This window comes from Odocoileus virginianus, chromosome 19 (genome assembly GCF_023699985.2).
Source record: "Odocoileus virginianus isolate 20LAN1187 ecotype Illinois chromosome 19, Ovbor_1.2, whole genome shotgun sequence".
Classification (NCBI taxonomy): domain Eukaryota; kingdom Metazoa; phylum Chordata; class Mammalia; order Artiodactyla; family Cervidae; genus Odocoileus; species Odocoileus virginianus.
The window spans coordinates 52,065,828-52,137,916 of NC_069692.1; the positions used below are offsets into that span (position 1 = coordinate 52,065,828).

The 72,089-nt window shown below is 36.4% G+C and overlaps 1 pseudogene; it reads right to left on the minus strand.

Moving 5' to 3' along the window:
- Positions 1 to 27,106: 27,106 nt before the first annotated feature.
- Positions 27,107 to 39,898, minus strand: LOC110129885 (heterogeneous nuclear ribonucleoprotein U-like protein 1 pseudogene; annotated as a pseudogene).
- Between the last annotated feature and the right edge of the window lie 32,191 nt (positions 39,899 to 72,089).

Genomic DNA, 72,089 nt, shown 5'->3' on the forward strand with positions numbered 1-72,089 from the left:
CACGAATCAGCCATGGGTGTACATGTGTTCTCCATCCTGAAACCCCCGCCCACCTCCCTCCCCATCCCATCCCTCTGCGTCATCCCAGTGCACCAGCCCTGAGCACCCTGTCTCATGCATCGAACCTGGACTGGCAATCCATTTCACGTATGATAATATATATGTTTCAATGCCATTCTATCAAATCATCCCACCCTCTCCTTCTCCCACAGAGTCCAAAAGACTGTTCTTTGCATCTGTGTCTCTTTTGCTGTCTCACATATAGGGTTATCATTACCATCTTTCTAAATTCCATACATATGTGTTAATATACTGTATTGGTGTTTCTCTTTCTGGACTACTTCACTCTATATAATAGGCTCCAGTTTCATCCATCTCATTAGAACTGATTCAAATGTATTCATTTTAATGGCTGAGTAATATTCCATTGTGTATATGTACCACAGCTTTCTTATCCATTCATCTGCTGATGTACACACATCTAGATTGCTTCCATGTCCTGGCTATTATAAACAGTGCTGCGATGAACATTGGGGTACACCTACCTCTTTCAATTCTTGTTTCCTCGGTGTGTATGCCCAGCAGTGGGATTGCTGAGTCATATGGCAGTTCTATTTCCAGTTTTTTAAGGAATCTCCACACTGTTCCCCATAGTGGCTCTACTAGTTTGCATTCCCCACCAACAGTGTAAGAGGGTTCCCTTTCCTCCACACCCTCTCCAGCATTTATTGTTTGTAGAATTTTGAATAAAAGAACTTTAATATCACTAGGATGACATATCATCATTACAAAAAGATAACATAATGAATACAAGAATATAAAGAAAAAATGAGTAAAATTTATGGACATGGTAGGCAAAAGAAGGAATACACATAAATGGTCAATAAACATGTGAATATATATATATATTTCCACACATATTATTTGTTAAAGAGAAATAAAACAACTGACTTTCAATGTATAAAGTACAATGGGAGAACATTTTCCTGTCTTCAAGTGGTCAATAATTAGAAACAGACAAAAATCTTAATTATTTCAAGCTCTGATTATGATAGGAAAAATAATAGATTTTAAAAGAATAATGTGGCAAGATTGATTCAAATTACATTTCAAATGCCTCTGTGTCATTTTATTCCTAGTTTAAACTTTTACAAATCTTCTAACAGCAATGCAGACACCAGAAAAATCAATGTCTTTGCAAGGACATTCAATAATAGATTAATCTATAAAGGCATAAACAAAACAAAAACAATGGGAAACAACCTGAATGCCCATAAAATTGGAAAGATTGAATGCATTAAGCTATAGACACTACGCACCCACAGAAAATAACTCTGTATCCAATATATCTTATATATATATATATATTGCACATATATACATATATGCATATGTGTACATACATATGTAAATCATGCTAGAGGGTTGGAGACAGAAAGACTGAAAGACTATTAGTTCTAATATTCCAAACTCCAATATTCTATTACTGGTCAGAATATTATTGTATCTACTGTGTATGTCCTGTAAGACTCTACAAACTGAGAGCTGTCTAGAGCTTTTATTCAAGACATCATTTTTTTTTTTTTTTGCAAGGCTTATGTTCTTTCTCATTTTTATCTTATTCTGTCAGCTCATTTCTGGATTATTTATCTTATCATGTTTTTAGTTTACATAAAATAAATTTCTCCTCATATTACAGATATAAAATCTGGATCTTCCTTTACATTTTTCAGTTTCTTAAAAGATCCAGTATTTTTTGGTTGTTCCTTCATAATGCAAATAAAACATATCCAAATGGACTTAAACAGCTGTAGAAGTTTTTTTCCTCCATAGCATATGCCATGAGTGGGCCATGCCTCAGTGAGATGTGGATAAAGAGGACCAGGCTTGCCAATGAGCCACTTCAACAGAGTGTAGATGGAACTCTGGAAAGTCTGTATTGTCAACAGAAATGTTCTCTAGAAATCGTGAAATACAATGTATTTACTGCTATATTATTTTGTCTTCTTTTTTTAACTCCATTTTTTTTTTTTTTTGAGAATCATGTTGTCATCAAATGAAATCCAGTTCCATGTTGAGTTAACGTGATGATTCCTTAATGTCCAATCTTGTCTTTCTTTATAGTAAATTATCCTTCATTTAGTATGCCTTTGGTGTTCCCTTTAAAAAAAATAAATAAATCTTGCTTATCTCTGGAAAACTTTCCCCTTACCTATTTTTCTTTATTGATGTGATCTCTCAAGGTGTTGATATATGAAATTTCTTAGAAGAGTGCGTGCACTTATGGCTGTCCTTCCAGTTTTTCGCATTTTGACTGGATATTCTGCGTGTTTGCCTGAGGCTGCCTATGACACCCCAGGCCCACTTATCAGGCACTGCAGTTTGCTCTACAAGTCATGACCTTCATTCTGAAGAGCTCTTCTTTACCTGTTTATCATACAGTACTTAGGCTATTTCTCATATTCTAGCTCTGACTTTGCTCCTCTGCCTTGCCTCTATACTCCAATTTTATATTTTTATCACATTAACCTTAATTCAGTCTCTTTCTACAGTCTCCCTATGTCAAACATATTGATTGCTATTGACAACAGAATCTTAGTGCCAGCCCTTTATAGCTGATGTTTTATTCAAGTTAATTGCTGCCCCGCAAGTTGGAATTGTTCAGTGGTGTTGACTGCACACTCTGGGGAGATCTGTCCTGTGTCAATACAATTAGTCTTTGTTTAGTAATGTCCTGAGATATGATATTTGCTAAAACAATATTTATCCAGGAGAACATTTTAGTGACAAGGTTGAAAAATATATTTTTCACACTATTTTCATAAGTGCTCATTTAACTTTGTAAATCTTTAAGACATGATTTGATGTTTATTGAACTTTAGTTACCAGTACACAATTATAAGCTTTGGTGGCAAGGTTGAAAGCCATTTCTGATCTTACATGGAAGTCAAAAGTCATTAAGCACTTCAATTTCACTGGAGAAGGTAAAGATTTAGAAGAGCTTGCTGGTGGAGAGATGGTATCAGAGAAAACTCACAAAACAGTTCAGTTATTGACAGCTTCTGGAGCTCCTAAAGGAGAGCAGTATTTTAAAATGGGAAAGTTTGCTAGGGGAATTGACAAGACAAATGTTTGATTTATGAAATGAAGATAAATATCCTTACCAAAGGAAAATGTAGATAAGTGGGAATAAAGAACTGAACAGACTCAAGAACTACCAAGTTACTCAATATATAATGAACACAATTGACCTTATTGTATCCATGTACATTCAAAGACAGACTTAACCTAATTTTTCTATGATTTATATCTTGCAGTTTGAAATTTGTGCTACTTTTGAGGTATTTTTTAAGATAATCAAATTAGATAGTAATTGTCTATGAGTCCAGTCAACTGGACTTCAGTATGTACTGCACTTAAGGATGATTAACCTTCACCTCATAATTTCATTTCTTAACCTTTGCCAGTTAGTTCCCACACACGTACTAGAAACCAAGCCTATCTAATTCTAAATCCTTGTGCTTTAATTTTTGCCTCCTTTTTGTGGTGTGCTCTCAGAAACCAGGAGACAGGGGGTTATGTTCTGTAAGAATTTGCAAATATCTTACAGGTGGCCCTGAATTACAATGATTTACCCATGCAGGGAGTGATAGAATTATCTTTTTGGTGGTGATAAAAGTGCAGTGACTGTATATTCAACTATATGCATAACGGTTGAATCAATTCATAATGTATCTGAATTATCTTCCAAGATGAATGACTTTTTTTTTCCTTCTGCAAAAAATGATGGCTTCAGGTAAAAAGCTTTAGTTTGGCAAAAAGTCACTTTGAAATACTTTGGACTGCTTCCCAGATCTGCTGTGCTTCTTTTTTTTTTTTTTTTTTGCAATATAGTGACATCAGCATTTCACATTTCAATATTTATTCTAAGGAAAAAAGTAATTTTCCAATTTAAACAATGATATCATTAAATTGGCAACATTGAGGAAATAACAAAACTTCTGTATATACTTTATATTCTTTTAAAATTGTGTGCTGTAGAAACAAAAGAAGATGCTTTTGTTAATCAAAACTAGGTTATACAACTGATAACATAAGCAGCTTTTCTTAAGCTGGAAAATACACACATTCTTGCCTCTCACATTTCAAAAGTGACTTATCATGGGATATAACAAAATAAATCTACTTCATATTTAAGTAAAAATGCTTCACACTTAGTATTTTAAGAAATGTCTTCTGTTGAGGGTTTATATAATAAATGTTGCTCAAGGGGACAGGAAATATCACACTGTTTAGTTCAAACATGTTGACATAGAAAACTACCAGGCTTTTTCATATGAGATGTTAGCTTCACTACAAGTGACAGGACTTTTAAGTTGCTTTTTTATATGACTTAACTATGTAAATAAAGTTCAGAAATGTGAATGCATTTTTAAACTTTATATATTTTAAGCCCATTTCTTGGTGGTAAATCAAGCAAGTGAGAAAAATATTTATTATATTCAATGTTGCTGTGGGCTCTAATAAGATACATAGAATTGATTCCTTAATAAGGAGTCAGTGATATCGATAGAAAAGAAAAAATTTAAAAAGTAAATTACAGTTTATGTGAATAATTCAAGGGGATTTTTGTTACATAAGACATACACATAGAGGCCTTATAGAGGAAAGTGTGTATTTTAAAGACTCTGATCAGAACCTGAGTTTCATCCATCACATTCACTCAAAGCCAACCACTTCTAATTAATAAGATTTCAGCTTAAATCAGATCCCTTCAAATAGGTCTTCCCTGACCACAAATTATTGACAGTGGTGATCTTTTTTACTTTTGATTTCCTAAAACACTTAATTGTCTAATTATGTGTGTATATATATATTGGTTTGGCAAAAAATTTGTTTGGTTTTTTGCATAATATCTTACAGAAAAATCCAAGCAAACTCTTTTGCCAACCGAATATACACACACAATGAATATGCCATTTAAATTTAATATTTTATGCTGTTATCCATGACTTTATGAGTACATTCAATTGATCTTCCCAATTTTACTATAATCTCACAGTAGAGATTTTTTATATTATACCCCTTTTTTACCCATCTCTCAGCAGAGTGTTATATGTAATAGGCACTTAGTACATGCTTTCTGATCAAACAAAATGAAATCATAAGAGATGTAGTTTTTGGCATGTACTCTGCCCAAAAAATCTTTAAGAGGCAGTCCTAATGTAACATGGCAATGCTCCAGACATAGATTATTAGATCTATGCATCTGGTAAACGGTCTTTAGATAGCCAAACAATTGATGACACATAAGATGGTAATCATCAGATTTTTTTATTGATTATCTGAAACAAGAGACACAGAGAGACTTGCCTTCAATAGTGAGCTGTGCATGGGCTAACTCAGTCATAATGAAGAATCAGGGATGGGCTGTAATTGGGCCCAGAAGGAACTGGTTAAGAAAACCTTGCTTTTTAAAGAAAAGACAGATTTGAAAGAGCAAGAAGTCCCAGAGAAATGCTGTGTTAGGCCCTGAAGGATTTCTAGAGAACAGTTTTACTTTGCAAAGATTAACCTGTTTCATTTTCTACCTAAGGGAGAAGATAGATCAGAATATTCTATGTATAATCTGAAGAAAAAAAATATTCCTCAAGTTATTTTGATGAGTGCATCTTAGATAAGTCCTCCTATTATTTGATAATCACTGCTGAAATAGAAAAAAACCAATGTGATTTCCTAGATCTCATTGCTTAATTCACCAGAGCAGATAAATAAGGTAAAATAGCTTCTTTCCTTATTGCAAGCATAGTACAAAAATTAAGGATAAATGTCCAAATACTGTCTTTGCTTATCTATTTAGGTTGATTAATGTTATTATAAACCTAATTTATATACACAAAATCAAATTCTAAATATATATATATATGTGTGTGTGTGTGTGTATGAATAAAATAAATCTAAATGTACAGACTCACACACTGTGATGTTATTGCCATCGGCTAGCTTCTATCTGAATAAGCAAATCATCCCATATGCTTTATGTATCTCTTGAAAAGCAGTTTGAATTCTAAATATTTCATATTAAAAGCATAACATCCATTAACTTTCTAAATGTTGGGACTATGTTTGTTTGTTTGTTTGTTTTTAAGAAAGTGTTCATTTTATCTGGCTTGATAGCATTCTAGCAACTGCTCAATTATACTGTGACAGAGTCTAATGCCAAACCAGGGTATGCCTGATTCAACAGCATTTAGAAAACGGATGCTAAAAGTCATTAAATGAATTGCTTGTAAAAAGTTTAAATTTCTAAAAAGAGTATCTGAATATGTTGAACTCTGTTTGTTTGAAATACCATTTCCAACATTTATGTTGAAAGTAATGTTCAGTTTATTAAACTTACTCCTGGCCAGAATGTGTCAAAAGAGCTATTTAAAGTGATAAAATTTTCAATTTAATTCTGCAAATATTTATTGGGCAATTACAATGTGCAAACCATGGCACTAGACTCGGTGTAGAAGACAAGATGAAAAAGACAAGGTCTCTGCCTTACATTCTGTCAAGAAAATGTAAGCAACTATACAAGCATGTAGTTATTATCTGTGGAATTAGCTATATACATCTTTCCTGAATTGCTATTACAGTTTTCAAAGTGTAAGCCACATTTTCCCAAGCTGTAATTATCTATTGCTCCTTCAAAAAGTATATCATAGGAACTGATTCAATAAGCTCATTATATATTTTTTTTTGTTAAAGGAAACAAATCTGTGAGAGAGTTGTAATAAAGAACACCAACTCTTGAAGCCAGGGATTGTCATTAGAGTTTTTACATAGTTTCCTTTTCTCTAAATCACTAGTTTAAGAAATGAAAAGTTATTGTCTTAGCAGAATGGAGACAATGTAAAGAATAACTGCCTGAAAAGAAGGTTCAAATTAGGGTGTAGGAAAACCCTATGGTCATCCCTTCCCTCAGACACAGCAAATAGACAGCTGCATATGGGACAAATCACTCTAAAAGGACCCGAAGGACTAGCTAAACACTTGCTCTGCAAAAAAAAAAAAAAAAAAAAAAAGGATAAAAGAACCACATCTAAATAGTAGAATAGAAACATACTCTTGTCAAAAATCTCATCCCTGATGCGGCAGCCCACAAGCAGGAAGAATTTCAAAATTAACTAAATATATAACATGAAAATAATTAGAGTTTCTCCACGAGAAGCAAGGGGTTTGCACCCCATCACAGCCATCAGGTCTTGCACCATACAGGTAATATCCGAATTGTCTAGCTTTGAAAATCAATGATGTTTGTGTTCAGGGAAAACACTGGCATGTAAGGAAAAAAAGATTTTGCTCTTAAAGGACTACTGAAGACCCACTTGTCCCAGGACTCAGTACAAAAAGCAGCAGTTTGTAAAGAGCCTACATCGTATATGAAGGACACTTTGTGGCTAATCTTAAAGCATCTGCCAGAGGGGCAGAAGTCTGCTGGGGCTCTCTTCAGGACTGGAACCCTGCTAATTTTTATAGGTTTCCTCTACTTTGCTGGTGCTCGTGGACAGCATTAGTGGAATCTTACTCTAACCTGCTAACAGAGGTGGTTTAGCAGACAGAGATTGAGTGCCCCTACAAACCTGCACTATTTGCAGAGCCAGTCATCACACTAGAGTTAATTATATACAGTCCACAAAGGGAAGTGCTAGGTTCAGATCAGGGGAAGAAAGCAAAAATCTGATGCTTTTAGAAAATGTCAAATGTAAGTGATTATCTACTTAAATTAGATTGGTGTAAATTGGCAACCAAAAGCCAATAATAGATACACCCAAAAAAGGATAAAGGAACAGAAATATACAACTGAAGTAGGCCATCAGACCATAAGGGAAGTGAATAAGTAAGTAGAGAGGAAGGAAAAAGCAGGGAAAAGCAAACAAATAAAAGCATGGAAAAGCAACCAAAGCAATCAGAAAATAATTAGCAAATGGTGATAAGTCCATAACTATCAATAATTACTTTATATATAAATATACTAAAATCTCCAATCAAAAGACAGGGTGAGTAGAGGACTATAAAAAAAGACCCATGTATATGCTGCTTGAAGTAAAGTGAAGTGAAAGTCACTCACTACTCTTTGCAACCCCATGGACTATACAGTTCATGGAATTCTCCAGGCCAGAACACTCGAGTGGGTAACCTACCCCTTCTCCAGGGGATCTTCCCAATTCAGGAATCAAACTGGGGTCTCCTGCATTGCTGGCAAACATTTTACTAACTGAGCTATCAGGGAAGTTACATATGCTGCCTAGAAGACACTGATTTCAGATCACACAAACAGGCTGAGAGTTAAAGAAATGAAAAAAGTTACTCCATGCCCACCCACCAAAAAGTGTTGGGTAGCGAAACTTATATTAAACAAAGTAGACTTTAAAGGAAAAACTGTAACAAAAACAAAGAAAGGCATTACATAATAACAAGGGGTAATTCCAACAAGAAAATATAACATTGGTAAATATTTATGCACCCGAAAGAGAAGCGCCTTAAACATAAAGCAAATATTAACTTTCATAAAAGGAGAAATTTTACAATAATACAATAATAGTAGTGACTCTTACACCCCTGTTATATCAATAGAAAGATTATCCAAATGGAAAATCAGAGAATATCACCCTTAAATAACACACTAAATCAGATGGATTGCAGAATCTTTTATTCAAAAATAGCAGAATATACATTTTTTCTGAAGTGTACATGGAGCATTCTCTAGGAGATATCATATAAGCAATAAAACACATGAGCAATAAAATATCATATGAGCAATAAAATATCATATGAGCAATAAAACAGCTCCAATAAACTTAAGAAAATAGAAATTGTATCAATAGTTTCTGACTTCAATGGTACAAAAATAGAAATCAGTTATAAGAAAAACTGGAAAAAAATAAATATACACAGAGACTAAAAAATATGCTACTAAAAAAAAATAAATAAATCAAAAGGACTTTTAAACAGTACTTTTTATCTATGAGATAAAGCAAGAGCACTTCTAAGAGAGGATTTCATACAGACACAAGTCATTCTCAGAAAAGAATAAAAATCTCAAATAAAAACCTAAACTTACAACTAAGAAAGTAGAAAAGAAGAATTTAAAAAAAAATAGCAAAAGCTTTAAGGAAGGAACTAATGAATGTCAGAAGAGGTATAAATAAAATAAATACTAAAAAAGTTGATAGAAAAGATTAATGAAACTAAAAACTAGTTCATTGATATAATAGAGTAAATTAAGAAGTCTTTAGCAAGGCACATTAAGAAAAAAATAAATAATGGCCACAATAAAGAAAATTAATTATGGAGGAGGATAATGTTAAAAGTGAAAACACAGAAATACTAGTAATCATAGGAGACTACAAACAATTCAGTTCAGTCACTTAGTCGTGTCTGACTCCTTGAGACCTCATGAATTGCAGCATGCCAGGCCTCCCTGTCCATCACAAACTACTGGAGTCCACCCCACCTCATGTCCATTGAGTCGGTGAGGCCATCCAACCATCTCATCCTCTGTTGTCCCCTTCTCCTCCTGCTCTCAATTTTTACCAGCATCAGGTCTTTTCAAATGAGTCAGCTCTTCACATCAGATGGCCAAAGTATTGGAGTTTCAGCTTCATCATCAGTCCATCTAATGAAAACTCAGGACTGATCTCCTTTAGAATGGACTGGTTGGATGTCCTTGCAGTCCAAGGGACTCACAAGAGTCTTCTCAAGCACCACAGTTCAAAGAATAAATTCTTCAGCACTCAGCTTTCTTTATAGTCCAACACTCACATCCATATATGACTACTGGAAAAAACATAACCTTGACTATACAGACCTTTGTTGGCAAAGTAATGTCTCTGCTTTTTAATATGCTGTCTAATTTGGTCATAACTTTTCTTCCAAGGAGTAAGTGTCTTTTAATTTCATGCTGCAGTCACTGTCTTCAGTGATTTTGGAGCCCCCCAAAAATAAAGTCAGCCACCACTGTTTTCATCATTTCCCCATTGATTTGCCATGAAGTGATGGGACTGGATGCCATGATCTTAGTTTTCTGAATGCTGAGCTTTAAGCCAATTTTTTTCACTCTCCTCATTCACTTTCATTAAGAGAATCTTTAGTTCTTCCTTACTTTCTGCCACAAGTTTGGTGTCATCTACATTTCTAAGGTTATTGATATTAATCCCAGCAAGCTTGATTACAGCATTTCACATGATGTACTGGTAAAGGTCAGTTTTCATTACAATCCCAAAGAAAGGCAATGCCAAAGATTGCTCAAACTATTGCACAATTGCTCTCCTCTTACACACACTAGTAAAGTAATGCTCAAAATTCTCCAAGCCAGGCTTCAGCAATATGTGAACTGTGAACTTCCAGATGTTGAACCTGGTTTTAGAAGAGGCAGAGGAACCGGAGATCAAATTGCCAACATCCACTGGATCATTGAAAAAGCAAGAGAGTTCCAGAAAAACATCTATTTCTGCTTTATTGACTATGCCAAAGCCTTTGACCGTGTGGATCACAATAACTGTGAAAAATTCTGAAAGAGATGGGAATACCAGACCACCTGATCTGCCTCTTGAGAAATCTGTATGCAGGTCAGGAAGCAACAGTTAGAACTGGACATGGAACAACAGACTGGCTCCAAATAGGAAAAGGAGTATGTCAAGGCTGTATATTGTCACCCTGCTTATTTAACTTATATGCAGAGTACACCATGAGAAATGCTGGGCTGGAGTAAGCACAAGCTGCAATCAAGACTGCCAGAAGAAATGTTAATAACCTCAGATATGCAGATGACACCACCCTTATGGAAGAAAGTGAGGAAGAACTAAAGAATCTCTTCATGAAAGTGAAACAGGAGAGTGAAAAAGTTGGCTTAATAGCAAATAGATGGGAAACAGTGGAAACAATGCCTGACTTTATTTTTTGGGACTACAAAATCACTGCAGACAGTGACTGCAGCATGAAATTAAAAGACACTTACTCCTTGGAAGGAAATTCATGACCAACCTAGTTAACATGTTAAAAAGCAGAGACATTACTTTGCCAACAAATGTTTGTCTAGTCAAGGCTATGGGTTTTCCACTGGTGATGTATAGATGTGAGAGCTGGACTATGAAGAAAACTGAGTGCTGAAGAATTGAAGCTTTTAAACTGTGGTGTTGGAGAAGACTCTTGAGAGTCCCTTGGACTGCAAGGAGATCCAACCAGTCCATCGTAAAGGAGATCAGTCCTGGATGTTCATTGGAAGGACTGATTTTGAAGCTGAATCTCCAATACTTTGGCCACCTGATGTGAAGAGCTGGCTTATTGCAAAAGACCCTGATGCTGGTAAAGATTGAGGGCAGAAGGAGAAGGGGATGACAGGGCATGAGATGGTTGGATGGCATCACTGACTCAATATACATGAGTTTGGGCGTACTCTGGGAGTTGGTGATGGACAGTGAGGCCTGGCGTGATGCAGTTCACGGGGTGGCAAAGAGTCAGACATGACTGAGTGATGGAACTGAGTGACACTTCATATTAGTTAAATAAGCAAGGTGACAATATACAGCCTTGACATACTTCTTTCCCAATTTGGAATCAGTGTGTTGTTCCATGTCTGGTTCTAACTATTGCTTCTTGACCTGCATACATATTTCTCAAGAGGCAGGTAAGGTGGTCTGGTATTCCTATCTCTTGAAGAATTTTCCATAGTCTGTTGTGATCTACAGTCAAAGGCTTTGGTGTGGTCAATAAAGCTGAAGTAGATGTTTTTCTGGAATTCTCTTGCTTTTTCTATGATCCAGTGGATGTTGGCAATTTGATCTCTGATTCCTCTACCTTTTCCACAGGGTTATATTGCTTCTGTAAGTAACTCTAAAGTACCTAATATGAAGTGAAAAGTCAGTGTCATGAATCTCTGTCCATAGTTCTTCAGGCTCTTTGTCTAACAGATCTAATCCCTTGAATATTTTTGTCACTTCCAATGTATTATCATAAGATCATAAGGGATTCGATTTAGGTCATAACTGAATGGTCCGGTGGTTTTCTCTACTTTCTTCCATATAAGTCTGAATTTTGCAATTAAGGAGTTCATGATCTGGGCCACATTCAACTCCCAGTTTTGTGTTTGCTGACTGCATAGAGCTTTTCCATCTTTGACTACAAAGAATATAAGCAATCTGATTTCGGTATTGACCATCTGGTGATCATATATAGGGTCATCTCTTGGGTTTCTGAAAGAGGGAGTTTGCTCTGATCAGTGTTTTCTCTTGGAAAAACTCTTAACCTTTGTGCTGTTTCATCTTGTAATTTAAGACCAAATTTGCCTGTTACTCTAGGTATCTCTTGACTTCTTACTTTTGTATTCCAGTCCCCTATAATAAAAGGACTTGTTTTTTGGGTGTTGGTTCTAAAAGTTCTTGTAGGTCTTCATATAGCCATTCAACACCAGCTTCTTCAGCATTACTGGTTGAGACATAGACTTGGATTACTGTGATAGTGAATGGTTTGCCTTTGAAACGAACAGATTATTCTGTTGTTTTTGAGACTGCATCCAAGTACTGCATTTCAGACTCTTCTGTTGAGTATGATAGCTACTCCATTTCTTCCAAGGGATTCTTGCCCACAATAGTAGATATAATGGTCATCTAAATTAAATTCACCCATTTCAGTTGATTTTAGTTCACTGATTCCTAAAATTTCATTGTTCACTCTTGCCATCTGCTGTTTGATCACTTCCAATTTACCTTGATTCATAGACCTAACATTCCATGTTCCTATGCTTTATTGTTGTTCTTTACAGTATCAGACTTTACTTCCACCACCAGTCACAAACACAACTGGGCATTGTTTTCGCTTTGGCTTTGTCTCTTAATTCTTTCTCGTGTTATTTCTCCATTGATCTCCAGTAGCATATTGGGCCCCCACTCACCTGGGGAATTCATCTTTCAGTGTCATATATTTTCTCCTTTTCATACTGTTCATGTTATTCTCAAGGCAAGAATAATGAGGTGGTTTGCCATTCCCTTCTCCAGTGGACCACATTTTATCAGAACTCTCCACCATGACCCATCCGTCTTAGGTGGCCCTTTGGAGCATGGCTTGTAGTTTCATTGAGTTATACAGGTCTGTGGTCCATGTGATCAATTTGATTAGTTTTCTCTGATTGTGGTTTTCATTCCATCTGGCCTCTGAAGGATAAAGATAAGAGGCTTGGGAAGCTTCCTGATGGGAGAGACTGACTGTGGGGGAAGCCGGGTGTTGTTCTGATGGGAGGGCGGGCATGCTCAGTAAATCTTTAATCCAATTTTCTGTTGATAGGTGAGACTGTGTTCTCTCCCTGTTATTTGACCTGAGGCCAAACTATGGTGGAAGTGATGAAGATAGCGGTGACGTCCTTCAAATGGTGTCATGCACGCACTGCCACACTCAGTGCCTCTGATCCTGCATCAGGCTACTGCTGACCCAAGCCTCCACTGGAGACTCCTGGACACTCACAGGCAAATCTGGATTAGTTTCTTGTGGGGTCACTGCTCCTTTCTCCTGGGTCCTGGTGTGCACACAAGGTTTTGTTTGTGCCCTCCAAGGGTCTGTTTTCACAGTCCTGTGCAAGTTCAATAATCAAATCCCACTGGCCTCCAAAGTCAAATTCCCTGGGGTTCCTCAGTCTCTTTATCAGATCCTCAGGTTCAGAAATCTGTTGTGGGTCCTAGAACATTTTTTTTTAACAATGTGAGAATTTATTTGGAATAATTATTCTGCAGTTTGTGGGTCGTCTGCTTGGTGGCTCTACAATTGTGTTAATAGTGACCTCCACCAAGAAGGCTTATGCTACATGCCGTGTGACCCAGGTCTGCTGCACCCAGAGCCCCTATCCTTGCAGCAGACCACTGCTGACCTGTACCTTCACAGGAGACACTCAAACACTCAACAGCAGGTCTCTCTCAGTCTCAGTGGTGTCTCTGGGTCCTGGTGTGCACAAGGTTTTGTTTGAGTCCTCCAATCATCTCTGGTCGGTATGGGGTATGATTCTAAATGTGACTTTCCTCCTCCTACCATCTTGTTGTGGCTTCTCCTTTACCCTTGAACATGGAGTATCTTATTTTGGTGAGATCCAATATTCTCCTGTCAATTGGTGTTCAGCAGCAAGTTGTAATTTTGGAGTTCTTACAGGAGAAGATGAGCACACGTCCTTCTACTCCACCACCTTGATACAGAATACAGATAAATCTATAGCCAACATCATACCCAAGGGTGAAAATCTGAAAACATCATTTCCTCTAAGATAAAGAAAAAGACAAGATTGCTTACTGCCACCATAGTTATTCAGCCTAGTATTGGAAGTGTTACCCATAGCAATCAGACAAGAAAAATAAATAAAAGTCATCCCAACTGGAAAAGGAAAAAAAAGAAAAGAAGATAGTCACAATTTTGCAGTTGAAATGATACTATACATAGAAAACCCTAAAATTTCAATCATAAAGACTGAAAGAACTAATAAATAAATATTTCAGGATAAAAATTTAATATGTTTCAGGATGCAGAAATAATACAGAGAAATCTGTTATGTTTTTATAGAATAATTAGCTATCAGAAAACAATTAAGAAAAGAATCTCATTCATAATTGAATTGAAAAGAAAAGAAAAAAATCTAGGAAAACAATTTAAAATGAAGCAAATGAAAAATCTGTTATCTGAAAACTATAAGACAACAATAAAAAAAAGAGGACTACACAAATAACTAAAAGGAGATAATGTGCTCATGATTGGCATAATTAGTATTGTTAAAACGTCCATAATAACAAAAACTATATAGATTCAGGGCAATTCATCTCAATATACCTTTGGAAATTTCCATGGAATCAAAACAAATAGTCCACAATTTCTATGGAAGCACAGAAGACCTTGAATAGCCAAAACAATCTTGAGAAAGAAGAATAAAGTTGAAGCTTTCACACGCTTTGGTTTAAAACTAGACTTCAAAGCTATAGTGATCAAAACGGCATAATACTGGCACAAAAACAGATACACAGATCAGTGGGACAGAATAGAAACCCCAGACATACATGGGCAATTAATCTACAGTAAAGGATTAAAGAATAAAGTATAAATGAATCTATTTATGTAACAGACTCACAGACATAGACAATAAATAGACAACAAACTTATGGTTACCAGATGGGAGAGAGAGGGAAGGAAGAAAAGATTAGAATATGGAAATAAGAGATAGAAAGCACTATACATAAAATAGATAAGCAATGAATGTTTACTGTATAACATAGAGAACAATATTCAATATCTTGTAGCAACCTATAATGAAAATAATCTAAGATATTTTACTTTATACATTGTTTTATTTTTATATTTACTTTATAAAATCAAAGACATAAGAGAAAAGCAAACTGTTGTGCACTTTATACTATAAAAATACTGTAATAAAATACAGAGAGTGATCTCCTTGACATCATTCTTAGTGGTATTTTTTTTAAATGAATTTGACTCCACAAGCAAGGAAAATAAAAGGAAAAATAAGAAGCATGATTATATCACACTCAAAATTTCTGCACACTGAAGGAAACCATCATCTGATTTGATTCAGCCTACTGAATGGGAGAAAATATTTGCAAAGCATCTATCCAGTAAGAGTATAATACTACAAAATATATACCACATAGCTCAATATTTAAAAAAATCCAATTAGAAAGTAGGCAGATGACATGAATAGACATCCCACCTAAGAAGACATAAAGATGACAAATAGGAATATCACTAAGAGCACTGAAAATAAGCTCATCATTAATCATTAAGTAGTTACAAGTCAAAACCTCTGAGATATTACCTTACACATATCAGAATGGCTATTATCAAAAAGTTAAATACCAAATCTGGCAAGGCTACAGAAAAAAGGTAACCTTCATTCACTATTGAAGGACTTGTATATTGGTGCAGTCATTGTGGAAACTAGTGTGGATTTTTCCCAAAAAATAAAAATGGAACCATATAATCCAGCATCACTTTGTTTTAATCCAAGAAAAGCACTTATTAAAATATATGCACCTCTGTGTTCATTTCAACAGGTTTCAGTAGCCCAGGAGAAAAGCAACCTGTATGTCTCTGATTACATGAGTGTATAAAGAAGTTGTGTATGTGTATACAATGGGATAATCCTCAGCCATTAAAAAACGAATGAAATTTTGCCATTTGTGATAACATGAGTGGAACTTGAGGTCATTTTGCTAAGTGAAATAAGTCTGAAAGAGAAGGAAAAATATTTTGTTAATTCATTTGTATATGAAATCTAAAATATGAAACAAATAAATAAAGCAACACTAGACTAATAGATAGCAAACGGACTGCTGCTTGAATGGGGAGTGGATTGGGGCAGTGGACAAAATTCATATGGTAATTGAGAGATATAATTTACCATCAATAAAGTGAACAAGTCTTGGGATAAAATGTACACTGCAGGGATCAAATCAATAGTATTGTCATAATTTTGTATGGTGATGGACGATAGCTAGACTTACTGTAGTGGTCATTTGGGAATGTATGTAGACATTGAATCATTATGCTATATGCCTGAAGCTAATATGATATTATATTTCAATTATACTCCAGTAAAAAAGATAAGAAGAATGGCTACTTAAGGGATAATTGAAAAGTATCAGTTCAGCATGTAAAGTCCTTTTTGAGAGTAAAAAGGGTTGCTGTCATTTTAAATGAAAAAGAGAAAAAGTGGTAGATGGTAGGAGAAATCCCCTAAAGAACAGAGACACCCTTTTGCTTTTTTTGATTTTAGAATTGTGAGATAAAGACATGGAATTTACTTAGTGTATCTTCAGTCAGTTCAGTTTCTTAGTCCTGTCTGACTGTTTGCGACCCCATGGACTGTAGCACACCAGGCTTCCTGTCCATCAACAACTTCTGGAGTTTACTCACACCCATGTCCATATAGTCAGTGCTGCCATCCAACCATGTCATCCTCTGTCATCCCCTTCTCCTCCCGCCTTCAATCTTTCCCAACATCAGGGTATTTTCTACGACTCAATTCCTACGCCTTAAGTGGCCAAAGTATTGGAGTTTCAGGTTCAGCATCAGTCCTTCCAATGAATATTCAGGACTGATCTCCTTTACGATGGATTGCTTGGATCTCTTTGTTGTAAAATGGACTCTCAAGAGTTTTCTCCAACATCAAGTTTCAAAAGCATCAATTCTTCAGCACACAGTTTTCTTTACAGTTCAACTCTCACATCCATACGTAACTACTGGAAAAACCATAGCTTTGATAAGACAGACCTTTGCTGGCAAAGAAATGTCTCTGCTTTCTAATATGTTGTCTAGGTTGGCCATAACTTTTCTTCCGAGTAGCAAGCGTCTTTTAATTTCATGGCTGCAGTAACCATTTGCAGTGATTTTGAAGCCCAAGAAAATACCGTCTGTCACTGTTTCCATTGTTTCCCCATCAATTCGTCATGAAGTGATGGGACCAGATGCCATGATCTTAGTTTTTTGAAAGTTGAGTTTTAAGCCAAGTTTTTCATGCTCCTCTTTCACCTTCATCAAGAGGCTCTTTAGTTCTTCTTCACTTTCTGCCATAAGGGTGGTGTCATCTGCATATCTGAGGTTACTGATTTTTTTTTTAATTGAAGGATAATTGCTTTACAGAATTCTCTTGTTTTCTGTCAAACCTCAACATGAATCAGCCATAGGTATACATATATCTCCTCCCTTTTGAAACCCCCTCCCAGCTCCCTTCCCCATCTGACCCCTCTAGGTTGATAGAGAGCCCCTGTTTGAGTTTCCTGAGCCATACAGCAAATTCCTGTTGGCTGTCTATTTTACTTACAATAATGTAAGCTTCCACATTACTTTTTCCGTACATCTCACCTTCTCCTCCCCTTTTCCCATGTCCATAAGTCTATTCTCTGTCTGTTTCTCCACTGTTGCCCTGTAAATAAATTCTTCAATACCACTTTTCTAGATTCCATATGTATAGAATATGGTACTTATCTTTCTCTTTCTGACTTACTTCACCCCAATAGGCTTTAGGTTCATGGACCTCATTAGAATTGACTTTTATGTGTTCTTTTTTATGACTGAGTAATATTCCATTGTGTATATGTACCACAATTTCTTTATCCACTCATCTGTCAATGAACATCTAGGTTGCTTCTGTATTCTACCTATTGTAAACAGTCCTGCAATTAAATAGTGCTGTGATGAGCAGTTGGATACATGTGTCTTTTGCAATTTTGGTTTCCTCAGTGTATATGCCTAGGAGTGGGATTGCTGGGTCATATGGTGGTCAAACCACCATATTCCTAGTTTTTTAAGGAATCTCCATATCATCTTCCATAGTGACTGTATCAATTTACATTCCCACCAACAGTGCAAGAGGATTCCCCTTTCTCCACATCCTGGAGATAAAAGTATTCACTGTCAAAAAAAAAAAAAAAAAGTATTCATTGTCAAAATTTGTGTTCATTTCTCTAATATTGAGTAATGTTGAGCATCTTTTCATGCATTTGTTAGGCATCTGTGTGTCTTCTTTGGATAAATGTATGTTTAGGGTTTATTTTTTCCCCATTTTTTGATTGGGTTGCTTGTTTTTTCTGGTGTTGAGTTGTGTGAGGTGCTTGAATATTTTGGAAATTAATCCTTTTTCACTCATTTTATGTGCTATTCTTTTCTCCCATTCTGAGGGTTGTTTTTTCACCTTGCTTATAGTTTCCTTTGCTGTGCAAAAGCTTTTTAATTTAATCAGGCCCCACTTGTTTAGTTTTGGTTTTGTTTCTATTACTCTAGAAGGTGAGTCATGGAGGATCTTGCTTTGACTTATGTCATCGAGTGTTCAGCCTAGGTTTTCCTCTAAGAGTTTTATAGTTTCTGGTCTTACATTTAGGTCTTTAATCCATTTTGAGCTTATCTTTGTGTATGGTGTTAGGAAGTGTTCTAAATTTATTCTTTTACATGCAGCTGTCCAGTTTTCCCAGCATTTATTAAACAGGCTGTCTTTGCCCCATTGTATATTCTTGCCTCCTTTTTCAAAAATTAGGTACCCATAGGTTCATGGGTATATTTCTGGGCTTTCTATCTCATTCCATTTGTTTATATTTCTGTTTTTGTGCCAGCACCATACTGTCTTGATGATTGTAGCTTTGTAGTATAATCTGAAGACAGGAAGGTTGATTCCTCCAGCTCCATCCTTCTTTCTCAAGACTGCTTTAGCTATTCAGGGTTTTTTGTGTTTCCATATGAATTGGGAAATTTTTTGTTCTAGTTCTGTGTAAAATGGTAATTCAATAGGGATTGCATTAAATCTGTAGATTGCATTTGGTAGTATAATCATTTTCACAGCATTATTACTTGCTACTGAAAGGTTGTTGCTGAACGATAAGACACCGGGATTCTTGGCCTCCAGAGTAGACAAATTCAATCTGGGGCCAAAGACGAAGCTGAATCACTCAGAGCTTTTGTGTAATAAAGTTTTGTTAAAGTATAAAGGAGATAGAGAAAGCTTCTGACATAGGCATCAGAAGGGGGCAGAAAGAGTACCCACTTCCTCTTCTTTAAGTTATATAGTCACTCTGAGTCTGTTAATGAAAAGAAAGGAATGTCTTAGAATTTAGAATGGCACCAGATAATTCATCCTTGGCCATAAAACAATTGACTTGAATCTTGTAGAAGGGCAGATTACCAACAAATAGTTTCATTTACATAGATTAGGGAACAATATCTGAGTAAGTAGGTTAGGCAGTTTGGCGGAACCAACTTGAAGATAGAGTCTGGGGTACATTAACATAGCTTAAGACAACATTTCCATAAGAAAAAGAAATGTATTGGTTAACTCAAGGTTTGAGAGTAGTTAGCTTCAGGTGAAACCAGGTGTCATGGCAACACAGCATTTTAAGAGAAACCTCCTTTTAAATTTGTATAGAGAAGAAAAAATATCGCTGGTTTGTTTCCTCCTGCTGCTTAAGAGAGATAAAAATGTCTGGCACTTGCAGCCTATTTCCTCCATTTGGAGACCCCTGGCCTTCCTGCCTGTTACCCTCTCATTATCCAAGAACATGTAATATCTCTCCATCTTTGGTTTATGTTTTCTTTGATTTCTTTCATTAGTGTCTTATAATTTCCTGTGTATAGTTCTTTTATCTTCTTCAGTAAGTTTATTCCCAGATATTTAGTTATTTTTGTTGCAATGGTGAATGGGATTGATTCCTTAATTTCTCTTTCTGATTTTTAATTGTTACTCTATAGAAAGTGATTTCTGTGCATTGATTTTGTATCCTGCAACTTTGCAAAATTCACTGATTAGCTCTAACAATTTTCTGATACTATCTTTAGGGTTTTCTATGTACAGTATCTTGTCATCTGAAAACAATGAGAGGTTTACTTCATCTTTTCTGATCTGGATTCTTTTTATTTATTTATTTTTTTCTTCTCTGATTGCTATAGCTAGGACTTCCAGAACTATGTTGAAAAATAGTGGTGAAAGTGGATGCCTTTGTCTTGTTTCTGGTCTTAGGGAAATTCTTTCAGTTTTTCACCAGTGAGAATAATTTTTGCTGTAGGCTTACCATATATGGCCTTTACTATGTTGAAGTATGTTCCTTCTATGCCTGCTTTTTGAAGAATTTTAACCATAAGTTGGTGCGGAGTTTTTTCAAAGGCTTTTTCTGCTTCTATTGAGATGATCATATGGTTTTCATCTTTCAATTTGTCAATATGGTGTATCATGTTGATTGTTTTCCATATATTGAAGAATCTTTGCACCCCTGGAATAAACCCAGCTTATCATGGTGTAAGAGCTTTTTGATGTTTTGTTGAATTCTGCTTGTTAAAATTTAGTTGAGGATTTCTGAATCAATGTTCATCAGTGATATTGGCTTGTAGTTTTCTTTTTGAGTGTTGTCTTTGTCTGGTTTTGGTATCAGAGTAATGGTGGCCTCGTAGAATGAATTTAGAAGTGTTCCTTCCTCTGCAATTTTTTGAAAGAGTTTTAGAAGGATATGCATTATCTCTTCTCTAAATGTTTGATAGAATTCTCCTGTGAAGCCATCTGGTCCTGGGCTTCTGTTTTTTGGGAGATTTTTGATCACAGCTTCAATTTCAGTGCTTGTAGTTAGGTTGTTCATAGTTTCTATTTCTTCCTGGTTCAGTCTTTGATAACTTTTCTAAGAATGTGTTTGTTTCTTCCAAGTTTTCTATTTTGTTGCCATATAGTTGTTCATCATAGTCTCTTATAATCCTTTGTATTTCTGCATTGTCTGATTTAACCTCTCCTTTTTCATTTCTAATTTTGTTCATTTGATTCTTCTCATTTTTCTTGATGAGTCTGGCTAAAGGTTTGTCAATTTTTTTTTTTTTTTTTTGTCTTCTCAAAGAATCAGCTTTTAGTATTACTAATCTTTACTATTTTTTTTTCATTTCTTTTTCATTATTTCTGTTCAAATCTTTATGATTTATTTCCTTCTACTAATTTTGTGGGGTTTTTGTTGTTGTTGTTCTCCTTTTTCTAACTGTTTTAGATGTAAAGATGAGTCTTCTATTCAATGTTTTTCTTGTTTCTTGAGGTAGGATTGTATTGCTATAAACTTCTCTCTTAAAGCTGCTTTTGCTGAATCTGATAGGTTTTGATTGTTGTATTTTCATTGTCATTTGTTTCTAGAAATTTTTTTAATTTCCCTTTTGATTTCTTCAGTAACCTGTTGGTTATTTAGAAACATGTTGTTTAATCTCTACTTGTTTGTATCTTACACCTTTTTCTTGTAATTGATATCTAGTCTCATAGCATTGAGGTAGGAGAAGATTCTTGATATGATTTCAAATTTCTTAAATTTACTTAGATTCTATTTGTGATCCAACATGTGGTCTATCCTGGAGAATGTTCCAAGTGCACTTGAGAAGAAGGTGTATTCTGCATTTGGATGGAAGGCTGTGAAGACATCAATGAGATCCATTTCATCTAATGTATCATTTAAGACTTGTGCTTCCTTATTCATTTTCTGTTTTGATGATTTGTCCATTGGTGTGAGTGGGGTGTTAAAGTATCCTACTATTATTTTATTACTGTCAATTTCTCCTTTTATATCTGTTAGTGTTGTCTTATGTACTGAGGTGTTTGTATGTTGGGTGCCTACATAATTATAATTGTTGTCTCTTCCTCTTGGATTATCCCTTGATAATTATGTAATGTCTTTCCTTATCTCTTGAAATCTTTATTTTTAAGGTCTATTTTGTCTGATATGAGGATTAATACTCCAGCTTTCTTTTGCTTCCCATTTGCATGGAATGTATCTTTCCATCCTCTCATTTTCAGTCTATGTGTTTTGAGGTCTGAAGTGGGTTCCTTGTAGAGAGCATATATATATATGGGTCTTGTTTTTGTATCCATTCAGCCAATCTTTTGGCTGTGTCTTTTGGTTGGAGCATTTAATCCATTTACTTTTAAAGCAATTATTGATAAATATGTCCCTATTGCCATTTTCTTAATTGTTTGGAGTTGATTTTGTAGATCTTTTTTCTTCTGTTGTATTTCCTGACTGTATAAGTCCCTTTAACATTTGTTGTAAAGCTGGTTTGGTGGTACTGAATTCTTTTAACTTTTGTTTGTCTGAAAATCTTTTTATTACTCCATCAATTTTGAATGAGATCTTTGCCTACAGTAATCTTGATTGTAGAATTTTCCCTTTCAGTACTTTAAATATATCTTGCCATTTCCTTCTGGCCTGCAACGTTTCTGCTGAAATATCATCTGTTAAGTATATGGGGTTTCCCATCTATGTTACATGTTGCTTCTCCCTTGCTGCTTTTAATATTCTTTCTTTGTGTCAAGTCTTTATTAGCTTGATTAGTATTTGTCCTGGCATGTTTCTCTGTAGTTTATACAGTATGGTATTCTTTGTCCTTCTTGGACTTGATTGACTATTTCCTTTTCCATGTTGGGGATAGTTTCAACCGTAATCTCATCAAAAATTTTCTCATATACTTACTTTTTCTCTTCTTCTTCTGGGACCCCTATTATTCGAATGTTGGTGCATTTGATATTGTCCCAGAGGTCCCTGAGACTGTTTTCAGCTTTTTTCATTCTTTTTACTTTATTCTGCTCTTCAGCAGTTATTTCCACCATTTTATCTTCCAGCACACTGATTCGTTCTTCTGCTTCAGATATTCAGCTATTGATTCTTTCTAGAGTGTTTTTAATTTTAATAATTGTGTTGTTTTTCTTTGTAAGTTTATTCTTTAATTTTTCTAGGTCTTAGTTGATTCTTGCATATTCTCCATTTCGTTTTCAAGGTTTTTAATCATCTTTACTGTCATTATTCTGAATTATTTTTCAGGTAGTTTTCCTACTTCCTCTTCATTTATTTGGACATCTTTGTTTCTAGTTTGTTCCTTCATTTCTGCAGTATTTCTCTTCCTTTTCATTTTTTTTTAAAGTTATTGTGTTTAAGGTATCCTTTCCCAAGGCTTCAAGGAAAGCTGAATTATTTCCTTAATGAAGGCTGAATTCTTCCTTCCTTTTGGTTTCTGCCCTCCTAAGATCAGTCCAGTGGTTTGTGTGAGCTTCCTATAAGATGATATTTATGCTCAGTTTTGTTTGTTTGTGTTTCCTCTGATGGGCAAGGCTGAGTGAGGTGGTGATCCTGTCTGCTGATGATCTGGTTAGTAATTTTGTTTGTTGTTTAGATGAGGCCTCCTGCACAGGGAGACATCAGATGTCAGGTTTTATATTTAGGTGGTTTCCTTTTTTCAAGTTCTCACTATTTGATAGTCCCTAGGGTTAGTTCTCTGGTAGTCTAGGGTCTTAGAGTCAGTGCTCCCAGTTCAAAGGCTCAGGGCTTGATCTCTACTCAGGGACTAAGATTCCACAAGTGGTTTGTTATGGCATTAAGTGAGATTAAAACAAATATCGAAAAATGGGAAAACAAAGATGAAACCAGACAAATGGAGTCACAAAATCAGACCAATAATAAATAAAATAATGGAATATGCACATATACGCATGCACCCAGAGCAAAGTGAAAACAATCTAACAAAAATACAGTACGGTCTACTGACCTGGCAAGCAAAGGAAATAAAAAATTATATTTACAAGTTAAGAACAAAACTAACTTAAGCACAAACTGGAAAACAAAACTAAAGCAAGGTGCCAAGTGGGGAATAGAGTAATGAAAATAAAATTACCAAATATGTTGAGAGAAAAGGGAAGAAAGAAAAGAAACAATAGATATGCAAAGTTAAATAAAGGTTCGTGAAAGAAAAAAAAAATCAATAAATAGAGGTTGATGAAGATTTATATACATTAAAGATTAACTGCAGGGAAAAGGTACAGTAGGACAGGCAAACAAATTAATAAATGGAGAAAAGATATTATAGGTTAAAAAAATTAAAACTTAAAATTATATAAAAGAGTAAAGAAAAAAAATGGAAGAAGAAAAAGGAAGGGGGGGGGGAGAAAACTCCACAGAACTGCAAAAGCCCACATTGATGCAGAGGTTTACAACAACAATAGAAAGTGTGAGGGAATATCAGTTCAGTTCAATTTAGTTCAGTCACTCAGTTGTGTCTGACTCTTTGTGACCCCATGAATTGCAGTATGCCAGTCCTCCCTGTCCATCACCAACTCCTGGAGTTTACTCAAACTCATGCCCATCGAGTCGGTGATGCCATCCAGCCATCTCATCCTTTGTCGTCCCCTTCTCCTCCTGCCCCCAATCCCTCCCAGTATCATGGTATTTTCCAGTGAGTCAACACTTTGCATGAGGTGACCAAAGTACTGGAGTTTCAGCTTCAGCATCAGTCCTTCCAAAGAACACTCAGGGCTTATCTCCTTCAGGATGGACTGGTTGGATCTCCTTGCAGTACAAGGGACTCTCAACGGTCTTCTCCAACACCACAGTTCAAAAGCATCAATTTTTCAGTGCTCAGCTTTCTTCACATTCCATCTCTCACATTTATACATGACCACTGGAAAAACCATAGCCTTGACTAGACGGAACTTTGCTGGCAAGGTAATGTCTCTTTTTTTTTTAATATTCTATCTAGGTTGGTCATAACTTTCCTTCAAATCAGTAAACGTCTTTTAATTTCATGGCTGCAGTCACCATCTGCAGTGATTTTGGAGCCCCAAAAAAAGAAAGCCCGACACTGTTTCCACTGTCTCCCCATCTATTTCCCATTAGATGATGGGACCAGATGCCATGATCTTAGTTTTCTCAATGTTGAGCTTTAAGCCAACTTTTCCACTCTCCTCTTTCACTTTCATCAAGAGGCTTTTTAGTTCCTCTTCACTTTCTGCATATGGGTGGTGTCATCTGCATATCCGAGGTTATTGATATTTCTCCCAGTAACCTTAAATCCAGCTTGTGCTTCTTCCAGCCCAGCATTTCTCATGATGTACTCTGCATATAAGTTAAAAAGGCAGGGTGGCAATATACAGCCTTGACATACTCCTTTTCCTATTTGTAGGAAAAGGAACAGTACGTTGTTCCATGTCCAGTTCTAACTGTTGCTTCCTGACCTGCATACAGGTCTCTCAAGAGGCAGGTCAGGTGGTCTTGTATTCCCATCTCATTTAGAATTTTCCACAGTTTATTGTGATCCATGTAGTCGAAGGCTTTGGCATGGTCAATAAAGCAGAAATATATGTTTTTCTGGAACTCTCTTGCTTTTTCGATGATCCAGTGGATATTGGCAATTTGATCTCTGGTTCCTCTGCCTTTTAGAAAACCACCTTGAACATCTGGAAGTTCTCGGTTCACATATTTCTGAAGTCTGATTTGGAGAATTTTGAGCATTACTTTACTAGCATGTGAGATGAGTGCAATTGTACGGTAGTTTGTGCATTCTTTGGGATTGCCTTTCTTTGGGATTGGAATGAAAACAGACATTTTTCAGTCCTGTGGCCACTGCTGAGTTTTCCAAATTTGTTGGCATATTGAGTGCAGCACTTTCACAGCCTCATCTTTCAGGATTTGAATTTAGCTCAACTGGAATTCCTTCACCTCCACTAAATTTTTTCATAGTGGTTTTCTAAGGCCCAGTTGACTTCGCATTCTAGGATGTCTGGCTCTAAGTGAGTGATCACACCATTGTGATTATCTGGGTCATGAAGATCATTTTTTTACAGTTCTTCTGTGTATTCTTGCCTCCTCTTATTAATATCTTCTGCTTCTGTTAGAGAATATACACATATACATATACACCCAAAAGCTAAATCAAAACTGTCCAACAAAAATAAATAAAATAGATTGATTCAGTGAACAAAGGAAACAAAAAATTATATCTTCCAGAACAAAACTAATTAAAGCACAAACTGGAAAACAAAACTAAAGCAAGGTGACAATTTGGGATTAAAGCAGTGAAAATAAAACTAGCAAATATGTTGAGAGGAAAAGAGAGAAAGTAAAGAAAGTATAGACACACAAAGGCAAATAGAATTAGATAAAGAAGATTTATATACACTAAAGGTTAACTGCAAGGGGAAAAGAACAGTAGGAAATGAAAATTAAGGAATAAATGTAGAAAAAATAGTAATAGATTTTTTAAAAAAAGAAAACTCCACAGAACTGCAAAAGCCCAATGTGGAGGCAGACATTTATGACAAAAATAAAAAATGTGACTGAGAAAGAGAAAAAGAAAAAAAACTCAAAACTTAGTTGGATTTCTTAGTGTCAATGAAATCAATGACCACAACAGAGCAGGGGCTGGGGGGTGCAGGGGGGAGAAAACATCCAAAAGAATCTACAGAACAAGTAAAAAAATAAGACAATAAATGTTTTTGTTTTGTTTTTGTTTTTGTTTTTGAGTCACTGCTGTTAGAGTCCTTTCCCTTGCTGGAAGTCATAGTCCAACTTACATCTCTAGGATGCCCTTCAATATTGTGCTGATCTCTGGACCTGCTGTGGGGGCAGCTCAGATTCTAATCTGGTCCTCCTCCTCAGTGTTCTTGCCTCTAATGTCCACAGCTATTAGGAATAGTGCATTTTCTTTTGTGGGAGCTCTCAATAGCCTTTTATATATTCCATAGACACAGAGCCTGCTTAGTTTAATCTGCAGCTTGTATAGCCAGTGGGGAGGTTTTGGGTCTTCTTCCTTAGCCACACTGCCCCTGTGTTGCAATTGTGGTTTCATTGCCGTCTCTGTATGTCGGCCATCCACTGGGGCTTCCTCCTGAGGCTGCCCTGGAGGGCTTGGGTTTGCCCCAGCAAGGGCCAGGTGTAGAGGTGATGTAGCTGCTTGAGTCACAGGGGTTCTGGCAGCACCAGGTACTCAGTGAGGTTGGCTGCTAAGGCAGCGGGAAATACAGTGCTCTAGAAGGGTAAGGCAAGCACCATAGGCCAATACTCTCCAGTATTCTTGCCTGGAGATCCCCCCAACAGAGAAGCTTGGCAGGCCACTGTCCACAGGGTCACAAAGAGTCAGAAATGACCAAAGCGACCCTTCACACATAGATGCAAGACTTTTTCTCCCCTGTGGCAGCTCTGCTCCAGTGAGAGTTGAGTGTGAAGGTGGCACAGCTGCTTGGCCTGCAGGGACCCTTGTGGTGCCAAGTGTCCAGGGAACCTGACTTCCTCTGAAGCAGACGTTATGGCCCTATGAGTCTTTATTGGAGTCTCTTTTAGTTGGCAATCAAAAGGCCTCCTTGGCCAGTCTTTCTCTGAAGCCCTGCCCATTCAGGCACTTAAAAGGCTCCCTTGCCTAGGGTCCTTCCCTGTTGTTAGGCACAGCAGGCACATAAAGGGGCACCCTGGGTGGGGACCTACTCTGTAGTTCAGTGCATCAGGCATTTGATGGGCCAGTCTCTCTATTAGCTGCTGATGCTGGCCGAGTTTTGTGTGATTCTATACATTCTTTTCTACTGGGCAGGTACTCCTGTCCACTCTCAGTTGGTGTTCTGCTTTACTTCTGTGTCTGAAGGTGTATTTCTGATGTATCCTTGGAGAGAGAGATACTCCACGTCCACCTACTCCTCCACCATCTTATTCTCCCTCCACCACCATCTTGTTCTCCTTGTCTATTTCTTAAAGACAGTAGTAAACTGTCTGTACTAATTTACTCTTCTTTTCATGAGTGACTTCCATGTAGCATGCAATTCTGTTTGATAGCATTTTACTCACATCAGAACTTCCTTCAAAATTGAAGTTAATCTTCTCAATTTTTTCAGCGATGTTTTATGTTGTATCCTAAATCCTTTGTTGTCTTTTCAACAGTCTTCAAATCATCTTTATCAGGTGTAGATTCCATATAAAGAAGCCTGTTTTTATGCTCATTCATAAAAAAACAATTCCTCATTTGCTTAAGGTTTACCATGAGATTGCAGCAGTGCAGTTGTATCTTCATGCTCCACTCCTAATTCTGATTCTCCTGCTATTTGCACCATATCTGAAGTTACTCCTTCCACCAAAACATGAATTTCTTAAAGTCATCCATGAGAGTTGGAATCAAGTTTTTCCAAATTCCTGCAGATGTTGATAATGTGACCTCAACCCATCAATTATGAATGTTTTTAATAGACTTAGAATGATGAGTCCTTTCCAGAAGTTTTCCAATTGACCTTGCCCATATCCATGGAAGAAATCATGTTTACAGTAGCTATATCCTTACAAAAATATAGTTATTAAATCATAAGACTTGGAAATCAAACTTACTACTTGATCCATGGGCTGCAGAATGGTTGTTGTGTTAGACGACATGAAACTAAAATTAATTTCATTGTACATCTCCATCAGAATTATTAGGTGACCAGATTTATTGTCTATGAATAGAAATATTTTAGAAGGTATTATTTTGTTTGTTTGTTTTTTTCCCCTGAGAAGTATTTTCAAGAGCAGGCTTAAAATACTCAGTAAACTGTATTGTAAATAGGTGTGCTGTGCTGTCATCTAGACTTTGTTTTTCCATATATAGAGCACAGTCAGAATAGAATTAGCATAATCTTTAAAGACTGTAGGAGTTTTGGACTGATGAAAAATAATTGGCTTCAACCTAAGTTCTCAGCTGCATTAGTCCCTTATGATAGAGTCAGCTTATTTTTTGAAGCTCTACAGCCAGGCATTGACTTCTCCTTGCTAATTATGAAAGCTCTAGGTGGCATCATTTTCTAATAGAAGGCTGTTTCTTCCACGTGAAATTCTGTTATTCAGTGTAGCCATCTTCATTAATTATCTTGGCTCGATCTTCTGGATAACTTGCTGAAGCTTCTCTGTTGGCACTTACTGCTTCAATTTGTGCTTTTATGTTATATAGAAGACTTCTCTCCTTATACATCACAAACCAAGCTCTGCTGGCTTCAAGCCTTTCTTTTGTAGCTTACTCACCTCTCTCAGACTTCAAAGAATTAGAAAGCATTAGGACTCTGCTCTGGATTCACTTAAGGGAATGTAGTGTTTGATTTGATCTTCTATCCAGACAACTAAGGGTTTCCCTGGCAACTCAACAGTAAAGAACTGGCCTGCAATGCAGGAGATATGAGTTCAATCACTAGGTTGGGAAAATCTTCTGGAAGAGGAAATGAAAACCCACTCAAGTCTACGGCCATACCACCCTGAACGCGCCCGATCTCGTCTGATCTCGGAAGCTAAGCAGGGTCGGGCCTGGTTAGTACTTGGATGGGAAAACCCACTCAAGTATTCTTGCTAGAAACATCTCATGGACAGAGGGGCCAGGAAGGAGGGGTATAGCCAGTGCAATTGCAAAGAATAGGGCATGACTGAGCATGCATACATGCAACAGAACACTAAAAATTTCTATTTGTAATCAAGTTCCTTTACTCATATTGTTTATATGCTCCCTGGAGTAGCACATTTAATTTTCTCTAAGAACGGTTCCTTTGCACTAACAACTTGGCCAACTGGTGAAAGAGGCCTCACTTTTGGCTTTTCTCAGTTTTGAACATGCCTTCTTTGCTAAGCTTAATCATTTATATAGTTTGATTTAAAATGAGAGATGTGTAACTCTTCTTTCACTTGACACTTACAGGCTATTCTAGGGTTATTAATTGGCCTGATGTTAGTACTGTTGTGTTTCAGGGAATAAAGGGGCCCAAGGAGAGTGAGGCAGAGGGGGAATGGTCAGTTGGTATATCAGTCAGGACACACACAATAATTACCTATTAATTTCCATCATCTTATATGGGCATAGTTCTTGACACCACCACACCCCAAGCAATTATAATAACAAGGTCAAGGTCAAGTTCATTAATCACAGACCACTATAATAAATATAAGAATAATGAAAAATATCAAATATTTTAAGAATTAACAAATAGTGTTGCAGAAACATGAAGTGAGCAAATGCTGCTGCAAAGGGGCCCCTACTAGTTGCTTGATTCATGGTTGCCACAAATCTTCAATTTGTAAGTAGCACAATGTATGTGGAGTATAGTAAAGTGAAACACAATAAAATGAGGTTTGCCTGCATATCTCATTAAAAAAATATTATAGTGGTATCAGCAAACTGATTCTAATATTTACAGAGAAAAACATAATAGCCAACACAGTATTAAAGGAGAAAAACAAAGTTGTAGGCCTGACACTACCCAATCTCAAGACTTCCTATAAAGTTGTAGTAACTGAGACACTGTGGTACTGATGAAAGAATAGACAAATAGATCACTACAGAGAAAGATCTACATAAATATAATCAACTGAGTTTTGATGAAGAGGTAAACACAATAAATGGAACCTTTTCAACAGGTGGTGCTGTAACAACTAGATATCCACATGTAAAATTATAAATATATTTATATATAAATATCTGCTACTTCTAAAATATTTGCTGAATAAAATATTCTAAAATATTTGCTGAAACTAAGTCATAGACCTAGGAGTAAAACACAAAACTATAAAACTCCTGGAATATAACAGGAGAAAACTCAGATCACCCTTCATTTTGTGGTGACATTTTTTCATGTAACATGAAAGGAATGATACATGAAAAAAACACTGATAAGCTAAACTTCATCAAAATAAAAAATTCTGCTCTGGGAAAAACAATGTCAAGAGAATTAAGAAGATAAGCCACAGAATGGGAGAAAATATTTGCAAAAGATAAGTCTGCTAAAAGTCTGTTATCTAAAATATAAAAAAGAACTTTTAAAGCTAAACAACAAAAAGAAAGGCAACACGATTAAAAAATAGGCCAAAGACCTTAACAGATACTTTACCAAAGCAATAAATACAGATGGCAAATAAGGTAATAAAAATGTACTGTGTCATGTGTCATCATGAAATGCAAATTAAAGCAATAAAAAGACATCATTACACACATCAGAATGGCCAATATCTAGAACATTAACAACACCAAATGCTGGCAAGGATGAACTCTCTTTCAGAAACTCTCAACAGTAGAAACTCTAATTCATTGCTGGTGGGAATACAAGATGGTATGGCCACTGTGGGAGATAGTTTTATGATTTCTTACAAAACTGAACGTACTACTAACATATAATCCAGCTATCATGCTTTTCCCTATTTACTCAAAGGAGTTGGAGACTTGGGTTTACACACAAACTTGCACATGGATATTTATAATAGGGCTTCCCTGGTGACTCAGATGGCAAAGAATCCACCTGCAATGTGGGAGACCTGGGTTCAATCCCTGGGTTGGGAAGATGCCCTGGAGGAGGGCATGGCAAACCACTCCAGTATCCTTTCCTGAAGAAACTCCATGGACAGAGAAGCTTGGCGAGCTACAGTCCATGGAGTCACAAAGAGCTGGACACAACTGAGTGACTAAGCATGCAGTACACACAGGAAAAGCAGATGAATGGGTAAACAAACATTTTTACATCCAGATGATGGAATAGCATTCAGAGCTAAAAGCAAATGAGCCATCAGGGTGTGAAAAGTTAAATCCACTTACTAAGTGAAAGAAGTCAAACAGAAAAATATAAAACATTCTATAAAAGGTGAACTATGGAGTCAGTGAAAAGACCAGTGGTTGTCAGGAGTTGGGGTTGAAGAGAATGATAAATAGGCACAACACAGAAGATTTTTTAAATTATGAATATGCTCTGAATGATACATAGTAATACACATCTTATTTCACATTTGTCCAAATCCATAGAATGTAGAAAATGAACATTAATGTAAACACTGGGTGACTGTGATGTGCCAACCTAGTTTATCAATGGTAACAAACGTACCATTTTGAGGGAAATGTTGATAATACACACACACACACACACACACACACACACACACACACACACACTAGTTTGCTAGGGCTGCTGCAAAAATATACCACTGACTGGGTGGTTTGAACAAATTATTTTCTCATGATACAGGAGACTCAAAATCAGAGATAAAGTTATTATCAGGGATACTTCCTCCTGATGTCTCATCTCTAGGTTTATATATTGTCTTTTGGTTCCCTCAAGGTCCTTCCTGTATAAGGGTTTCTGGGTCCTAATCTCCTTGTCTTATAAGAGGATCATTCATATTGGATTGAGACCCACTCTAACAAACTCTGGGGTTTCCCAGGTGGTGCCTGGTTAAAAAGCAAAACAAAACAAACAAACAAGCAAACAAAGAAAACCACCTGCCAATGTCTGAGACATAAGACATGTAAGAGATGGAAGTTTAACCCCTGGGTTGGAAAGATGCCCTGGAGGAAGGCATGGAAAGCCACTCCAGTATTCTTGCCTAGAGAATCTCATGGACTGAGGAGCCTGGCGAGTTACAGTCCACAGAGTCTCAAACAGGTAGATATGACTGAAGAAAATTAGTATGCATGCACTAAGAAATTCATTCTAACTTAACTACCATATTAAAGACTCTACCTTCACATAGAGTTACATTCTGATACTGAGAGTTATTACTTCAATGTGAGAATTTAATAAGGGGAATACAAATAAGCCCATAATGCATGCATGTGTGTGTATATGTGTGTGTGTATATATATATATATATACACACACACTCATATGGAGTATATACACATATATATATGGTCACATAGACTAACAAGCATCATTCTGAAAGATGGTGTATATATACATATACATACATGTGTGTATATACCAGTCAATTCAGTCTCTCAGTAGTGGCCAACTTTTTGCAACCCCATGGACTGCAGAACGCCAGACTTCCCTGTCCATCACCAACTCCCAGAACCTGATCAAATTCATGTTCTTAGAGCCAGTGATGCCATCCAACTATCTTATCCTCTGCCATCCCCTTCTCCTCTGTCCTTCAGCCTTTCCCAACATCAGGGACTTCTCAAATGAGTCAGCTCTTGGGATCAGGTGGCCAAAGCATTGGAGTTTCTCAGCTGAAGCATCAGTCTTTCCAATGAATATTAAGGACTGGTTTCCTTTAGGATGGACTGATTGGAACTCCTTGCAGTCCAAGGGACTCTAAAGAGTCTTCTCCAACACTACAGATCAAAAGCATCAATTCTTTGGTGCTCAGCTTTCTTTATAGTCCAACTCTCACATCCACACATAACTATTGGAAAAACCATAGCTTTGAATTGACGGACCTTTGTTGGTAAAATAATGTCTCTGTTTTTTAATATGCTATCTAGGTTGATCACAGTTCTTCTTCCAAGGAGTAAGCATCTTTTAATTTCACCATAGCTTTGACTAGATGGGCCTTTGTTGGCAAAGTAATGTCTCTCCTTTGTTTTTAAAGGTTTCAAGTTGCATAGCCACACTCTCTCCAAATGCAAAAAGCAGGTACATAATGTTCCATATAGTCAGGAGTTTTCTGGTGTTCTCAGGTTTTGGGCTTAAGTCTCCTGCCTCTGGATCTCAGTTTTATTCTTCCAGTAGTCTCAAGACTTCTCCAACTATACAGCACTGATAATAAAACTTCTAGGTTAATGGTGAAAAGATTCTAAACCATGAGGGACAACCAGAGAGGTTCACAGAATTACATTAAGAATAGGAGAGGGAGGAAGGAGATAGAGGTGAGCAGGAGGAGAGAAAGGGGGACTCAAGAGGAGAGAGACAGATCTACACAGTTATCTGTTCCCAAAGTGTTCTCCATAGCCCAGACACCCACAAAGATTCACAGAATTAGATTGGGAAGAGAAGGGGAAAGGAGGAAATAGAGATGTTCTGAGGTAGAAAACAGAGAGTCAAAAGTGGGAGAGAGTAATCAACACACTCCTGAATAAAAATGGCAACTGAATATTGGATTCTTAAATGTCCAAAATTTATATCACATACTGAAAAACAAAGATTAAAAATCTAGAGTAGAGGTTAGACTCTTAAAAATACAATATTAAAAACAAAAACAAAAACACAAAAAATTTTAGAAATATATATGAAGTTCGGTTTAAAAATAGGGCTTCTCTTTTTTTTTTGCAAGGTTATAGTGAAATGAAAATGAAAATTAAGGAGTAGTAGAGGAGTAATAGGGGACTTTAAAAGGAAATAAGAGAAAAAGAAAAAAAAAAGAAGAAAAAAGAAAAGTAAAAAGAAAGAGAAAAAAAAATTTACTAATTAAAAAAATCATAAAAATCTATGAAAATGAAAGTTAAGGAATAATGGGGGAGTAAGAGGGAATTTTAAAAGAAAATAAAGGAGAAAAAATAAAAAAGAAAAGAAAACAAAAAAAATTTTTTTAATTAAAAAAAAAAAGTAAAAATATATCTAGGAATTTCTCTGGAGTGTTGTGGCCAGTGTGCGTTCGGTTCAGTTTCAGATAGCTCCCCATTCCAGCTTACACTTCTCGATATCTATAGGCCCCTTCCAGTATAGTCGGTGTTATCTACAGGGATTTTAATCTGTTGCACTGGTCCCTTCTGAAGCGGTCCCCTTTGTTTATTTGGCTTCTGTTTGCGGGTCTCTTCAGTGCCTAATTTCCACCCTGACGCAGGCGGGCAGAGGTGGTCTCTTGTTCAGGTTGCTAGTTTCATCACACTGCGGGGAGGGACGGGCGCTGCTTTCCCCTCTACTCTGCTCAGGCTCCCAGCTGCTCTATATGGAGCGTGCCCTGCACTGCGTGCGGTTCCAGCTCTCGGGTGTTCCACAAAAGTGAGGACTTAGCTGCGCCTGCGTTTTGTGCCTTCCCCAGCCCGAGCAGCTCAGGCAGCCAGGAGCTTGACGGGCGCACTCTCCCTGGGTTCGGTGCGCCTTCTCCCCTCTGCGGTCCCAGCCTCAGTTTCTGCCCGCGCCAGTTGGGTGCATGCGCCCTGTGTCTAGCCGCGACCCTCCCGGCAGGTGTTGCCCATCCAGAATCTCAGGAAGTCTTTGGTTAGAAACTGGAGGTCTGTTTGCAGTGTGGTAGGGGATGCAGTCCTTGGGGCAGAGCCTGAATCTATGGACACCTTATCTTCGACAAAGGAGGCAAGGATATACAATGGAAAAAAGAAAACCTCTTTAACAAGTGGTGCTGGGAAAACTGGTCAACCACTTGTAAATGAATGAAACTAGAACACTTTCTAACACCATACACAAAAATAAACTCAAAATGCATTAAAGATCTAAATGTAAGAACAGAAACTATAAAACTCCTAGAGGAGAACATAGGCAAAACACTCTCTGACATGAATCACAGCAGGATCCTCTATGACCCACTTCCCAGAATATTGGAAATAAAAGCAAAAATAAACAAATGGGACCTAATGAAACTTAAAAGCTTATGCACAACAAAGGAAACTATAAGCAAAGTGAAAAGACAGCCCTCAGATTGGGAGAAAATAATAGCAAATGAAGCAACAGACAAAGGACTAATCTCAAAAATATACAAGCAACTCCTGCAGCTCAATTCCAGAAAAATAAACGATCCAATCAAAAAATGTGCCAAAGAACTAAACAGACATTTCTCCAAGGAAGACATACAGATGGCTAACAAACATATGAAAAGATGCTCAACATCACTCATTATCAGAGAAATGCAAATCAAAACCACAATGAGGTACCATAACACACCAGTCAGGATGGCTGCTATCCAAAAGTCTACAAGCAATAAATGCTGGAGAGGGTGTGGAGAAAAGGGAACCCTCTTACACTGTTGGTGGGAATGGAAACTAGTACAGCCGCTATGGAAAACAGTGTGGAGATTCCTTAAAAAGCTGGAAATAGAACTGCCATATGACCCAGCAATCCCACTTCTGGGCACAGACACCGAGGAAGCCAGATCTGAAAGAGACACGTGCACCCCAATGTTCATCGCAGCACTGTTTATAATAGCCAGGACATGGAAGCAACCTAGATGCCCATCAGCAGACGAATGGATAAGGAAGCTGTGGTACATATACACCATGGAATATTACTCAGCCATTAAAAAGAATTCACTTGAGTCAGTTCTAATGAGATGGATGAAACTGGAACCCATTATACAGAGTGAAGTAAGTCAGAAAGATAAAGAACATTACAGCATACTAATGCATATATATGGAATTTAGAAAGATGGTAATGATAACCCTATATGCAAAATAGAAAAGGAGAAACAGATGTACAGAACAGACTTTTGGACTCTGTAGGAGAAGGCGAGGGTGGGATGTTTTGAGAGAACAGCATTGAAACATGTATATTATCTATAGTGAAACAGATCACCAGCCCAGATTGGATGCATGAGACAAGTGCTCGGGCCTGGTGCACTGGGAAGACCCAGAGGCATGGGGTGGATAGGGAGGTGGGAGGGGGGATCAAGATGGGGAATACATGTAACTACATGACTGATTCATGTCAATGTATGACAAAACCCACTACAATATTGTAAAGTAATTAGTCTCTAACTAATAAAAATAAATGAAAAAAAAAAAAAGAAAAAAAGAAAGCAGGTACAATTTAACTCAACACAGAAGCTTGTGTGCAAGGTTAGGAGAATCTGAGGCATTGTATAGAACGTTAGGTTAAAGATGATACTGTGGTTTTCTTTTGTGTGTGTTTTGAGGGTGTGGGTCTTCCTCTGTCACCTGAACTTAGCAAAGAAATGGTTATCCTAATGAAATGTCAACAGCTGACCCACAGAAAAATGGGCAAATTCTAAAAATTGAAAAAAATAAGCATAATTTTAAAAAAATTGTCACTGATTCTTCCCTCTACATTTTGCTTTATAAAATTTGCATGTGTGTTTTTTAAAGTTTTTGATCCTTTTTTTTTTTTAATCCTGAAAAGTAGAGAGTAAAACAGTTCCTGGAAGAATTTACAACCAATTGCATGAGAGTCTGGAGTCTGGGAAGATGAAGTACCCTTGCAGGGCTGGCAGGAGAAGACAGGAAGCACCCCCCACCCCACCCCCAGCCCTGTAGTCTCACTGTAGGACCAAGGAGGGGGACACAGATCTTTAGTCCAGAAGGAGGAAGGGGGGAGGAGGAAGAGGAGAAGGGGAGGGTGACAAACAGAAAATAAAAGGTCACCGCTGCCTGTTTGAATCCAGAGGAAATGCGCAGCCCTGTGTGGGGGGAAGAGCCCCACAGAGCAGAGGCCGCCCTGGGGTACCCTGCCCCAGCACCTCGGGACCCGGTGGGAGTGGACGAGGAGGGTCCGGGCGGGCACTGGTAGAGGAAGCCGGCAGGGGCCGTCAGGACTCGCCGGCCGCTGTGTGCCTGTGCCCCTCGTGTGTTCCTGGAGTAGCTCCACAGTCACAGTTCCCTGGTACGGGGGCCGCCAGCCCTGGTTCTGATAGTCCTGGTTCCACTGCTGGTTGTACTGTTGACCCTGGTTGCAGTCACGCTGAGGGTAGGGCTGTGCCGCGGGGGGTGGTACGGGGTGCAAGGGGCTGGATTGCAGCCCTGCAGCTCGCATAGTTACAGGCAGGTGGTGGTGGAGGTCAGGAGGTGGGGCTGTGTAACTCTGGCTGCACCCTCCCCGGTTGTAGGGAGGTGGTTGGCTGTAACTCGGCAGTGGAGGGCTGTAGCTGCTGACCAGAGGGGTGCTGGTATTGGCGCTGGAGCAGGGGGTGTTGCAGCTGGCCTGTGGAGGGTTTGGAGCAGGGCCGTAGGTGGGTGGCGGTTGAGGCTTCTGTGGGGGAGGCTGTTGCTGGGGAGCCCGGCTGTAGCTGCCTCAGTTGTTGGAGTTGCTGTTGCCCCCCGGTTGTTACCCCGGCGGCTGTGGTTGTAGCCACCACCTCCACCACGGTTGAAATCTCCTGGGTAATTGCCTCCTGCACTGCAGCCTCCTCTTCAGCTCTGGAAGCCTCCTCGGTTGCCCCCTCCCAGGACCTCGGTTGTCACAGCGCTGGGAACCGCCGCCACCACCGCGGCCCCAGGAGCCACCCCGCCTCGGTGGTCAGCGCTCCCCTCGGCGGTGGTCCCGCCCCACGGCCTTCCCCACTCGGCTGCCTCACCAGCCTGTCTGCGGCCTCTCTCCGCGGCTCAGTGAACAGCACCTCCTCCAGGAGGTCCCCAGCATCAGGCAAGGAGAAAGCCGGCTTTCATTTCTAACAGCGTGTGATCCCGGACATCCGTCCCTTCTTCTGCAGTCTGCTTTATTGTTCTGTCTTTCAGGTCCTGCTCAGTAGGACAAATTCCAATAGCTTTCCGCTGGAAGCCTTCACATGGTCTCATTTTTCATCTCCAGGTTGATCCATAAGCATTCGTCTGATCTAGGCTATAGCTGAGCTTCTTGCGGACAGTGATCTGGACCAGGCAGTCGGGCGTTGGGTGGTGGCCGGGAGCATCAGGACGGCGCAGTGGCCCGTGTGGTTCCGCTGAGGCCTAGGCCCGTTACCTGCGTCTCATCCACGATGGTGCTGCCACCCAGAAGGTTGAGCTTCTCGAAGGGGCTGCAGGCTGCGCGTTTGATGGCCCATGTGGTTTTGCCGGTGGCCAACAGGCCCGCCAGCATCAGAATCTCACACTCCACCTTGCTCTTTGGTCCGACGGTGCCCGCGTTGTGCTCACTTGGGGAAAGGTGCCGGATGAAGGTGAAGCCTGGCAGGACGGAACAGTAGGGCTTGGCCCGCTGGCACCGCACAGTTCTTCACCAGGACGTGAGGGTGGAGGTCCTGACCCCCTAAGGCTTTCTTCTGGATTCGGAAGGCAGTGCCTATCCACTTCCCAGTTTTAGTGAAGGAAAGTTCCACGTCGTTTCCACATTCAAAGTCCGCAAAGCAGCCGGTTACATCTTTCTCTGCAACTGGTCTCCAGATCTCTCAAAGAGGCTATTGGTGAATTTCTTCTGAGTGCCTCCGTAACCACAGGAGAAAGGTGCTCCACCTAGCTGAGTGCTGCGAGAGTCCAGAGACCAACCAATGTGGAACACGTGTGGGTCTGGCTCCACAGACGGAAGGTGCGTCACAGAACTTTCTTTATGCATCTTCATCTCAAAGCACACGGCCCCTCTGACCACATAGCTGGTATGGGCTCCTGACCGCATGTATGCAAAACCTTCAGCTGTGGGCGAATAGCCGCTACTCTGGCCTCGGACCACCTTGAAGTGGAGGTTGCAGTTATAGATGTCAGTGGCCACCAGGGTGTCGTCTCAATGGATGAAAGTCATCTTCACCATCTTTAGCCAGAAGCTGAGGAGATGCCCCCTCCTATCCTCGCAGTGCTCAAAGTACCCCGGTTCCCAGTTTTTCTCATAAGGCCTCTTGTGACGCTGGGGTTGTTGTCTGTCTAGTTTGTGTTGAGATGATGCTTCGGGTGAGAAGAAGCTGGTGGGTGCTTCTTGCTTCATCTCTGTCTGTACTTCTGGGCGATAGGCCATTTCCAGCAGTCTCCTCTCGTTGCCAGACTCATTCTCTGGCTTTACGGCCTGCATCTCATAGAAGTGGTTCTGCATGGTAATATTGTCCATGACATCTCGTTGCTTTGCCGGGTCACCCGGTTCGTCAACGGCCTCGAGCTCCCGCCCGTCGTCGGGGTCCTCGGCCTTCAGTGCTGCCTGCAGCCGCTCAGCAAGCTCGGCCTTGATGCAGCGAGTGTCTGGGCTGCGGTGCTGCAGCTCCTTGTTAAGTTCGTTCATCTTCAGACACCGCACATCCATGACCTGGGCTCCCAGGGCTCTGTTCCCCTTGAACGTTTCTTGGCAACAAGTGAAGAGTAAGCAGGGGCAGGTGTGGGGGTGTGGGGTGGGTAGCTCACCCCAATGGTGGAAGCTTCTCTGCTTTTTAATATGCTTTTTCATAGCTTTTCTTCCAAGGAGCAAGCATCTTTTAATTTCAAGGCTTCAGTCACCATGTGCATTGATTTTGGAGTCCAATAAAGTCTCTCACTGTTTCCATTGTTTCCCCATCTATTTGGCATGAAGTGATGGGACCAGATGCCATGATCTTAGTTTTCTGAATGTTCAGTATTAAGCCAGCTTTTTCTGTCTCCTCTTTCACTCTCATCAAGAGGCTCTTCTGTTCTTCTTAGCTTTCTGCCATAAGGGTGGTGTCATCTGCATATCTGAGATTATTGATATTTCTGCTGGCAATCTTGATTCCAGCTTGTGCTTCATCCAGCCCTACATTTTACATGATGTACTCAGCACATAGTCACTAAGTCCTGCCTGGCCCTTGCGACCCCATGGACTGTAGCCTGCCAGGCTCCTCTGTCCATGAGATTCTCCAGGCAAGAATACTGGAGTGGGTGGCCCTTTCCTTCTCCAGGGGATCTTCCTGATCTAGGGATTGAAACTGGGTCTCCTGCATTGCAGGCAATCTTCCCCTGTAGCTCAGTTGGAAAAGATTCTCCCTACAATGCAGAAGAAACTTGGGTTCAACCCCTGGGTCAGGAAGATTCCTTGGAGAAGAAAATGGCAACCCACTCCAGTATTCTTGCCTAGGAAATCCCATGAATAGTGGAGTCTGGTGAGCTACAATCCATGAAGTCACAAAGAGCCAGACAAGACTGAGTAACTGAATATGTATATATATATATATGTGTGTGTGTGTGTGTGTGTGTGTGTGTGTATAAATACACACACACACACACAGATAGGCTTCCCTTGTGGCTCAGCTGGTAAAGAATCTTTCTGCAATGGAGGGACCTAGGCTTGATCTCTGCATTGGGAAGATCCACTGGAGAAGGGAAGGGCCACCCACTCCAGTATTCTGGCCTAGAAATGCCATGGACTGTATGGATTCTCAAAGAGTTGGACATGACTGAGTGGCTTTCACTTATTTAAAGATACACTTATATTATGAATACACATATACTATGCACATATACTATGTTATATATATATATATGTACATTATCTCTTTTAGCTTGTAGATTAGCTTAATGCTTTTACCTTAAGACATTGTTATACCTAACACAAAAATTACGTCTAATATTTAAAATATTCCTTCATTCTCCACTGAGGTGGAAAAGACAGTTCCTTTTAGTTGGTGTCAAAAATCAAAGGCAAATATTTTTGCTTATGGGAAACACCTAAATATGAAATATTGATCAAGATTTCCTTAGGTGTAATCATTTTATGAAATCATCATGATCCAATTAAATTTAAATTCTAGCACATATTCTTAGAGTATGCATTATGATTTATTGAACTAATATTTATTACAACAGAGCAAGGATAGTTCAATTTAGGAAAAATATCAATATGTGATTTTTTAAATAAGCAAATTAATGTTTATAAAATGGTATGATTGTTAAGATGCTAACAAGGCATACAAAAATTCTGGTAGTCATATCAAATTTCAATTTCAATTTTAACTGGGTAAGAAACAAATGAAAACTAAATATAATCAAACTAATCAGCCCACCCAAAATCCATCAAGTAACTGACCAAATAAAAATGAATAAAGACACAATGATTAAAACAAGAAAAGCTAAATGCATGTCTATTATTTTGGCCAATATTTATCTATGTTCTGGAAGTATGCTGATGTTTAGAGAAACAATGATGATTCAGATACTTTTAATAAAACTTATAGAAGGTGGTCCCCACATGAATGGACAAACTTCAGATGTCAGGTAATCACTGTGCGTTTGACCTCAGTTTTGTGTCATAGTAGCAAATTTTGTAACACAGCGAAGTCACACATTACAAAATATAAACGTTTTACTGTATGATAGTACCAATGAATAAAAATAGTTTTTAAAATCCCATTATGGTAGTGGAAATAATATAAAATGGGAAAACTTATGCAGAATATGTAGAAAGCCTCTGCATAAAAAGAAAAAAAATTATTAAAGTAACTAAGGATCCTTGAATTATATGGAAAAAGATACAGTTTTCCTGAATTTGATGATGTAATATAAAAATGGAAATAACTTTTACTAATGTTGAATTTTACTAAAATTATAATCATAATTCACAAATGGTTTCTTGGAATTCATAAAAAAATGGATTCATAAATTTAAAAGGAATATATTTCTGAGACTTTCCAATTGATTTTTGAAATATAAACTATATTTAAAATAATGCCAGCATAATGAAATAAATTGCCATTATAAAGTCATGTATTCTTAAACACATTTTATGTACATAATTATGCATATCTTTGGATTTCCCCCCAGAACTTCATCAATTATGAATAAATCAATTAGTCATCATTCCCAACATTTTTTTACAATTGTGATTGGAATCAATTATATAGATTCTTCCTTTTTTTTATTTAATCTTTTATTGTTTTAAAAATGAAATAGAAAATTTAAGAAGAATTTATATGACTGTTTTTAGTGAAGGCCCAATAAAGGAAGGCAAGAAATATAAAAGCCAGGAAAGAAAATATTAATCAATTTTTTCAGTGTGAAAGAAGATCAAGCCAAAATCAGTAGATAAATTATAGTACAGGCTAAATTCTATAATACATACTTGATCTTTTTTCCATTTATTTTTATTAGTTGGAGGCTAATTATTTTACAATATTGTAGTGGTTTTTGCCATACATTGACATGAATCAGCCATGGATTTACATGTATTCCCCATCCCGGTCCCCCCTCCCTCCTGCCTCCCCACCGCATCCCTCTGGGCCTTCCCAGTGCACCAGGCCCGAGCACTTGTCTCATGCATCCAGTTTGGGCTGGTGATCTGTTTCACCCTTGATAATATACATGTTTTGATGCTGTTCTCTCAAAACATCCCACCCTCGACTTCTCCTACAGAGTCCAAAAGTCTGTTCTGTACATCTGTGTCTCTTTTTCTGTTTTGCATATAGGGTTATCATTACCATCTTTCTAAATTCCATATATATGTGTTAGTATACTGTATCAGTCTTTATCTTTCTGGCTTACTTCACTTTGTATAATGGGCTCCAGTTTCATCCATCTCATTAGAACTGATTCAAATGAATTATTTTTTAATGGCTGAGTAATATTCCATTGTGTATATGTACCACAGTTTCCTTATCCATTCATCTGCTGATAGGCATCTAGGTTGCTTCCATGTCCTGGCTATGATAAACAGTGCTGCGATGAACATTGGGGTGCACGTGTCTCTTTCAGATCTGGTTTCCTTGGTGTGTATGTATGCCCAGAAGTGGGATTGCTGGGTACACAAAGATCTCCATGGATCTCCATAGAAAAAATTATTGACTGAAAATGTAGGAAAAAGTTAGGGCAAATGTTAGAAACAATGAAAAATGGTAAAAATAAAAAATGTAAATATTGTCTTATTTATATATTGAAAAATACTTTGTTTTAAATTATTTCACTTTAGCCATACTTTATCTTTTGTAAAACAATGCAATAATGGAGAAGCTACAAATGATTTTTTGTTACTGTAAAAATATCTATACAATTTGGATATTGGTAGGATTAATTTTTTAAAAATCAGCCATTGTTAGTAGATTAATATACAAGTTTGATGAATAATTCAATTTTCTCTGACTAGTTCAATGCAAATATACATAAGCCTATTGTAGTAACCATAATTTTTGATGGAAGAATTGTTTTACCTATTGGATTACAGTAACCCATTGCAATTGAGTCCACAGGAGAATATTTGCTAGTGATGAAACATGAAATGTACATGGATAACATTAAAATGGAACTTTTACTCCACTTGGTTAATCTGATACAGTGCCTGAAGAGCTACGGATGGAGGTTCATAACATTGTAGAAGAGGTAGTGATCAAAACCATCCCCAAGAAAATGCACATTACTTTACTAGCATCTGAGATGAGTGCAACTGGAACAACAGACTGGTTCCAAATAGGAGAAAAAGTACGTCAAGGCTGTATATTGCAACTCTGCTTATTTAACTTTTATGCAGAGTGCATCATGTGAAATGTTGCACAGGATGAATCACAAGTTGGAATATCAAGAACCTCAGATATGCAGATGACACCACCCTAATGACAGAAAGTGAAGAGGAACTAAAGAGCCTCTTAATGAAGGTGAAAGAGAAGAATGAAAAAGCTGGCTTAAAACTCAACTTGCAGAAAACTAAGATCATGGCATCCAGTCCCATCACTTCATGGCAAATAAGTGGAGAAATAATGGAAACAGTGACAGACTTTATTTTCTTGGGCTCCAAGATCACTGTGGACAGTGACTGAAGCCATGGAATTAAAAGACACTTGCTCCTTGGAAAAATAGTTGTGACAAACCTAGACAGCATATTAAAAAGCAGAGACATCGCTTTGCTGACAAAGAGCCCTATAATAAAAGCTATGGTTTTCCCAGTACTCATGTATGGATATATGAGAATTGGACTATAAAGAAGGCCAATCAATGAAGAATGGATGCTTTTGAACTGTGGTGTTGGAGAAGACTCTTGAGAGTCCCTTGGACAAGACCGAGGTCAAACCTGTCAATCCTAAAGGAAATCAACCGTGAATATTCACTGGAAGTACTGATGCTGAAGCTAAAGCTCCAATAATTTGGCCATCTGATATGAAGAGCCAACTCATTGGAAAACACACTGACACTAGGAAAGATTGAGGGCAGGAGGAGAAAGGGGTAACAGAGGCTGAGATGGTTGGGTGGCATCATCAACTCAATGGACATGAGTTTGGTGGACTTTGGTTGATAGTGTCAGACAGGGAAGCTTGGCATGTTTCAGGCCGTGGGGTTTCAGAGAGTCAGACACCACTGAGTGGCTGAATGAGGACAGAAACCCCATTTGGCTATTGTGATTATGCTGTTAGTGCAGTGAATCTGTTTAAAATTTATCCAATGTAAGTTTTGGCAAAGTCTTTACATTAAAATTTTCTCAGTAAAGTTTGACTATTACTCAAAGCTGCATATGTTTTCGATCATACTTTCAGCCAAGGATAAATTAAACTTTTTGTCACATATGCTTACATTCTCATGTAATAAATTTTCCCATAATTAACTATTCAAATATCTTAAAGTGAGTTAATATCTAATGTTGTGAAAACTTATATATACAGTCACATTCATATTTTGGGGGGAGCTTGGTATTTACTATAACATTTTGGGACCACTATTTACAATATTAATTATATTTTAAAAGTTATTATCTATGTTGAAAATTTTCAATTTTGGTATTCTCTTATATAAACAAATTCATCAAGACAGAAGATATATTTAATAACACTTATTTTATCAGTGTCTGCATTGTTTAAACAAACCTAGGGAAATGTCTATTTTAGGAAACAGTTCCATCAATTATGAACTCTGCATGCTATGAAATACCTCCAGCTACAATATTTTTAAAAGACAACTACTGGTTAATGGACTTTATAGTCATTAAAAATACTTACTTTGAGATAAATATATATTGAAGAAACATAGTAGTGTAAATACTCCTATGTAATGTTGTTATATTTTGAAAAAATATACAAAATAATTAAGAACAAGAATAAATATAATAAGCTTAAAATTTTCATGTTGTAAGATTATAGAGAATACTAGAAATATTTACACATTTATTTTAATAAAAATCAGTTCCCATGATTCTAATAGAGTGAATGAGTGGTAATTAACTTTGTCAATATACTTTTTTATTGATTAATTTATTAAAAAATTATATTATTTATGTGAAAATTCATTTAAGGTCAAATATGTAAAGAATTACTTTTTATAATTATATCTCAGTTATGAGGGGAAAATTATAGATTCAAGTTTCAATAAACTATAAACACAGAAAAATTTATACTCAATCTATTGTCTCTTCTTTTATAATTAATTGGATTTTCCATTAGCATTTGATCTTTCAGTGTTGGCTCTTGTATGCTAATTTCAAGAGTTGGAATGTAGAACAAAAACTCATTTTTGCATGACGTTTACAATGCAATTATCTCATTCAGGCATCTTTTTTTGTATAATTTTCTATAGCATAAGACTCTGCTGACAGTTATTTTTGAATCACTATGATTTTCAAAGAATCTTGAACTGTTATTTCAATTTTTACTCAAGCTGCAAGTGAAAGTTACACAAACATAACTACAACTTGCTGAATTGTCTGGTCAAAACCATGCACTATTTCGATGTATGCAATTATTTTAGCTTGGTAAATTTCTGAATGTCTCCATACATGCATCTCTAGGCCTTTAATCAAGAATGAATGCTACTTTTCAAGCAGTTTATAAAATTGTTTTCTGATTAAATACTCTACATATAATTTATTACTGTTTAATGTTTGTTTTCTATAAAATTCATCAAGACAGAAACCATCTTTACAAAACTCATACCTCACATAAAGAGTGTTTGAAAAAAAACAAAATCAAGTTTTGTGTATGTATATGCATACATACATATACTTATGTGTGTATATACACATATATATGTGTATATATGTATTAATTGCATAAGATCTTTTATATGATACCATTATTTCTTATACTTCAATGTTATGCTCCCTTCTCTTCTTAGAGGGATATTTTTACCAGTTATGTGATAGGATCTTAATAGGCACCATGTCCTGACTTTACCATAAGATCTGTCCTCCTCCAGATATTTCTATTGTGTGCATAGGACATGACTATGAGGCTGTCACTTGGGTGTTGTTCCTTGGGGGTCCCACAGGCATTTCAACCTCAATATATTTAAAATCAAAACAATATCTTTTTTTTTTTTTTTTAACAACAGGGTTTCAGTTGCCAACTACAGTGACTTTTCCCAAATACACAAGTCCAAAAGAACTATGTCCCTTATGTAGAACAATATTATAAACAATTTTGGATATTTGCTTTGTGTAAAAATGTGTATAATTTTTAATTCAATACTAAAATATTATATACTTTACTCAGTGTTATATCATACTTCTATTCCATACTACCTCATGTAGCTGCCTGTTCATTCAAGTACTTGCCTGGTCATTGTTGTTGTCAGTCACTCAGTTGTGTCCAACTCTTTGTGACCCCATGGACTGCAGCACGCCAGGCTTCTGTGTCCATCACCAACTCTTGGAGTTTACTCAAGCTCATGTCCATTGAGTGATGCCATCAAGTCATCTCATCCTCTGTTATCCCCTTCTCCTGCCTCTAATCTTTTCCAGCATCAGGGTCTTTTCCAATGAGTTGGTTCTTCACATCAGGTGATTAAAGTTTCGGAACTTTAGTTTCAGCATCATTCCTTCCAGTGAATATTCAGGGCTTGCTAATGAAGAGTTAAAAGTCATTTTTGTTTTAGACTAGGAATCAGCGATGACCTTCTTGGTAAATATTGCTAGCAGATCATTTTGTATAGTATATGAACTACGAATTATTTTCACAAATTTGTACCATTGTAAAGACAAAAATGCTGAAGCTGAAACTCCAGTGTTTTGGCCACCTCATGCGAAGAGTTGACTCATTGGAAAAGACCCTGATGCTGGGAGGAATTGCGGGCAGGAAGAGAAGGGGATGGCAGAAGATGAGATGGCTGGGTGGCATCACCAACTCGATGGACATGAGTTTGAGTAAACTCTGGGAGTTGGTGATGGACAGGGAGGCCTGGCGTGCTGCAATTCATGGGGTCACAAAAAGTCAGACACGACTGAGTGACTGAACTGAACTGAACTGAAAGACAAAATTAAAAGCAAAGTGAAACAATTGATAAACAGGCAACAGAAATATATGGCATGCAAAGCCTAAAATATTTATTATAAATGGAACCTTTAAAAAAATTCCTAACTTGATTCTGCAAACTGATTGTAAATCTACCACATCCCATGCTCAATTACTTTTCAAAAGTTTAACCCTACACAAAAAATCATTTCCATGCAATTAACATGAGATTTATTAAAGTTTCAGATTTTTTTTTGAGTGATAACTATGTTGCAACTTTGAAAAAGCAAAAATCTGACATCTGAAGCAGTATGATGCCAGCTTGTGACCATGGGTAAGTAACTAATCTGGTCTGAACTTAATTTTTCTCATCTGTAACGTGCGATAAAAGTGTTAGGTGGTAGTTTGAAGTTCAGTGAAATAATGTAGGCTATTGATCCAGTATAGTGACTTAGCAGTAATAAGTATCCATTTGCATTTGCATTCCTATTTCCATTGATTCATTTATATGTTCATTTGAATTACAGAGATATAATACAAGTGTAAAAACTAGAGCTCTAGCAACAGGAGTGAACATAGGAACATCTAAATTAAAATGCAAAAAATAAAAAAAAAGATATAAAAATTTTCCAAATGACGACGTATATTTTTATTTAGTATAGTAAACTCTAAAAGCTAATTGCATGACTAATGTTCAGTGATTGATTTATATGGATAAACCACAGTACATTGAAATAATTCTGGCTAATAAATCCAGATACAGGAGGGACATAAAGTTGCCTATAGATTTAGTTATACTTAGAACAGAGGAAATTTCTATATGAAAGAGAAAGCAAGAAATTTAAAGTGTTTTTATTTTCCCAAAATAGAGAAATCATGGCTTACAAGTGAAGGAAAAATTATAATGACAACTTGGTTATGTATTTAGCTAATATTTGTTACAAGCTAACATATTTCAAGGAACTCTGCTAAGTATTTTAAAACATTTTTCTTTTAGTTAGTGCTAACTGAATATTGGATAATAATTAATGACAATAATTGCTCATAATTGTTAAATACTTATGTCTTAGTCTCATGCCATACAGAATACTTTTCATGCATTGCTGCATTTAATCATCAGAAACCCTTTGTATTAAGTATTATTACCCTCATTTCAAAGATGAGAGAACTGAAGCTTAGCAAATATAAGTGATTTGCCCCAAATCTCACAGCTGTTTAACTGACTGAATCAGACCTCAAACCAAAGCAATCTGACCACAATTAATGTCAAACCACTGTTGAACTGGGCACAACATACCACCAGTAAATTTGAATTTGCTATTAAAGCTCATCACTAATTTTAGAAGCTCAACTGATTTTAATGGTTTAGACATGGGATATGAGGAAATTTAGGGGAGACAAAATAAAAGACACGCAACATTTAAAATCATTCTAGGCCTGCTGAGAAGATTAAAGCAATTCAGAATACAAAAATCATAAAAGAGACTTTTGTTGTTTGCTTTCTTTTTTTTTTTTTAAAAGAGGTAATTGACATATAACATCATGCAAGTTTAAGGTGTATAACATGTTAACTTGATGCATTTATTTTTGAAATATGATAACCACCATAGCTCACTTAATACTTCTCATCATTTCATATAATTATCATTTCTCTTCTGCAGTGGGAACACTTAAGATCTAGTTTTTTTGTTTGCTTTTTTTGTTTGTTTTATTTGCCACACGCTGCATGGCATGTGGGATTGTAGTCCCCTGACTAGGGAGTAAACCTAGGACATCTGCAGTGGAAATGAGAAATCCTAATCACAGGAATTTCAAGATCTACTCTCTTAGCAGCTTTGAAGTTTATATTGCAGTATAGCTGACTATAATCTCTATGCCTTGCATTGATCTCCATTAATTATGTCTACTAGTTCCAAATTTGTAACCTTTAACACTATCTCCTGGATTCCCTCAACCCACAGTCCCTGATAACTCCATTTTATTCTGTTTTTATGACTATGATTTTTTCAGATTCCATATATGAGTGATATCATACAGATTTTATCTTTCTCTGATTTATCTCACTAAGCACAATGTCCTCAAGGTTCATTTATGTTGTAAAAAATGGTCAGATATCCTTCTTTTATCTGAATAATATCCCATTGGTATGTATCTGTGTGTATCTGTGTATGGCAAATATGTACATGTGTACAGCTTTATCCATTTATCCCTTAAACCAAACATTGCTTTTAAAAGCTGGATAGGTTTTAGGCTTTTAAGCACAACCATGACAAATTCAGTATCTAGTTTTAATTTCTTATTTTATGTGGAAGACTGGATTTTCATATACCATTCCATTTGTATTAAACCATTCATATTCTTCTGTAAAAGTACTTATTTCACAGATTCCTTCCAGCAGGTTTTACAAGAAAACAACAAGGTTGATTAGCCAGTCACCCAGAAGAATGGAAATTATTTTTTATTTCAACTGTGAACAAGATAACTTTTTAAAGAGGAGACAATAGACTTCTCTGGTAATAGGATATTTGTGGATTATATAAAAAATGCTGAAAATATTGAACATATCTACTGTTTTAATTTCCTGCCTCAAAGAAAAGCCAGGGTCAATAGTTGAACCTGGTATGTGTGTAAATGAATGCTTATAAGCTCTAGAGAACAGGGTCCAGACTCCTGAGGAGGTTCTGCACAGTCTCATTTTTGGTGCTAAGAAATGGGGAAATGGAGACATTCCAGATTTAAGGAGTTTCCCAGTCTGAAGCAATTCCAGTGCATTTGAAGTATGAATTCTACTCAGCAGATCACTGATTTACTTTTGCTTCAGTGCATACAGAGCTATTGCCATTAACAAAAAAAAAAAAATGAAAGAAAGAAAAGAAAGGTAATCCCACAGACTATTTCAGTAGGAAGTTAATTTCATGCAGAACAAAAGAAATCACTTAAAGATCCTCCTATTTTATTTTAAAATACAGCAACAACAATAACAAACTTATCAATATCCTCCACAATGCCTAGCTGTAACTTTTATCATAATTTGCCACAAAGGACCAGTAATGCTTTATTTCCTAATTAAGGGCAATCAAATATATTATGAAGTGCTTAGTGTAATTGTGATATTCAAGAATAACTTTAACATTACAACAAATATAATCCTTCTCAGAACCAATTTAAAAGTCTATCAGAAAGAAGTAAAGGAATTTGGAAACATGTGAAATGAGAGTTAAAAGATTTAGAATTAAGTACTTTGGAAAGCAGCCACTGACATTTAAATCAAATGGACTGCACAGATGTAACATCTGCCCAGCAGGGAACTACACTAATAAACTTATATGTAGTTCTTAAAGTTATGAGTAAACAGCTAAGCTATGCATTTTTTTCTATTACTATTTTGGTAGATCAAACAGGTTTGGTGTAAAAAGGTTCTAATTATATGATTTAAAAGCTATTTTTCTTTAACCTATTATTAGGTGACAACCAAAAATAGAGCTAACTTAATGTAATATTTAGATTATATAAAAGTTTAAGTCAATGTATGGCAAAACCAATACAATATTGTAAAGAAAAATAAATAAATTAAAAAAAAAGAATATGAAAGTGAAAACATAATAAAAGGAGTTGAAATAATGTTCTATTAGATCTAGACCTTATTTAAAATAAGAAAATGAAATTTAAAATTTCTACCTCATTCATAAATTAAACTTACAGAAATGTAATTTTGACAGTTTTTATTATATTTCTAATTATTCCTGGAACTCAAAAAGAAGAGGTTAATATTTCCATAACACTCATTTTTCTTTTATTTTTTTATTTTTCTTTTATTATCTCTCTCATTCTTTTTGATTGGAGAAGGTATTGTGTCATATTACATTTAATTAGATATTTCATTTTAGTCACTTACTTGAAGTCTTTCTTTTACTCTTGAATATAAGATGTATCTGAAAGAAAGGCCATATCTCTTAATTCACTAGCATTTTCTAGAATAGTGTCTGAGACAGGTTTGTTAAATAGAGAATGAAGAAATAAAATGTTGGATAGTGGTGGTGGTGGTGGTGGAGTCACTCAGTTGTGCCCGACTATTCACGACCCCATGGACTGTAGCCTACCAGGCTCCTCCATCCATGGGATTTTCCAGGCAAGAGTACTGGAGTGGGCTGCCATTTCCTTCTCCAATGTTGGATAATATCAGGTAGAAAAAATCAAAGATTCTCTTAAGAAAATTTCTGAGGGTAATTGTACCAAGATTTTAGGAGGAAATAGAAATAAGAAAAATACACATGTATAAATGTAATACAATCAGATAGATTGCAATTTTCATTTTTTGTTAAGATTTGTGAAGTTTACAATATTTGAAGAATTAAGTAATTAAAAAAAAATAAAATCAGTATTGAAAATCAAAATCCATCATGAAGGAATATGTTAAAAAGTTGTATTGTTTAGTCCTCTTAGGTCTATGAAGACAGAGAATTTTCAGTCTAAGCATTTGAAGCCAGGAAATTTTCATAAATCATCTAGAGATCCACTTAAACACACTATTATATGAAGTGACAGAAGAACACAGAAAATACCTTGTCACACTGTACATCTCCTGAAATACTTTTATAAAGTATATATCAATTATTTAGAGAAGGATATTAGGCTGCAGTCCATGGGGTGGCTAAGAGTCGAACACAAATGAGCGACTTTCCTTTCACTTTTCACTGTCATGCTTTGGAGAAGGAAATGGCAACCCACTCCAGTGTTCTTTCCTGGAGAATCCCAGGGATGGGGGAGCCTGGTGGGCTGCCCTCTATGGGGTCGCACAGAGTCAGATATGACTGAAGCAACTTGGCAGCAGCATTAGCATTGTAAATATTCATTAGTAAGCAGGAGAGGTCCAGCAAGAGTTCATTTCTGACTCAGTTCAAATAGACATCAGCGAAATGGCCTGAAGTTTGCTTTTACTTGAATAATGTCTCATGTTTGAAAAAAGCAAAAGAAAAAAGTGTCAAGGTCACTAAGCCGACAAGTTCTGCGTGTGTGCTTGCTAGGTAGTTTCAGTGCTGTCCGACTCTGTGTGCCCTAGGGTCTGCAGCCCACCAGGCTCCTCTGCCCGTGGATTCTCCAGGCAAAAATACTGGAATGCGTTACCGTGCCCTCCTCCAGGTGATTTTCTCGATCCAGGGATGGAACCCGCATCTCTTGCATCCCCTGCATTGGCAGGCAGGTTCTTTTTACCATTAGTGCCATCTGGGAAAAGTTTTGAAGCTGGCTTAAATGACCTGCTGAAATTATTAATGTTAATTGAACTTGCATAGAGTCTTTTGGAGTACAATGGGAAGGTAACTCTGTAAAGATACTGAATAATGGTTAAATTTTTCCTCTTCTGCTCTGGGCATTATTTCTACAATGATGATTAATAGAAATCTTTGCTCTCATGGGACTCATATTCTCATCAGAAACATACTTAAACCCCCAAATTAATATTGCATAATATAGGGAGAGCACACAATGCTCTCATAACATCTAAGCTATGTGTTTCAAAGAATTTTTATAGGAGTTTTAGTTAGTTTGTAAGAAAATTTCCTGTCAAAGTATTTCAAGTAGACAGTATATCATGTAAGAAGAATCCCAAGCAAATATAATAGCACACTAGAAAAACAAAGTGAAGTTGCTCAGTTGTGTCTGACTCTTTGCAACCCCATAGACTGTGACCTACCATAGACTGTAGCCTACAGGCTTCTCCATGCCAGGGATTTTCCAGGCAAGAGTACCGGAGTGGGTTGCCATTTCCTTCTTCAGGGATCTTCCCGACCCAGGAATCGAACCCAAGCCACCCACATTGCAGGCAGATGCTTTATGCTCTGGACCAAGGAGATTATATATGCTTAAAGGTGAGTTGTCACAAATACACAGAAATCTGTTCATTAATTGCCTCAAAAGCTCAGTAAAGGAGATTTGATTTTATCTTAAGATAAAAATCAGGAAGTCATTAAATAACTTATCTTTAAGCAGGTGAGTAAAGTGATTTGAATGCTAATACATTTTTATACTATCTGCCAAATAGTTTGAAGGAGACAAAATAAAGGCACGAAGATAAGGCTTTCAAATATCCTGTGGAGGTTGGTGACTTGAATAAGAGTACTACCAGTTACAATAAAGAATCTCAAGTATATTATGAATATAAAATTTTATAAGATGCAAGAAAAATAGTGCTTAAATGGACATTTATTCTATTAAAGGCATGCATTGCTTAAAAAAAAACTAAAGTTAATAAGCTAAAATTTCATTTTAGGAAACTAGGGAAGAAAAACAAGTAAAGCCTAAAGCAAGCAGAAGGAAGAAATAATAAGAATAGAGCAGAAATCAATATAATTAAAAAGAGGAAAAATGTGTTAGTGTGAGTTTTTCAGTCATGTCTGACTCTTTACTACCCCATGGACTGTAGCCCACCAGGCTCGTCTCTTGATGGAATTCTCCAGGTAAGAATACTGAAGTAGGTAGCCATTTGACAGGGAAAAGCAGAATAATCTAAAGCTGGTTCCTTGCACAGATCAATAAGTTGGTAAATCTCTGGCTAAACTAACCAAGAGAAAAAGAAAGAAGATGACAATTGCCAATATTAAGAGTGAAAGAAGATGAGCACCACAGATCACATAAAAAAATAAATTTTATAAGCAACTCTAAAATTTAATAGCTTTTATAAAAATAGAGCAGTTACTTCAAAGACACATGCTACCATAAGTCACACAATGAAAAATAACTAATCTGAATAAGTCATAGGCAATAAAGACTTTGAATCAACCATCATGAACCTTCCAAAAATGAAATAACCTGTAACTGATGGTTTCATTGATGAATTTTGCCAAACATTTAAGGAGAAAAGGATACCAGTTCTTCACAATATCTTGTAAAACAGAAAAATGGTCCATATTCTATTTTATTCAAAGTGGCCATAATAGCTATAAAAGGAAAACCATAAAGATATTACCAGGTAGGAAAACTGTAATCTCTCTTGTATAAAGAGGTCAAACTCTTAGCAAAATATTATTAAATCAATTCCAGTGTGTACACAAAGAATTACTTAACATGATCAAGGACAATTTATTTCAGATATGCAAGGCAGTTTTAACAATTGAAATCAATCAATCTAAACCACCATATCAACAGAATACAGAAAGTAATTCATATAATTCTGTCACTTGTTGCAGAAACAACATCTGATAAAATCTAAAGTAAAGAAAGCAGGAAATAGAGGGGAATTTCTTCAAATTGATAAATCCACATAGCATCATTTATAACAGGAAGTTAGACACATTTCCTTTAAGAACTAGGAAAAGGCAAAGATATCCCTGTTAGAAACACTGTTCAATATTATACTGAAAGGCCCATCTAGCACATAAAGAAAATAAAGGTATAGAGACAAAATAAGAAAAATTAAAACTCTCATTCTTCATAGATGATATTATTGTCTATGTAGAAAATCCTAAAGATTGAAAAATAAGTTCCCATAATGAATAAACCACTACTCTAGTGTAATAGGATACAAGTTTAGTATTCAAAATTAATTTCTTTCCAAAATACTAGGAATGAACAATTAGAATTAAAAATTTTAACACAGTACAATTTATTTTAGCACCAAAAATGAAAAAATTGGTTGTATATAACTCTAAGCATATATGCACAAGAATGGAACAAAGAAAACTATAAAACACCAATGAACAAAAAATTGATGAAGGTACAAATAAATGGAGATATATTCTATGTTTATGGATAGGAAGACTCACTGTTAAGATATTAATTCTTTCCAACCTGACTGATGCAATCCCATTCAAAATCCCAATGAACTATTGTGCATATTAACAAAGTTATTCTAAATCTTAGGTAGAAATGCAAAAGACCAAGAATAGCCAAAACAAAAACAAAGAAGGAGAACAAAATGAGAGAACTCATACTTCTTGTCTTGCTGATCTTACCAACTGCATCAACTGTCTTGCTGTATCTCACAAAAAACTTTAAGACTAACTATCTTTAAGCCTAAAGCTAATGGGTACACAACAAAACATTTCATCTTGCTCAAGCAAGATGTATTCCCTTAAGCTCTGTACTAATGATTACATAATAACAATGCCTCTTGCTTGAGGACATGTTTCTGCTTCTTAACAAGAACCTCTGACTAATCTTGTTATCTTGTGGGAATGGGTCTGGTAAAACCTTTCTACTGTTACTTCTAATCTTGTTAATTTAAGATGTTAATTTAAGATGTTGTGGGAGTGGGTCTGGTAAAAGTATACATGGTCTTAATAAGATTAGCAAGTGGGAGATTCTCTGTCTGCCTTCTGACATCTAGGTCAGAAGTTTTCTCTTTCACTGTACAAAAATGTCTGCCACACAAAAACGCTGAGTGATCAAGCCTTGTTCCTTGTTCCAAAATTAAATCTTCTTCTTCAGAGATCAAGATTCAGACATTATTCACCATAAGCTATCAAGAGGAACCTGATGCTAATTTTTTAAAAAGAAAAAGAAAAAAAGTTTAAACACAAAGTTTACACCTTTCACAAAAATTAACTTAAAATGAAACAGACTTATTTGTATAAATCACAAAACATAGTCTACAAAAAAATTAAAAGAATGTCTAGTTGATCTTTCATTCAGTGCTGAGCTTTTAGATACAATACCATAACTGTAATCCATGAAAAAAGAGAAGTTGAAGTGATGGGACCAGATGTCCCAATCTTAGTTTTCTGAAAACTGAGTTTTAAGCCAGGTTTTTAATTCTCCTCTTTCACCCTTTTCAAGAGACTCTTTAGTTTCTCTTCACTGTCTGCCATAAGGATGGTGGCATCTGTATATCTGATGAATTGATATTTCTCCTGGAAATTTCGATGTCAACTTGTGCTTCATCCAGCCAGCATTTTACATGATGTACTCTGCATATAAGTTAAATAAGAAAGGTGACAATATACAGCCTGGAGATACTCCTTTTCCAATTTTGAAACAGTCCATTGCCCCATGTCTGGTTCTAACTGTTACTTCTTCTTCTTTTTTTTTTTTTTAATTTATAATTTTTATTGAAGGATAATTGCTTTACATAATTTTGCTCTTCAGAATGAATCAGCCAAAGGTATACATATATCTCCGCCCTTTTGAACCTCCTTCCCATCTCTCTCTAGCTGTTGCTTCTTAATCTGCATTCAGATTTATCAGGAGGCAGGCAAGGTGATCTGGAATTCCCATCTCTTTAAGAATTTTCCACAATTTGTTTGAACCACACAGCCAAAGGTGTTAGCAAAGTCAATGAAGCAGAAGTAGTTGCTTTTTCTGGAATTATCTTGCTTTTTCTGATTCAACAGATGTTAGCAATTTGCTCTCTGGTTCCTCTGCCTTTTCTAAATCAAGCTTGCGCATCTGCAAGTTCTCAGTTCACATACTATTGAAGCCTAGCTTGGAGAATTTTGAGCATTACTTTGTTAGCATGTATGATTATTGCAATTATGTGGCAGTTTGCACTTTCTTTGGCATTGCCTTTCTTTGGGATTGGAATGAAAACTGACCTTTTCCAGTCTTGTGGCCACTGCTGAGTTGTCCAAATTTGCTGGCATATTGAGTGCAGCACTTTCACAGCATCATCTTTTAGGGTTTGAAATAGCTAAGCTGAAATTCCATCACCTCCACTAATTTTGTTCATGGTGATGCCTCCTAAGCCCCCCTTGACTTTTCATTTCAGGAGATCTGGCTCTAGGTGAGTGATCACATCCATCATGATTATCTATCTGGGTCATGAAGATCTTTTTTGTATAGCTCTTCTGTGTATTCTTGTCACATCTTCTTAAAATCTTCTGCTTCTTTTAGGCCCATATCATTTATGTCCTTTATTGTGCCCATCTTTGCATGAAAGGGCTTCCCTTGTGGCTCAGCTGGTAAAGAATCTGCTTGCTATCTGGGAGAGCTGGGTTCTATCCCTGGGTTGGGAAGATCCCTTGGAGAAGGGAAAGGCTACCCATTCCAGTATTCTGGCCTGGAGAATTCCAATGACTGTACAGTCCATGGGGTTACAAACAGTCAGACACAACTAAGTGACTTTCATTTTCACTTTCACTTGCATGAAATGTTCCCTTGGTATCTCTAATTTTCTTGAAGAGATCTCTAGTCTTTCCCATTGTATTATTTTCCTTGATTTTTTGCACTGATTTCACCGAAGAAGGCTTTCTTATCTCTCTTTGATATTTTTTGGAACTTTGCATTCTAATGGGAATATCTTTCCTTTTCTCCTTTGCCTTTCACTTCTCTTCTTTCTCAGCTATTTGTAAGTCCTCCTCAGACAGCCATTTGCACTTTGCATTTCTTATTTGGGGCTGGGGGGGTGTTTTTGATCACTGCTTCCTGTACAGTGTTATGAACCTCTGTCCATAGCTCTTTAGGCATACTTTCTATCAGAGCCAATTCCTTGAATCTATTTGTCATTTGCACTGTATAAACACAATGAATTTTATGTAGGTCATCCCTGAACCCCTCAAGCTAGAAAGTGAAGAAGAACCCCTTCAGGTATGACCTAAATCAAATGGTCTTTTGGGGGCTTTTCCTTTGCCCTTGGACATGGGTTTTTTTTTTTGTTTGTTTGTTTTTTTTGTGGTATCCAACATTCTCCTGGTGGTTTATTTAGTAGCTGGTTGTGATTTTGGTGTTCTTGCAGGAGAAAATGAGTGCATGTCCTTCTACTCTGCCATCTTAGGAGTCATGTGTGGTAATCAGTAAAGAATTCTTAAAATTCAGCAATATAATAATGGAGCCAAATTTTAAAAATGATTAAAGATAACTGACAAAGTATATACACAGATGACAAATAAGCATCTGGTAAGATTCTGTATATCATTTGTCCTTAGTAAAAACAATAATGAAGTACCACAATACACCTATTAGTTCAGTTCAATTCAGTTCAATCACTCAATCTTGCCCAACTCTCTGTGACCCCATGGACTGCAGCATGCCAGGCATCCCTGCCCATTGCCACTCCCATAGTTTATTCAAACTCTTATTCATTGAGTCACTGATGCCATCCAACCATCTCATTCTCTGTCATCCCCTTCTCCTCCTGCCTTCATTTTTTTTTTTCCTCCTCCTGCCTTCAATCTTTCCCAGCATCAGGGTCTTTTCCAATGAGTCACTTCTTCATATCAGTTGGCCAAAGTATTGGAGTTTCAGCTTCAGCATCAGTACTTCACATGAACATCCAGGACTGATCTCCTTTAGAATGGACTGGTTTGATTTCCTTGCAGTCCAAAAGACTCCCAAGAGTTTTCACCAACATCACAGTTCAAAAGCATCAATTCTTTAGCACTCAGCTTCTTTATAGTCCAACTCTCACATCCATATATGACCACTGGAAAAACCATAGCATTCACTAGATTTTTTGCAAAGCAGTGTCTCTGCTTTTTAATATGCTGTCTAGGTTAATCATAACTTTTCTTCCAGGGAGTTAGTGTCTTTTCATTCATGGCTGTAGTCATCATCTGCAGTGATTTTGGAGCCCCCCAAAATAAAATCTCTCACTGTTTCCACTGTTTTCCCATCTATTTGCCATGAAGTGATAGGACTGAATGCCATAATCTTAGTTTTCTGAAAGTTGAGCTTTAAGCCAACATTCTTGTTCTCCTCTTTCACTTTCATCAAGAGGCTCTTTAGTTCTTCTTCATTTTCTGCTGTAAAGGTGGTGTCATCTGCATATCTGAGGTTATTGATATTTCTCCCAGCAATCTTGATTCCATCTGTGTTTCCTCCAGCCCAGTGTTTCTCATGGTGTACTCCGCATGTAAGTTAAACAACCAGGATGACAATATACAGCCTTGACATACTCCTTTCCTGATTTGGAGCCAGTCTGTTGTTCCATGTCCAATTCTAACTGTTGCTTTCTGACCTGCATACAGATTTATCAAGAAGCAGATCAGATGGTCTGGTATACCCATCTCTTTCCAAATTTTCCAGTTTGGGATGATCCACAGAGTCAACGGCTTTGGTGTAGTCAATAATGCAGAAATAGACACCTTTTAGAATGAGAAGGCAATGGCACCCCACTCCAGTATTCTTGCCTGGAAAATCCTATGGATAGTGGAGCCTGGTAGGCTGAAGCCCATGGAGTCGCTAAGAGTCGGACACGATTAAGCGACTTCACTTTCACTTTTCACTTTCACTCGTTTGAGAAGGAAATGGCAACCCACTCCAGTGGTATTGCCTGGAGAATCCCAGATACAGGGGAGCCTGGTGGACTGACGTCTATGGGGTCACACAGAGTCGGACACGACTGAAGTGACTTAGCAGCAGTAGCAGTAGTAGAATGACTAAAATACAAAGAAATGATCACTCCAAGTGTTGGTACAGTTTTAGAAAATGTCATTCATAGATAGAGGGAATGAAAAAATGATAGAACTTTTTTAAAATAAAAAATGAATGTTTGTATAAAGCTACACACAGCTGTATTATATGATCCAGTAATCATACTCTAAATCTTACTCAATTGACTTGAAAAATGCATTACATAAAGCTCTACATGTGAATGTTTATCAAAACTTTATTCATAATCAAAATATCTGGAAGTAACCAAGGCACCCTTCAACAGATAATTTAATGAACAAATTGGGGTAAATCCATAAAAGAAATTTTATTCTGCAATTTTACTAATTGAGAACTCAAACCAAAGAAAAAAAAAGATGTGTATAAATCTCACAAGAATACTGCTGATGGAAGACAGTATGCTGATGGAAGAAGCTGCATATAATTCCAATTATATGATATTTTTGAGAAAGAAAACCATAGAGATAACAAAAAGACATAAAGATAATGTAAAGATGAATAATTCTTAAAGATTCATGGAATGGGGAGCAGGTAGAACAGATGAATATAAAGCTCTGAGCTATTTTTATATGATTCTGTAGTGGATACCTAGCATCATGCATTTATCAAACCCTATAAAACCTACATGCATGAAGAATGAGCCATAATATATGCAAGTTACTATAAAGTCACTTAGAAGGTAGGAGAATGCGAGCTAGAATGCAGACTATGACAAAAAATAATCTAATTATATTTATGCTCATGTTTGTTCACATATGAAGAACAGTTGCTAACCAAGTAATTTTGAAACTGCATGGAGCTGTTTTACTCAGGGCTTGGGTTAAAGTTTTCAATATCATTATTTATGAATAATGGCATTGACTAAGTAAGTAAATGGAAAGGAGGTATTTGGGTCTTGATTTCTCACTGTTGGAGTGTGAATTTACATGAGCAAGGATAAAATCTAGAATGATCTATGGTAATGGATTGGAGTTGGAGTGGCCAGCATGAACTCATGGTTACCATAAAACAGATACATATAGAAATGTTTATTTATATTCAAAAGAATATATATAATTATTTCTCTGCTCCCTGAGAGGGACCTGCAATACATGATACCCCAGTTGAAACTAGTATGGTCAATCCCCAATCTTGGTTTCTGATGTCATTCTGTAATAAAAGGAACCAAGGATCTTCAGAAAAAGTTTTATTTAAGGTCTGTGACAGAAAATAGATGCAGCATTAAGCCTGTAGTATCTTGTAATTACAGAAAGTAAGGAAGGCAAAGTAAAGAATGGATGAGGGATGAAGAGAGACAAAGAGAAAGAGAGAGAGAAAGAAAGAGAAAGCCCATATTGATGCAAGTATATAAAAAATAACAATAAAAAGAACAGAGACAGGAGCCAACTGAAAGATTTCCTAATGGCCAAACTGAAACAATTTGAGCTACAAAATTTAAAGAAAAGGGGAAGATTGGATTATAATCCAAATTATAAAATTAATATCTATTAATTGATACTATTTTAAATGAATAAATAAATAACAAAGAGAGGAGAGAACAGCCAATGAATTCCAAATCATTTTTCTAGGCACTCTGCCCTCAAGATAAAGGAAAGCAACTCCCCACTCCTTAAGTGTGTGTTGCACTTTTAAATTTCTTTTCAAAAATTACACTATGGAAAGGTGTCAAAGTGAAACTTGAAAGTGGAGAAACCTAACAAATACTTCTCAGGTAGGTCAAGGTCAACATGAAGCACATTTACAGTATGTACCCTTGATAAGATGTGATGAAAATAACACTTTACATCTATAGTATTTCTTCCAATGATCCATAGGCTTAGTCTAATCATAAGAAAAATCCTCATACAAATCCCCAGTTGAAGAGCAGTCTATAACTTACTTAACCAGTACTTCTCAAAATTCTGAAAGCTACCAGAAATAAATAAAACATCTGAGAAACTGTCATATAAAAGCAGAGCCCAGCAAATGACTAACCATAATGTGGAATCTTGGATGGAATCTTGGAATTTTAAGTCATTGGATTAGAGCTGAAAATTAAATAAAGTTTGGATTTCATTGATAATAAAGTGTTAATTTTCATTTATGGATTTATGATAACTAACATACCATACTGATGTATGGCATAAACATATAAGATGTTTATAATAGAAGAAACTAAGTGTAGAGTATATGAGAACTCAGCATACTCCTTTCTAATATTTCCATAAAATTAAAAAAATAAAGTCTAAGAAGAAAGAGAGAAAGAATTCCCTGTGTATATATAGAATCTGAATTGCAAGGTCTGTTACCAGTTGTGCTGCTTGCAACACAGACTATGAACCTCTAAAACTTATTTATGAATTCTTAATTTTTTCAAAAATAAAATTATGACAATTAAACTTAACTCTGTTGAAAAATATAATTTTTTATATCTTTTCTAGGATGAAAATTTAAGATATCTTTAAAAATTTAATTTCATAAAACTTTAAATGTACATCCAAGAGAAATGAACTATTGCAATAGAAGACATGCATCAGGCTGTTTGTTGAAAACTTGTATATTATGGTATAAAATTGGAATTTATGTATCAAAACAGTTTATGAAAGACACATATATTTCTTATTAAGAAATATCCAGTAATTAAAAAGTGAATAAGTATGTTTGAATACAAAAATTAACAAATATTGAAAGAGAAAAAAGATAATGTGGAAAATCTAAAGGGTTATTTTTTTTTCATTTATTTTTATTAGTTGGAGGCTAATTACTTTACAATATTGTAGTGGTTTTTGCCATACATTGACATGAATCAGCCATGGATTTACTGTATTCCCCATCCTGATCTCCCCTCCCACCACCCTCTCTACCCGATCCCTCTGGGTCTTCCCAGTGCACCAGCCCCGAGCACTTGTCTCATGCACCCAACCTGGGCTGGTGATCTGTTTCACTATAGATAATATACATGTTTCAATGCTATTCTCTTGAAACATCCCACCCTCGCCTTCTCCCACAGAGTCCAAAAGTCTGTCTGTACATCTGTGTCTCTTTTTCTGTTTTGCATATAGGGTTATCATTATCATCTTTCTAAATTCCATATATATGTGTTAGTAAACTGTAATGGTCTTTATCTTTCTGGCTTACTTCACTCGGTATACTGGGCTCCAGTTTCATCCATCTCATTAGAATGGATTCAAATGAATTCTTTTTAATGGCTGAGTAATATTCCATGGTATATATGTACCACAGCTTCAAAGAACTAAACAGACATTTCTCCAAGGAAGACATACAGATGACTAACAAACACATGAAAAGATGCTCAACATTACTCATTATCAGAGAAATGCAAATCAAAACCTCAATAAGGCACCACTACACACCAGTCAGGATGGCTGCTATCCAAAAGTCTACAAGCAATAAATGCTGGAGAGTGTGTGGAGAAAAGGGAATCCTCTTACACTGTTGGTGGGAATGTAAACTAGAACAGCAGCTATGGAGAACAGTGTGGAGATTTCTTTAAAAACTGGAAATAGAACTGCCATATGACCCAGCAATCCCACTTCTGGGCATAGACACAGAGGAAACCCTATCTGAAAGAAACACGTGCACCCCAATGTTCGTCACAGCACTGTTTATAATAGCCAGGACATGGAAGCAACCTAGATGCCCATCAGCAGACGAATGGATAAAGGGTTATTTTTAAAAAGAACAAAGAATATAAAATAATTTTATATATGTCTGTTTATATTTAAAAAATATTGCATTATTGGTAATTTACAATGTTGTGTTAGTTCAGGTGTATGGGAAATTATCAACGGTGTGTATATATATATATATAGATAGATAGATAGATAGATAGATAGATAGATAGATAGATATACTCTTTTTCAGCTTCTTTCCCAATATATGTCATTATGGATTATTGAGTAAAATTCTCTGTGTGATACAGTAAGTTATTATTATCTATTTTATATTTAGTAGTGTGTATATGTCAATCCCAACCTCCCAGAGTGGCAGAGTTTTGCCACAGTAATCATAAGTTTCTTTTCTGTATCAGTTCAGTTCAGTTCAGTCAGTTGTGTCCCACTGTTTGTGACCCCATGGACAGCAGCATGCCGGGCCTCCCTGTCCATCACCAACTCCCTGAGCTTCTTCAAACTCATGTCCATTGAGTCGGTGATGCCATCCAACCATCTCATCCTCTGTCATCTCCTTCTCCTCCCTCCTTCAATCTTTTCCAGCATCAGGGTCTTTTCCAGTGAGTCAGTTCTTCCCATCAGGTGGCCAAAGTATTGGAGTTTCAGCTTCAGCATCAGTCTTTCCAATGAACACTCAGGACTGGTCTCCTTTAGGATGGACTAGTTTGATCTCCCTGCAGTCCAGGGACTCTCAAAGTCTTCTCCAACACCACAGTTCAAAAGCATCAATTCTTTGGTGTTCAGCTTTCTTAATATTCCAACTCTCAAATCTATACATGACTACTGGCGAAACCATATCCTTGATTAGATGGACCTTTGTTGGCAAAGTAATGTCTCTGCTTTTTAATATGCTGTCTAGGTTGGTCACAGCTTTTCTTCCAAGGAGCAACCATCTTTTACTTTCATGCAATCACTATCAGCAGTGATTTTATTTTGGAGTCCCAAAAAATAAAGTCGGTCGCTGTTTCCATTGTTTCCCTATCTATTTACCATGAAGTATTGGGACCAGATTCCATGATATTAATTTTCTGAATGTTGAGCTTTAAGCCAACTTTTTCACTCTCATCTTTCGCTTTCATCAAGAAGCTCTTTAGTTCCTTTTTGCTTTCTGCCATAAGGGTTTTTTCATCTGCATATCTGAGGTAATTGATGTTTCTCCCATTAATCTTGATTCTAGCTTGTGCTTCATCCATCTCAGCATTTCACATGATGTACTCTACATACAAGTTAAATAAGAAAGTTTATAATATACAGCCTTGACATACTTCTTTCCCAAGTTGGAATCAGTCTGTTATTTCATGTTAGGTTCTAACTGTTGCTTCTTGATCTGCATACAGATCTCTCAGGAGGCAGGTAAGGTGGTCTGATATTCCCATCTCTTGAAGAATTTTCCTGTTTGTTGTAATCTACACAGTCAAAGGCTTTGGTATAATCAATAAAGGAGAAATATATTTTTTTCTGAAATTCTCTTGTTTTTTCTATGATCCAATTTCTTTTTGGTAAATAAGCTTATTTGTACAGTTATTTTTTTAGTTTCCACATATATGTAATGGCTTGTGATATTTGTTTATCTCTGTTTGACTTACTTCATTCAGTATGACAATCTCTAGGTCCATCCATGCTGCTGCAAATGGGATTGTTTCATTCTTTCTATGGCTAAGTAGTATTCCATTGTGTATATGTACCACATCTTCCATATTGACTCCTCTGTCAATGAAGATTGATAGGTTGCTTCTGTGCCTTGGCTATTGTAAATAGTGCTGCAGTGAACATGTATCATTTTGAACTACAGATTTCTCAGGGTATATGCCCAGGAATGGGATTGCTGGGTCATATAGGAACTCCATTTTTAGTTTGTTAAGTAACTTCCATACGGTTCTCCATAGTGGCTGTACCACTTTACATTGCCATCAGCAGTGTAAGAGGAATCCCTTTTCTCCATACTCTTGTCAATATTTATTGTGTGTACACTTTTTGATGATGGCCAATCTGACTAGTATGAAGTGATACTTCATTGTAGTTTTGACTTGCATTTCTCATCATAAAAACAAGAGAGTTCCAGAAAAAAACATCTTCTTCTGCTTTGCTGACTGTGCCAAAGCCTTTGACTGTGTGGATCACAACAAACTGGAAAATTCTTAAAGAGATGAAAATATCAGATCACTTGACCTGCTTCTTGAGAAAGCTGTATGCAGGTCAAGAAGCAACTGTTAGAATTGGACATTGAACAACAGACTGGTTCAAAATCAGGAAAGGAGTACATCAAGCTGTATATGCTTATTTAACTTATATGCAGAATACATCATGAGAAATGCTGAACTGGATGAATCACAAGCTGGAATCAAGATTGCTGAGAGAAATACTAATAATCTCAGATATGCAGGTGGCATCACCTTTATGGCAGAAAGTGAAGAAGAACTAAAGAGCCATTCATGAAAGTGAAAGAGGAGAGTGAACAAGTTGTCTTAAAATTATCAAAATTTAGAAAACTAAGATCATGGCATCTGGTCCCATCACCTCATGGCAAATAGATGGGGAAACAATGGAAATAGTGAAAGATTTTATTTTGGGATGCTCTAGAATCACTGCAGATGGTGACTGCAGTCATGAAATTAAAAGACACTTGTTCATTGGACGAAAAGCTATGACCAACCTAGACAGCATATTAAAAAGCAGAAACATTACTTTGCTGACAAATGTCCATCTAGTCAGAGCTATGGTTTTTTCCAGTAGTCATGTATGGATGTGAGATTTGGACTATAAAACTGCTGAGCACTGAAGATATGATGCTTTTGGATGTGGTGTTGGAGAGACTCTTGAGAGTCCCTTGGACAGCAAGGAGATCCAAGTAGTCCATCCTAAAGGAAATCAGTCCTGAATATTCATTGGAAAGACTGATGCTGAAGCTGAAACTCCAATGCTTTTGTCACCTGATGTGAAGAACTGACTCACTAGAAAAGACCCTGATGCTGGAAATGATTGAAGGAGGGAGGAGAAGGGGACGACAGAGAATGCAATGGTTGGATCGCATCACCAACTCTATGGACATGGGTTATAGTAAGCTCAGGGAATTGGTGATGGATATGGATGCCTGGCGTCCAATGGTGTTGCAAAGAGTCAAACATGACTAAGCGACTGAACGGAACTGAACTGAATAATTAATGACGATGAGCACTTTTCATGTGTATTCAAATTTTTTGGAGAAATATATTTAGATTTGCCCATTTCTTTCTTTATTTTTTTCCCTTCTGACATTGAACTGCATGGGCTCTTTTTATATTTTAGATGTTTATGTCTTGTTAGTCCCATCATTGTCAAATATTTTCTCCCTTTTTTGGGGGTTTGTCTTAAGAAATATAGATCAGTGGAATAAGATAGAAAGTCCAGAGAGAAACCCACACACCTATGGTCAATTATTCTCTGACAAGGGAAGCAAAATTATACAGTGGAGAAAAATCAATCTCTTCAATAAATGTTGCTGGGAAATCTGGACTGTTACATGTAAAAGAATGAAATTAGAAAGCAGCCTAATACCATACACAAAGATAAACTCAAAATAGAGTTTTGACTTTAAATGGAAGGCCAGATATCATAAAAATTCTTGGAGGAAAACATTGGCAGGACATTCTCTGATGTAAATTGAATCAAGGCCATTTACAATTCACTTTCTAGAGTAATGAAAACAAAGACAGAAAAAGGAGGGAACCTAACTAAAGTCTACAAAACAAAGGAATCCTTAAAATGAAAAGAGAGCCCACAGAATGTCCATGTATATTTTATATTTTCTCTGTGGAACCAAACACTACTGTTATTTGTATTTATCTCTGAAGAGGAATTTCTTTAAGTGATGGTTATCAGGGAGAATTTATTTATTTTTAAAATGTATGCTTTCAATTATTTACATAACTTTAAAAACTAATTATGCTTTCCTATTAGCCTTTCTTTCTCATTTATTGTCTTATAATTATTAAAGCATTATGTCCAGATGTTCTAAAATATATTAACATTTTTATTGGAATTAATCTAAATGTGTAAATAATATATTGCAATAATAGGTTATTATAAATGTATAGTTTATCTTTCTACTTTAAAATTTTATTTTAATTTTCCCAATTGTGTAGATTTGTTTCAGTGCATCTAATTAATTCCCTTTAAAGTCAATTCTTATGTAAACTTGTTGCAATAGATAAAATATAAATTTTCCTAAGTTTACTTTTTGACCATGCCCTTACTAAAAATCAGAAATTCTCTGTTGGCTCAGACAGTAAAGAATCTACCTGCAATATTGGAGACCTGGGTTTGATCCATGGGTTGGGAAGATCCTCTGGAGAAGGGAATGGCAACCCACTCCAGTATTCTTGCCTGGAGAATTCCATGGACAGAAGAGTCTGGAGGGCTACAGTCCATGGGATCACAAAGAGACAGACACAACTGAGTGACTGACAGTTTCACTTTCCACTTTACTGAAAACCTCCTTATGTTTTCTTTTAGTGATTTCTTGCTGACTTTTTTAGTTATCCATAACAGAAAAATATACTACATTTAAAAACAATAAGTTTATATTTCATTATAACTTGAAATTTTTTTTTAATTTGACCAGTTTTAAAATTGAAATAGAGATAATTTACAATGTTAAGTTAGTTTCAGGTATAGAGCAAAATTTTATATGTATATATATATATATATGATATACATATATATATATAAGATATTGAATATAGTTCCCTGTGCAATAGAATCTTGTTGCTTATTTTACATATAGTAGCCAATATATGTTTATCCCCAAATCCTAATTCATTTCTCCCCCTGTCCTCTCTGATAAGCAAGTTTGTTTTAAATATCTGAAAAAGTATAAGTGTTAGTTGCTCAGTCATGTCTGACTTTGTGACTCCAAGAGCTGGGGCCCACCAGGCTCATCTTTCCATGGAATTCTCCAGGCAAGAATTCTGGAGTAAGTAGCCATTCCTTTTCTAAGTCTGTGAAACTATTGACATCTCTTTTTGAGAAATAAGTTAATTTTAATTATTTTTTTAGAGTTCATATATAAATTATATCATATGACTTTTTCTTCCCTTTGTTTGACTTCATTTAACATGGTAATTTATAGGTCCACCCATGTTGCTACAAATGACATTACTTTATTATAGTTTTATATGGTTGAGCAATATTCCATTGCATATATATATATACCACATTTTCTTTATTCATTCATTCGTAAAAGGACACTTATGTAGTTTTTCCTTGTCTTTGCTATTGTAAATAGTGCTGCAATGAACATTGAGGTGCATGTTTCTTTCAAAATTAGAGTTTTCTCTAGATATATGCTCAGGATTGGTATTTCTGTATCATATAATAACTCCCTCGTGGCTCAGATATAAAGAATCTGCCTGTAATTCAGGAGACTTAGGTTCAATCCCTGGGTGGGGAAGATCCTCTGGAGAAGGAAATGGCTACCCACTGCACTATTCTTGCCTGGAGATTTCCATGGACAGAAGAGCCTAGTGGACTACCGTCCACGGGGTTGCAAATAGTTGTTGACTTTTCATGATGATTCTATTTTTAGTTTTTTGAGGAACTCCATACTATTCTTCACAGTGGCTGTACTGACTTACATTTCCATCAACAGTGTACTTTTTCAACACACTCTCTCTTGGATTTATTATTTGTAGATTGTTTTTAATGATGACAATTCTCACTGTAGTGAGGTGAAACTTCACTATAGTTTTGATTTGTGTTAATATTTCTCTATTAGTGATGTTGAGCATTTTTGTTTTCTTGTTGGCTATATGTATGACTTCTATGGAGAAATGTCTGTTTAGAAATTGTGCCCATTTTTTTGATTGGGGTAATGTGTATGCATGTATGTGTGTGTATATATATATATGTATATATACATATGTATATGCATATATATATGAGTTGTTTGCATAGTTTGGAAATTAATCCCTTGTTGGTCACATCATTTTCAAATATTTCCTTCCAGTCTGTTGGTGGTGTCTGTATTTTGTTTATGGTTTCATTCACTGTGTACAAACTTTGATGGTCAATTGGTTCCCAACCCTAGAAAGAGAATACTCTAGATCCTGTGCATTATTACTCTTTCTTTCTTGTCTTGTTGGTAGGAAAAGTAAATGGACCTGTAAAATGGCTGTGTCTAGTGAGCACAACCATTAGTTACTCCAGTTACAAAGTAATATTTGTCTTTTAGTTCACTCTTTTATAGTTTTGTTTTTTTACTAAAATAGGTGGAGTAACATCACAGATATTTGTTTGAATAAAATAAATTAATCATTAGTGTTCTTTCCAGTGCTCATATTGAGGCAATTACTCTGATTTAAAAGCAATGCAGACAATGCAATATGTCTTTAGAAATATTGAGAGAATATGGGAGAACAGGGAAGTACATTATATAGTAACTGTTTGATGTTATTTTGTGAATTATGTTTTTATGATCTGTTATATTTTTATGGATAGAAAGTCAATCAGTTTGATTAGGATGGAACCAAAAGAGAAAACTGTAATTCATCAGCTGCTTATTATGGTTCATGAACTAAGATGCAAAGCAAATTTCGATTTAAGTCCCTGCCCATTTCTTGTCAGCTACTTCACTGTAAATCAAGTATTTACATTATTAAGCTTAATGTTCTAATATGTAAAATGAAAATAATTTTATCTTTATCATGGGGATTTTATTAAAAAATTAAAAATAAATTACATTTAATTTTATTATGATCAAGATGATGATTATACTAACTAATGTTCACGAAGGCAAACAAATGTTAAAGATTTTACATTTGCCATTTAAAGCAAATCTTTATTTCTTTTAAATCAAAGGAATTGTGAAAGAGGAAAAAAAAAGTATATACAACCTCAACATTAAGTTTACAACATAAATAAGTGGAAATTCAATCTTGTTATTGAATTAACACTGAAGAAAGATAATGTTTAGAACAGATAAAATAATTAGCATGAATATAAAAATATAATTATAAAACATATCAAAAGTATATGATTTTTAAAGTTAATCCTACAAACTTACAGCAATTATACTTGAGCTGATAGCAACTTTGAAAATTAAATAAATATTTTCCTTTTGTATTTACCAAAGAGTTTAAGGACAGATGCTCAGAACCTACTTATAACTCTGAGAGTAGAAGAACTGAAGGTTGAGAAATAACAGGTGGTCAAATAATTTAAATAGTTGAATCTCAAAATTCTTCAGGGTCTAATAAAGTCTCTGTGAGAATTCAGAAATCAAAGCACATTCCACTGGAGCAATATTTTCCTTAAGACTAAGGAATATGTTAAAAGTTGATAAATGTAAATAAAGTATAAAAATTTTCTTTTAGAAAAAAACAAAGTAAATGAGAAATATGGTAGATATGTAAAGTTTTAGTATTATATTTCTAACAATATATATGCTAGCTAATAAGATAAATATTTTAAAAGACTATTATAACATTGCCTTGGTGTACATTTGTGCTCTAAACAGCAATTGCTTCAGTGTCAGAATATGTTGTTGCTCTTTTGAACTGACATGCATTATCTGAACACTTCACACATTAAAGCATATAAAACTGATTTATTTGGTATCACCTGTGTTAGCTCTGGTAAACTTTCAAAGTGAGTAAATCAAGGCTCAAGTGACTTAAAAAATGGACTTGAATCAAAAAGAACAAAAGAGCAGTGTTGATTAATAGTTACAAAAAAGGAAAGCACATTTATAATTTACAAAGCTCAACTCAAAAGCTTTACTGGATGATTAAACATGCATTCTAGGACTAGAGAAGCAAATGGAATTGACCTCTATGCTGTTCAAATGTATTTGATAATGGGCTGGACAAAAACACCATGTTGTTTCTAATATAGCAAGTAATGTCTTGTAGTACTTTCACTGTGTGAATTAAATATGTAAATGGAACAGAAACTATAATTAGAAATAAATACAAAATATAAAATATGTGAATTTGTTAAATATTATTTTGTATAGTTGGATTCCTATATTACCACTAAATATACATTTAAGGATTACTAAATATACATGTATAAATGTATATACATTTATAAATATAAATGTATATTACTAAATATACATTTTAAGGATTTATATGTTTTCCTGAAGAGTTGACATGCATATATAGTTGTCACTTGAACAACCCAGAGGATAGGGGTGTTCAGTCTTATTTTGCAGTAGAAAATCCATGTATAACTTTACAGTCAGCTGTTTGCAACCATGGTTCTGCATTCATGAATTCAGCTACCTCATATCAGGTAGTACTACAGTACTTATATATTGATGTTTTTTTTCTGCTTTAAAACATTATTTTGAGCTAGAGCCTTTAGTCTGCCTTGCATC